We start from the raw sequence: 72,089 nt of genomic DNA on the forward strand, positions 1-72,089 counted from the left end.
CGATGGTGCGAAGGCTGCAGTGCGTGTGGATGGTGAACTAAGTGAATTTTTCTCTTTGAAAGTTGGTTTGAAACAGGGATGTGTCATGTCTCCATGGTTGTTCAATCTGTACATGGATGGGGTAATAAAAGAGGTACAAGGTAGGGTAGTGGATGTTGGAGTGGCCCTGGTGAGAGAGGATAGTGTTTGGAAACTCCCTGTATTGTTGTTTGCAGATGATACTGTGTTGTTGAGTGAAGACGAAGGGGAGCTGCAAGGCTTGGTGGATGAGTTTGAGAGAGTGTGTAGGAAACGGAACCTAAAGGTGAATGTAGGGAAGAGTAAAGTGATGGTCTTTGAGAGAGGTGAAGTTAGTGAATGTACAGCGAGGTTGGATGGTGAGCAATTGGAAAATGTGAGTACGTTTAAGTATTTGGGTAGTGTGATGAGTAAGGATGGAGGTTTGGAGGGTGAAGTGCTTGAAAGGGTACAGCAGGGAAGAAAGGTTGCTGGTTCCTTGAAAGCAGTGATAAGAAACAGGGAAGTGAGCATGGAAGTGAAAAAGTTACTACATGACAGTATTGTGATACCAACTCTAACGTACGGAAGTGAAGCTTGGACATTGTTGGAGGACACAAGTCAAGAGTGAGAGCAGTGGAAATGAGTTATTTAAGAGGAGCCTGTGGAGTCACGTGGAGAGACAGGCTGACGAATGAGGATATAAAGGAGCGTTGTGGTGTGGATGTGGATGTGATAGGAAGCGTTATGAGGAACACACTGAGGTGGTTTGGCCATGTGGAGAGGATGGAGGGTGAAAGACTGACGAAGAGAGTGTATGTGAGTGAGGTGGAGGGGGGAAGAGGGAGGGGGAGGCCGAGGATGAGATGGAGGGATGGGGTGGAGAGATATATGAGAGAGGGGGGTGTGAGTTGGGAGCAGGGCAGTGACATGGCGGGGGACAGGGCGACTTGGAGGCGATTTGTTTGTGGCCACCCCAAACGGGATTGAGGCGTCTGGCAATAGATAGATGGAGATAGAACGTGTGTAAGAGTGGGTAATACTGTGAGTGATTGGTTTCCCGTGAGAGTGGGACTGTGGCAGAGATGTGTGATGTCACCATGGTTGTTTAATATTTATATAGATGGAGTTGTAAGTGAGGTGAACACAAAAGTGTTAGGTGGAGTTCTGAGTCTGGTGTAGATGCTACTGCACTGGTGGTTTGGGGTTTCATTTACTCGAGACTTATCTTGAAAAGATCATATTACATCTCTTGTAAAATCTGCGTCCAAGAGATTGGGTGTGCTAAGCCGACTCCGTTCTTTCTTTACCCCTGCACAATTGTTGACTCTATACAGGGGTTTTATCTGCTCCTGTGTGGAGTACAACTCTCATGCGAGGGAAGGCTCCCCACATACAGCTCCTCTTAATGGGGTGGAGTCAAAGGCTTTTCATCTCATTAACTCTCCTCCTCTTACTGACTTCCTTCAACCTGTCTCTTTGCCGCACTGTTGCATCTTTATTTCTTTTCTATCGCAACTTTAATGGTCACTGCTCCTCTGAACTGTCTGCATGCATTCCTCCACCTCTACGACAGGTGCGTAGCACCCGTCTAGCAGCAAACTCTCATCCCTTTTCTGTCCGACTCTCTAATGCAAGAGTTAACCGTTACTCCCAGTCCTTCAATTATGCAACAGGTCAACTCTGGAACTGTCTCCCTCTGTCTGTATTTCCTGCTGCCTATGATCTCCAGTCTTTCAAACGCAGTGTGTCCAGGCATCTCGAAATGAATGGATCTTGAATTTGGCTCTTTCTTGTATTTTGTTTTTCCCTTGGAGGGAACTCTTATTGCGGGCTCATGGCCTTTGGTTCCTTCTTCCTCGCATAAAAAAAAAAAAAAGTTGGTAGAGGAGTTTGGAGGGTTGTGTGAAAGGAGAGAATTGAAAGTAAATGAGAATAAGAGTAAAGTGATGAAGTGTACGAGGTTGGTAGATGGAAGGAGGATGAATATAGTTTTGAATGGTGAGTTGTTTGTGGAGGTAAAGTGTTCTAAGTATTTAGGGTTATGAAGTAGGAAAGGTTCTGGGGGGAATGAAAAAAGCGTTTAGATCGTTTTCTTAGAATGGATGTAAAGAGAAGGCTGTATGAGGGTGTTGTGGTACCGACTGCATTATATGGGGCTGAAACATGGAATATGGGTGTAGCAGAGAGGAAAGTTTGAATGTAATGGAGATGAGGTGTCTGAGGAGTATGTGTGGAGTGACGCATATGGATCGAGTAAGAAATGATGAAGTGCAATTGAAAACTGTCAGTTGTTTGGGAGATGGCTGATCGAGTTGTGCAGAGTGTTGCGATGGTTTGGTCATATGGAGAGAATGGATAATGAATGATTGGTGAAAAAGATAACTAGATCTGATGTGAGAGGTGTAAGACTGAGAGGAAGACCACAAACAGAAGGGATGAACAGTGTGAAGAGAGCGTTAGATGCGAGAGGGATGTCTGTTGAGCAAGGAAATGGCTGTGCGTGATAGAAATGAATAGAGAGAAATTATGAATGAATAAATGATGACGCACCCCTGAGGGTATACTTTCATGCATTTTGTCTGATCAGCTGATCAAGTCAGGTGCGGGTAAGGGGATGGGTCCATTATGATGTGGCAGGGGTAAAACAACTCTGCTGTCGGGCCCTGCTGCGGATGATTGCACTGTGTAGTTGACCCTCCTGTGATGTGGTGCGGTGAGGCTCTGCCTATTCTCCCTTTTGTTGCTGAGATGCGAATTAATGTGTTTGAGTGGATGAGCAAATTGGGAGTGTGTCATCCTGTCTCGACTACCTTCCTTTCCATGGAGGAAGCAGCCTAGGTATATAGATAGATAGACAGGAATGCTTTTGTTAAGTACAACTACATGAAAAGAAAATGTGTGTAGATGTGGAGCCGAGAAATTGGGCCTGATTGTGCTTCGTTGCAGGAGACACTCTGTTTGAAGCGTGCCTTTATTATTATTATTATTATTATTATTATTACTATTATTATTATCATGATGATGATAATCATCATCACGATAATGATGATGGTGATGATGATGATGATGGAGATGATTATGATGGTGGTGGTGATGATGATCATCATCATCATGATCATGATCATGATGATTGTTGTTGTTTTTGTTGTTATTCTAATTCTTCTTCTTCTTCTTTTTATTATTATTATTATTATTATTATTATTATTATTATTATATATTATTATTTTTATTACCATATCATGTCCATCCCAGTGGGGCAACGAATGGCTTAGGCTGATACCTATAACACTTGGGGGATATGATTAGTACCGTCCACGATGATGATAATGGAGATATGATGACGACGATCCCCAGACAACTTTACTAGATTTTGGCGAAGATCTCTAATAGTGACCATGAAGGTAAATGACAGTGAACTACTGGAAATGATCTTTGAATTAGGTTATACCGAGGCAGGAGATGACTGATAAATGTACATACTGCAGATTGCTGTTTATAATGTAACTTGGAATGTGAAAAACACAAAGGTATTTATTTTTGCAATTATGTTAATTATGTTTCTCAGAAAAGACACAGATGCTCCTACGTAAGCATAGTAATACCGTGAATAGTATTATTATTATTTTTTTCAGAATGACTATAAAATATCATTTGCATTCAATATGAGACCGCATAATTGTAAAATCTTAAATAAGAAAAGTAAGTGTGAGCGGTAATTGAAAGGCATGAGACTGTGTGAACAGCAGATGTATGAGGGACAGAGGAGACACGTTGTGTGAAAAAAGGGCGTGAGATAAGTTCTGAGAGAAGCTGTGATGAAGAAATTAGGACAACTCTGGCATTCTCTTCCAGCTAAAACCAAGAGCATATATTCAGATCAGTTTGAGCACAGAAGCCACAAGTGTTACAGGTAACATTAATTGCTTAATAGGCGGTACAATTCACGTATTCTATTGCAGAGTACATCAGACGATTTTACTGCTCTGAGAGTGCATCAAAAGAGCCTCGGAGTTAGTATCACTTTTTCTTATGCGAGGGCGCTTTTGTTATAAGCAGTGTGTGTGTGTGTGTGTGTGTGTGTGTGTGTGTGTGTGTGTGTGTGTGTGTGTGTGTGTGTGTGTGTGTGTGTCCGCGCTTTATCGGAACAATTCAAATAGTTTTCATCCAATTAATAAGCAAACCTTGTGGAACTGTTGAGAGGCAGCCCACGAGGAAGCCTGTTGTTTTTTTAATAGTACTTGAAAGGTCAAGGTCACAGGGCTAGGTCAAAGTTTCACCTGGTATATATCACTAGTTTTATAAAATGGTCCATGAGCTGAACATGCCCAGCTTGTTTAGAGACAGGCATTCAGACTGAAGAATTATGAAAAGGATTGGAAGGTACAAAATCATGGACAAATTAACTCTGGTAGAACAGGGCAGAATTAGATCCGGCGATACTGACATTATATAATATAAGGAAAATATAGGTAACACACTAGCATCCAATGGCATTTTCAGTCAGCAATCTAAAACCTCAGGGAAAAACAGCACCCACATGCTCGTACAGATTCCGAAGCTCCCCTCAGAAATTAAATTCCACCTAATCAAAACAAAGATACTACCAATAATATAATATTCAACAGTTCCAGCCCATGTGACCTCCAAAACAGAAATGCGCAAATTACAGCGGGAGTATCGTACCCCCCACCCCTCCGTTTTGTCACAAATGTATCCCTACAGTGAAAACAGATGCTCAACATGCTTGGCTTCTCGTTCAACCCATGCTGTACATTTCCTGCTGCGAGAGGCTGCTCGTAAATTCTTGGAAAAACTCGGGACCTGTGATAACTTGAACTAATATAACAAAGTGCTCGACAGAGCTAAACCCAAAAAATACTCATGGTTTCCTCGAAGATTGATTTTTTTTTTTTTTTTTTTTGAGAATCTTCACTCCATCATTGTTTACTTAAGTCTCCCATTATTCATACTCCCTCCAGCACCACAGTACAGTGAAGGAGCGGCGAAAGACGGGAAAAATGGAGACAAAAAACGGAGAGGTTAGACGAGGGAAGGAGAATGTGAAGGAAGAATGTGGGGAGGGAGGATGAAGGGAAATAGTGAAGGGAAAAGAAACAAAGGCTATATGGAAACAAATGAGAGAGGGAGGGAAAGGTGATCGGAAACAGAGAAAACAGACGCAGGGGAAAGAAGGGATGCGAGGGAAGCAGGGACGGTGGAGACAACAATTTACATACGAGACAGAGGGGAAGCGAAATTAGGTGAAATAGGAAGGGTCTAGAAAGAGGGTGGGAATGAGAGTAAAAAGGAAGGAGGAAGAGTAGAGAAGACAACAGGGAAATATGAGAGGGGTAGGAAATGGAGAAAATGGTTAGGGGAGATGGAAGGAGGGAGAAAGAGAGGATTAGAGGAAGATATGTAAAGAGAGGGTGAGGCAAATGGGATAAAAGTTTAAAGAAGGAGTAGTGTGGCGAGAGAAAAGGGGGGCAGAAGATAGGGAGAAGGGAGATGAACTGCGGGGAAAAGTTAAGGAAAATTACAGAACAAAATGAGAGAAATAAAGAGAAAATTGAGAAGGAGGGAGGTGAGGGGTGATGAAAACAAACAAAAGTCTGAAGGATATTGGAGTGTCAGAAGGTTTTGAGTTTCTGGCTTCAAGTGTAACTCAAGGGAAGCACTCAGTAAGCACTCCCTTAGCTTAGATTACAGCACCCAAACGTCGACTTTACAATCCAGCTCCCTGTTTCATTTCTAGGTACAAAGAGTTTGAGTAAAAGAACGTCATTGCCAACAGCTAAGTCGCCATATTGGAATTTGACCCCGGTGTGGCGGACCGGAAGTTGCCTGGGCCAGAATTGTGCCAAGCGATAGCAGCGCGTGCACTGCTGATGACGTCACGGAAGCGCCGCCCATTGGGAACTTTTGGCCCTAACCAGGGTGCCTTTGTCCCACCAAACCCACCTTGACCATTATAACCTCACACTGTCCACAGTCAGTCATGGCTAGAGAAGATTGAGTATTATACTCAAGTGTCCATTCTGCAGTTTATTTATGCCACACCAACTATACTAATTTCACCTAAACTAGCCCTTTTTTTTTTTTTTTTTTTTAAGAAGTGGCACAGAGTTAGATAGGCGGACTATCCATGATGTCATCAGCAACACATGCACATGTAACTGATCTGGAAAACTTTTGGTTCGCTACATCAGGACATCTCGATGACGGGACAAGTGTGCTTTTGATTACACCTCCACTGTCCATGGAAAATTTATAATACAACTTAAAAGAGAGTGTATTTGCTCTTGTCTTCTTCCTTTCCTTTTTTTTTTTTCTTAAATCTGGTCAGAGGGTTACTTGCCACACTGCAGCATATGTCACAAATCCAGCAATAATACGCACCATCCATACTGACTACATGCTAGGTCTATCTCCAGTCAGGACTGGTGCACTGGTATTAGTAGATGTGTCTTTACTACATGCGGTGGGTCTTGTGAAAAATCAGTCAAATCTGCTTTCACGATATTCAGTTCATCAAACTGTTCCCTGCCAAAGCCTGGGGTCGAACTCACATCATTTCAAACATTTGTCAGCCTCTCCACCCACTCGGTCAACTCAGTCATATAAAACTCAGTAATGGATACTCCTGGCGTTACATCCAGAGGGAACTGCCTGCCAACACTCTAGCTACAACCATAACAGTCTATAATATTATGGTACAGTGTAGGACTAGACCTGCTCCTCAAAGTGAGAGTGATGTCTAGAATGAAACCTTCTCTATGCTGGTGAAGTACGAATGAGGAGGGGTTGTATGTATGTGATACCTACACATCTCCTTACTCTCAACTGGTCTGGACACGGTCCGAAATTACCCTGCTATGCAGCAAAGGGCCACTGTTGGCCTTGATCGTCCATCATGAAGCGGGTAGTACACTGCGGCTGCCCTAGTGCGGTATGTGCGGTAGAGTCAGCTGAACTCAGTTTTCTACAGACATAACAGTCAGTGAAGGGGTAAACAAAACAAGAACGGACTGAAGCTTGGGCAATCCAAGCTGGTGATGATGGATGCCAGACGGTGAACACGGTCTCGATTCAACGTTTTCTGGAGGAGTAGACATGCCATGTTCTGGAGGATGGCAGGATGGTGCAGAGGCGGAGAGGAAGGCAATGAGAAAGACAGAGAGGCAAGCCATATGGCAGTAAGTATGGCAGGCCACGTGGCAATAAGAATGGCAGCCCATATGGCAGTGAAGATGGCAGGCCATATGGCAATAAGGATGGCAGACCAGGTGGCAGTGATACTGGCAGGCCAGGCAGCAGGATGGATGGTGCACTAGGTGGCAAGGAGGCGGGCCAGGGACATGAGGTAACAGGGGAAAAGAATACCAGTATTTCAGTGTTATACAGGTGCATGTTGGGACTGTCATTATTTCAACATTTATTTGCCCTTCACCTTATAATTCTTTCGTCTACCCACAATCCCTGTTATCAGTGTTTTCCTTTAGCCTGATATACTGGCAATGGAATGTAATTAAATGGAAATATTTTTTTGCTTAGCAGGAAAGAGTTTGAGTGGACGAGAGAGAGAGAGAGAGAGAGAGAGAGGAGACAAAAAGCAGGGTAATGGAGAAAAGAATAGAAGGGGTGACAGATGAGATGGGGAAAAAGAGATGGGGGTGAAGAGACAATAAGAGGCATGGAGAGAGAGAGAGAGAGAGAGAGAGAGAGAGAGGATGAAACTGAAATGGAAGGAGACAGTTACTTAAAGAAGGGCCGATAAGGAGGAGGAAGCTGTAAACGAAGATGTCAAGGGAAGATGAATATGAATTAATAAGACGGAACTGGTTATGACTGAGACACGAATGGCTCGGAAAAAGAAGAAGAGGAAGAAGAAGAAGAAGAAGAAAAGAAGTAGAAGAAGAAAAAAAGAAGAAGAAAAGAAGTAAAAGAATAAGAAAAAGAAGAGAAGACAATAATAAAAGGAAGAAAAGAAGAAGAAGAGGAAGAAAAGAAAGAAGTAGAAGAAAAAAAGAAAAGAAGAAGAAGAAGGAGGAGGAGGAGGAGGGAGAGGAGAAGAAGAAGAAGAAGGAAAAAAGATTATAAGAAGAAGAAAAAGAGGAAGAAGAGGAGAAAAAGGAAAGTGAAGAAAGATGAAGAAGAAGGAAAAAAGAGGAAGAAGAGAATAAAGATGAAGAAAGATGAAGAAGAAGAAGAGGAAGACGAAAGAAGAAAAGGAAGAAGAAAAAGAAGAAGGAAAAGAAGAAAATTAAAGAAAAATAAATTTCAGTTTCCTGTTTGAAAAAAACAAAACAAATAGAGTTCTGCGGTAACAATGATCCTTTTAATGGTAAAAAGAAATAGTCAACGGCCAGAAACTTACAAAGGTGCTCTCCCTAAGACAGCAGAATAAAAGAGTCAAAATCTAGAATCGCTCCTTTCGAGATGCTTTGATACATTGCAGTTGCAAGACTATTGTTCATAGGCAGAGAGAAAGCAGAATGAGGAAGACAGTTCCAACGTTGACCAGATGCATACATAAAGGACTGAGAGGATCAGTTAACTCTTCCATAAACGCTTGGAAAAAAAAAAAAGTTAGAATGCGCTGATTGCCGAGTGTTCCACTCCCACGGTAACCGGGGAGGGATACAGGAAAACAGTTCAGAAGAGCAGCAGTAATTACTGAAATAGCAATAGTACGGGGAAAGAGATGCACACTGTGGCAGCGAGAGGATGACAGAAGAATACCAGTATGAACTTAAGGAGAGGAGACGAAAAGTTTATGCCTCCATCCTGTTTAGAATAGTTGTATGTGGTAAGCGCTCCCAGAAGTGAGAGCAGTACTCTACTTAGAAGTGAATAAGGCCTGCCTTCAAATACAGGGTCTGGTAACATTCAATCTCAAAATGGCAGATTATATAAGTGAAGAAATGTACTCTTTCTATGACTGGCAGCGATATAATGATAACCCAGGCCTATTTTGAAATGATGCAGGACCGAGCTGTATGTTGTTGAATATTACGAATATTTTTCCGCAAGGTATGTTGGCTTGAAAGACAGATGAACTGAGGTTATGATGAATATATATTGTTTGCATCAATCAGAAATAATTAAAGATCCAGGTATGCCATATTATCGTCTCGTGACTGTTAAACTATCCGTAAGTACTGTGATGACCGTTGCGTGGGCTGGTGGGTAAGTGAGAGGTGGAGTCAACATATGGACGGATAGAGCTACATGTACAACTCAACAGATCGCTGCTAAATAGGAAAAGTACGACACAGCCCTGAGGAAGTCAGCTATTCGTACTGTACCTTTATAAGAACAGTAGCCGTCTACAGCAGGCGCTATAGAGAGACCAGAAAGGAATTTACAGATAGAAACAGGATAGAAGGACTAAAATTGTAAGAAAACAGTTGGAAAATTATACATTAGTAGAAAACTCTCTTGAAAGCTCGAGAGATATCAAGATTAATGGAAAGGTTTCACCATTCTCCTGAAAGAGAAAATGACTATCATCCTTTAAGGTAAGCAGAACGCAATATTAACGTTCAGGACGTGCGTTAAGAGGGTAAAGGTACTTCAGGATGACTTTGGAAATACGAAAGTTTAAAGTAGTATATCCAGAGTCACAGGGTATAATGGTCAGCCTTCTCCTGGATAGACGGAATAAGACCAAACTTCCAGTTACACGGGAAAATGGAAGTTGAAAGAATGATACAAATGAATTTGTCTGGACAAGGTATCACCACAAAATATAACGTTCTTGAGAATAGTAGGAGGGTCCCATCAAGAATGCACTTCTTAGCCTTAAAACCAGAGATAACTGAAACTATGTGTAATGAAGAAAATTTTATTGTAGGTGTGAGGAAACCAGAGAAGAGACAGAAAACTGGGACACCAATATAACCATTCAAAGCAAATACGGACACAAATGTCTGAGCAAAATTTTCAGCAGTGTCAAATGGTCAAATGAAGAACAACAACAGAGCCGTTTGGGTGGAAAAGACGAAGGAAATGGCAAGAAGTTACAGAGGTTTTTAAGAAGAGGCAAAAAAAAAAAAAAAAAAAAAAAAAAAAAAAACGAGAAGAGTGTCACTGAGAGAGCTCATTGCATTTTGAATGAAGAAAATTAATTTTAGCAAGTCGAAGAACAGTTTAACAACTCTTGAGGCAGCATCCTATGAATCAGGTGATAAAGGAGTCACTTGGCGTCTGTAACTTTTGAGGGCCACCTCATTGTTGTGAACAACTTTAGGTCAAGAGTGATTAAATCAAGGAATTTTGCACTGATCTGAGGATAAAGAAGGTACATTTCTGTGCCTGAGAGAATAGTCTCCGTAATGCACAGTGCACATTCAGGTGGCTGTCGACGATGGAAACCATGATCAATCTAGGGAAAATCAAAGAATGCACTTTCTAAGAGCCTCCCATAATGCCACAGGCGTCTCTTCTTAGAAGATTAAACATGGAAATTTTGCACAAATATTTGCAGAAATACCAAGCATGTGGTCAGTTAGCACACGGATGTTTGCACACTCGTTTCCACAGTCAGGAAGTAAAACAGCGTCCTTTGTAAATATCAAGAAATTTGTAAATATCAAGAAATTTCTCAGACTCTTGCAGAATAATTTGTTTCGTAACAGACTTTTAATTATTATTAAAACAAAACTGCTAAATTACTGGTTTATACGATTTTTTCCTTGAAACTTATTGCCTAAGATATATCGGTTTCCAGCTAATCTCTCTCTTACAAAAGTAAATAAACATACACAGAATCTGATAGAAAAAACTACCTGTGTTTTTTTTTATTATTAATTTTGATTAACAATTGATGTGACTTGCTACTAACGGGAATCAAGGAGTAATATTAGTGAATGTTAACCCTAGCAGCTCGAGAACACTGTGTGTGTGTGTGTGTGTGTGTGTGTGTGTGTGTGTGTGTGTGTGTGTGTGTGTGTGTGTGTGTGTGTGTGTGTGTGTGTAATAAGAACACCCCATCCGAATAACACCCAGCACAAGTGAATGCTTCGCCCGGACAGCAGTCCATTTACCTAAATACTGTATCCAGAAATTAATTCCAACCATTTTTCTCTGCCTAGACTTAATGGGCAACTCCCACTGTGTGGATCAACACTGTGATCAGTCTTCTGGTCTAAAAGTACGTCAAATGCTGCAGTCCTGTGAGTCGAATGGTGCTGAATGTTCGAAAGAGCAGTGGATTTGAACAAATACATTTTTCAGGAAGGTCCAGGGACGAATTTAGCGAGTCATTTTGAACTCACTCGAATGATGTGCAATGTCTGAGCGTCAGAGTTGTTCGGGATAACTGAAACTGTTCCAGAAGTCAATGCCTATTCTGTCAGGCGAAACATCGACTGGGCTGAGCCATGAAAAAATTAGTTGAGTTATATTAACGCAAGCAAAGGAAGACAATAATCCAACTGTCTGTCTTTAGCCAGACGTCTTAATCTCCAAGTGGATGGCCATAAGCATATCGACTCCATGCACTCTGTCCTTCGCCTTCAAGTTTTTTCCCTACAACTCACACCATCCTCATTTATTCACCTCACCACTCCAGTCCCTCCTACCCTACCTGTTTTTCCCTATCTACCTCCATCCCCTTCGCCCGGGTCTACTGTTTTTCTTCACTTACTTTTTCCAGTCTCTCCACAGAGTCAGATCATTTCAGGGTTCTTCTAACACTGTCCAGGACATTAACATAAGCTACATTATGTTCCTAAACTTCCTCATTATTGTCTCTGCCTCTCCTCGTAGCTCCACATGCTCTTTTCAGATAGCCGATTGCCACTTCTCTCACTCTTGACTTGAATCCATTCAGCTAAGTCAAATCTTCACTTCTGCACTTTAAGTTGGGTTCACAGTAATGTCATGCAACAGCTTCTTTCTTCCATTCTCATTTCCCTGTTTCTGTTTCAGTAACTCAATTGAACTTTTCTCGTTGCTATCATTAACATAATAATATTTTTAATTCACTAAAAATAATGTCACATTGTAGTCTGCTAACCATCACATTCATGCTATTGTGGTTCTTATATCTAATAAAATAAACCTGCAGCTTACCCTGCTACTGATTATCAAACTTTATTTACCCTAAGCAAAGGTTGTGGTATTTATCCACAGGGAATTATTGACGGATATTGGTATCTGCAGTATTTACTTCATGATGCTCTTCAAGGGATTCACAAGCTTTTTGTTTCTCTCTGCTGCTCTACATGTAATTATATGACTGGCTTATGTATAAATGAGTGATGTCCTTTCAGTTGATGCATAAGTGATTATTCATTTTTAATTACGTTTCCAGATCAGTAATGTCCGCCAAGTGTGTGAAATTCTGTTATATGTAATATTTTTCCTTTGACTACATCTACCAACTTTGGGTTATCAGCTGTTTATTCCCCGCCACAAGAGGGTCCATCTCTTCTTATGGCTCAATACAGCTCTGTAGTACTGTGAACAAGGAGTAGTCAAGACCTGTCTAAACCAGTCCAACTCTGGAGGCAGAACCACTTTAGACTACTCTGATCAGAGCAAATCGCCTCGCTAAGACACTCGTGGGCCAGTCCTGTGTAAACTATCTAACTGCGTCTTGAAAACGAGCTATTACTCAGATGAAGTTAGATTAGAGAATATTGGTACACTGAGAAGCAAGCATTCATGATAGGAGGAGAACATTTCGCACAAAATGAATGACAGCACGGAATTAAGCTACATGGTCATACTAGCATGGAACACAACTGTAAAGAAAATCCTTGCAATTTTTGCTGATACTGATTTATGCTGACGTGGTAACATGCTACTAATTAAAGGCATTAGCCACTTGACTGAAATTCCTTATTTTTCATTTTATTTTTGGTACCACAACACAATCATTTTTACTTGAAGAGAGGCATTTCGTGCTGTATGGTTTAGAAATAGTCTTCCCTAAATCATTACTAAACAGAATATTACCAATCTTCTAGTAGCAAGAACAGAATGTCCAATTACCTTATCATTGTGAGGCGGTTGATAGTATCGGAGTCTTACCATGACATTACACTGAAAGTTTTGTGTATATGTACCGGTGTGCACTGCAGTGACTGGGTTTCAGACACGTATAGTACAGGGCTGACGTTTTTACTATGCACGTTCAAGCAGTATTTTACAGGTGGTTCGGGACACTTGATCTACAGAAACAGCAACCACCACCTTTTTTCCAGAGAGGTGAACCACCCCAAGCCGGTGCTTTACAAACAGGGTTCATGTATAGAAGGCGTCTGGAGCATAGGTAAGAAGTCATCATCACCATCGTCATCATCATCACCTATTTTTGCCACTTAAACCATTTCCTCCCAGTGTCCTCAATATACGACAGAACTGGGCCTTTCCAACGGTTAATAAATTTTGGAACCTCGGGTTAGGGATCTATGAGCTTCGCGACTATGAGCCGACAAGTGGAGAGCAGTATGCTTAGTACCCATCCAGCAAAATCCCTCGCACGGAAACTCTGGGAACCAATGGGTTAAGGATTAGGTGAGGAATAGGGTGGTAGTGAGGAACTTCTGAGGAGGAATCAGTGCTCCCCAACACCGTACGCCTCGTGTGGCTCGCTCGTGGTGGAGAAGGAAGCACTCTGTTTCTGCTTTTGCTGGCTCACAGGGAGTTCCCAGGTTCAAATCTTGACGAGTCATGTCTTTCTGGTGTAAGTGACCGAAACACTTCCAGATAATTTACAGAGCACGGCAATCGTGTCCACACTCTGGTGTTCTCTTATGTCGGAAGCATTACCAAGCATTTCATTTAATATCTTCTGATTCTCTGCTCAACTGCAGCCAAACTTAAGGTCAGAGGGCAGCCTTCCTTCTCAGCTATCTCCACTGTGGACAATATGCATAATGAACGGCCATACCACGTTGAGTACACCGCTTCCCGTCCGATCAGCGAAGTTAAGCAACGTTGGGTCTGGTTAGTACTTGGATGGGTGACCGCCTGGGAACACCAGATGCTGTTGGCTCGTTCTCCCTACGTGTCAAGTGGGGTTGGTGGAGGATTAGTGCCCCTCCCTGTAAAACAATTAACTCTAAGCCCTTGGCCACCCCGTTTGGGATACATGGCGTCTGGCAATGAATGAATGAATGAAGAGTTGAAAGTACATCTGGAAATTCGTGCTGGTGGAGCGACTGTGTCTGAGTCGAAGAGTCTGTTGAAATCTGTTGCAATCAGTATATAGGGTGCGATCATGTAAGAGAAAAAGAAAGGACATGCCACTGCATCTACATAAAGGTATGCCAGGAAAGTGACTCATGGAGGAAGCTTTGACCTCAGTCGATCCCTTCTAAGCTAAATAAAATTGTCTCTTATTAGTATAAATACAATGATAATAGGTCATATTAGGAAAGAGGCTAAAATGTCCGACAGCTGGCTGCACGAAATTGATTACCTTACATGTATTCATCATTAACCACTTACTACGATGATTATTTTTATTGTGATCACAGAATCACCATACTATTTTATTTATTAATTTATTAATGTAAAATACAGAATGAGTCAGTTACGGCTGTATCTAACGCCTCAAGCTTGAAAAGTCTCAATAAAGTAATTAGATTCTTCTGCAAGTAGCAAGAGTAAACTGGAAAAGCTATCACGTATTCGGAGGAAGAACCTATACACTAAGAACTGATGGCGCGTAAATAACCCAGTTGACCCATGGATGTCATTTATTCTTATGCCACCAAACAATGGTGTTCAGGTTATGGAAGATATTACGTAACAAAAAGGATTAATGGAGTTTGTTTCAAACATCTTCACTACCAGACAACTCTACATATCAAAGTGAGAGATGCTTTTAGTATCAAGAATAAAATCAGGAAGGTCGGCATCGTAATGAAAGCGTGTAATGACGTTTGTGAGTTTCCGTAAAGACCTTTTACCTCCTTCAGGCAGTCATATGCAGATCAGCTCAAATGAGCTTGTCACTTATTTTCCGTTTTCCTGGTATAAATAATAATGGGAGTATTTTTTCCCTTCTCGTCTTGCTACTTGTACTGCATATCTGGCAATACATTTCACTAGTTCCCTGCAGCCATCTGATACTTCTGGAGGTGTCCATAATGTAGACTACAATATCTTCTTTTGCCAATCCTCAGTGGAAGGTGATTGTCTTTCTGGTTGTGATTCCCACGCATGGTCTGCTTAGTAGCATGCCCTCTTTATATGTTCCCTAAGGGCAGCGCTTGTTGATGACAGTGATTTCGCCAGTGTCTTACCTTTTCTGCTGAAGTGATCCTTTCTACGCTCTTTGACAGAAGTTGAGTTGCTTGTCCAATCATCTGTGTATCTCTTTATCTGTTTATCTGTCTAAATATTGTCAGACGGGTTAATCCCATAATCGGTGGCCACAAACAGTCTCCTCCATATTGTCCTTTCGTGCCATTTGGCTGCCCTCCCGTCAACCTGCACCTCATATATTTCTCCTCTCCATCCCTTCATCTCATTCTTGGTCTCCTCCTCCTCCTTTCCTCCCTCCTCCTATCTTACATACATTCTTCTTTTCTCGTTCTGCATCTTCTCTACATAACCGAATCATCTCAAAGTATTTCTCTTAACGCTCTCAGTTTCATCCACATCAAAACCACAACACTTCTTCACTTCCTTATTTGCCTTTTTCTCTCTTCTTGTCACTTAACATGCTCCACTCAGATAACTCGTATCCGCAGCTCTCACTCTTGATTTGTGTCCTTCCAACACGGTCCAAGCTTCCCATGTAAGCCGAGCATCACAATACTGTGAGACTTTTTTTTTTTTTTTAATTCCATGCTCCCTATTCGTTATCACTGCCTTCAGTGAACCAGCTGTTTTTCTATAATGCAGAACTCTTTCAAGCACTTCATCCTCCACTTTCCATTCTTTCTCATCACAGTACATAAGTACTTGAATGCACTCACATTCATACATGATGATTTTTGAATTTCATCCATTTTACATATTTTGTGTGCTGGAGTTTGTATAACTTTATCACCATATTTTTTTCTGACATCATGTGCTTTACACAATATCCTGGAATCTTCATCTGTATCCATTACCTGCATATTATAAGATGATCTACATTCTGCATGATATATATTACAGGTGTAATATACAGTAACCTTATAAATTGCAGAAGAAATATATAAATATTTGTTTATAGTATATATATCTTACAGGAGTAATGTATACAAATATATATATATATATATATATATATATATATATATATATATATATATATATATATATATATATATATATTTATATATATATCAACTAGACTAAAGGCCGAATATGTTACTTTGCCCTCTAACCTTCAACTTCAACAGAATACTCTTTAACATGGAATTACTCCATTCTTGACAAACCCTTAACTCTTCCTCTAACTTTGAAAACAAATCAAAACTATTTGAGTTGAATTTTTGAGGACCTTGACATTGTACTTTTACTTGTGAACTTGAATTATACTTGTCAGCTATCAGAATGGAATCTCTTTATCTTTGTATTAGCCTGATCCCATCCACAAAATTAATTCTACATCAGATATAAACTGTTTTAGTTGACCCTTGCCATGTAACCTTAACCTCTGACCAGTTGTTAAAACAAAAAAAAGATCAACCTCTTGGGCGACCCTCAACCCATCCACCAAGTATAATTCAGCTTAGATCAAAAATGATTTGGCTGTTTTGCTCACACACAAACACATGCGTCAGACTTTGTGCACGTCCTGTAACCCTGGACTTTGAGTGGTTGTTTTCAAATTGAAATCCCTTCTTTCTTGCCTGACCCTTAAACGGTCCACCAAATTTAGTTCAAATGAAGTATAAAAATGTTTGAGCTGACCTTCTCCTTAATGTTGGTATTTGACATTTACCTGTGACAATGTGTTTTGACTGGATGTTCACAATATCGATTCATTTTAGTCTTTTCTTCTTCCATATCATCACCTCTCCACTAAGTTCGGTCTAGATCAGATGAAATATATTTAAGTTGATCTTGCCCAGTGGCCTTCACCTATGATTTTCTTTTTTTTTTTCAAAGTCTAAGCTTCCTTCTTGACTGATCCTCAGCCCTTCTAACAAGATTTGTTAAAATCAAAACATATTCAGTCATTTTGTTAACACACACATACCATCGAAATTTGACCTTCCCCTGTGTCCTTGACATTTGATTGGTCATATCAAAATCAAATCATCCCATTCCTGCCTTACCCTTAACTGTTGCCCCAAGTTTGGCCAAATTAAAGTATAAAGTACTTAAGGTGATTTTTATTTAAATAGTGTGGTTAACCCCTTAACTGTGGGGCGTCACTTTCGTGACGCTCAGGTGCAATGGATCATACTGCAGGGCATCACTTTTGCAATTCTGTGTTATTTTTAATTCTCCCGGGCTTTCAAGTGCTGGCTTGCATCATCTATCAGTACTGCCGGTGTCCAACAATAGTCAGCATTACTAATGTCATCTGTGCTCCCATCCACTGTTGACAATTTAGCTATTTATCCCCGTTCTTGACTCCTCTCCCTACCTCCCCTCCATTACCTACTCCTCTCGCCTGCCTGGCCGCGCTGCGCTAAGCAAATGTTCCCCAGAATTTTCCACTGATTTCATCCATTGAAATAAGCCCTATGCCTGATTCTTATACAAAATAATATATACCAAAAAAAAATAAGGTAACTGACAGTGCCATACACCTGGAGTTGGCTAATTATCATCTGGCAACACCCCATGTGCACTTGTTCACTAATTTTCCCTGGTAATTTCCCCTTGAAATATGCTGTATAATCTATTCTCATAATAAAAATATATATAAGAAAGGAAGGGAGATGCCTAAGTGATATTTACATTCACCTGGAACTACCTAATTTCCTGCCAATCTTTTCACAGCATATAAGTTAGCAGCTGTCACCTCGCTGATGTTGTCAGCCCTTGGCGGCCCCATATCTGCTTCGACATTTAGTTCAGTGTTGTTTCTTGAGATGAAAGCACGTAGCACTCGCGCCCCTCCATTTCTGCAGCTTCTAGAGGGCCCTGTGACCTCTACCCCTACTAAACCTCGTGTGGGAAGGGGTAAATAACTAAATGACTCTGCTGTGGAGTATGAACTGGCTAATTTATCCATGATAATGATGGACAGTGACTACAGTCTTTCTGGTAAATCGTGTGATGAGCCAGTGGAGGAAATGGAGATAAACTACGAGTGCTTCAGTGTCCCAGGTTCATCCTGGCTCCAAGGGAAAGGAGCCCTTATTTACTGGAAGTGACAGTGTATAACATAGTGTAAATAAAATGGAAATGGAAATAATGACTAATATAAGAATATGAGTACAAATACTTGGAGTAATGACAGTCAAAGTTTTGCTCTCTACGCTAGTTTACTGAACGAGAAAGTTGCCTGGAGTGAAAATAAACTACTATTACTGAAGGAAACTTATGGATAAATACTGTATATATATATATATATATATATATATATATATATATATATATAAAGTAATAGGAATATAAAGTGTGAGTGTGTTATAATAAGTGACAGAATACCAGTGGGAAACAAGCGGAACTGGGAAGCTCGTATGCTCTCGTAATTTTCATTGCTTTCACAGTGTTTTTTTTTTTTTTTTGTGTATGGCTTCCAAACTACTTGAAAATCATAGAATAGTGTTTCTAGTGATAATATCAGGCTGTGGTAATCATATTACGGGGTGTCGGGAAGTGTAAAGTGGAGAATTCGTTACCAAATTCAGAAGTCTCCACAAGTCCTACGGTACTCGACGAAGGCTCAACAAACATCCCAGGAGAAAGCTGAAGGTATGTGCCATATGCACATTTAATTATAATATTCTAGGACTAATAACTGATTTTTGGCAAATATTTTTAAAAAGTCAGTCGGAGCGCGAATATCCTCGCGGGACACGCAAGGAGAGCAAGAACATGACCACGGTGTAGGGGTAGGGTTAAAGGGAAGAGAAGAGGTTTGGTCAAGACAAGACAGAAGGTGAAACAAAAAATAGTATTGCAGTATAGCTGTATGGTGTGGGTATCTAGAGTGTTGTTTGTTGCCTTGTTTTTATACCCAAGGCATACTAAGTGTGTGTGTGTGTGTGTGTGTGTGTGTGTGTGTGTGTGTGTGTGTGTGTGTGTGTGTGTGTGTGTGTGTGTGTGTGTGAAAAACGCATAAACTCTAGAGTATGTTGTCATCCCTTGTTAATGCAGTAAACAAGAGAATCAGAGAACTGGAGGCCTAAACTGAGAAACAAGGACAAGTTATCATCGTGCAGCAGCAGCTCCTGGAGGCAGTTGACAGCAAGGAGCAAGAGGCTAGCCTGGTCATATCTGGCATGCCGGATGAGAACGAGGCACTAGAAGGTAAAACGACGGACCACGACAAGTTGAATGTAATCTACAGGCTGATTGGTATCGATGACGTTGGCGGGATGCACCACAGGACAGGATGCACTGCCAAGAACAATGAGGACAACAAACCCCGCCCCATACATCTGACACTGGCAGATGAGGATTTACGGTGTCGAATTTTGGAGAATACCAGTCGTCTGAAAACAGCAGAGTGTCAGGAGAGGGTGGCAGGGGCTGTGGGATGTGAAGAAAGCTGAGAAGGAAAGGCTTGAAAATATCGGGTTTGTCGTCCACCCCAACACACGAGAACGTAAGTTGTATCTGGATGGCAAGGTGACTGGTGGTTGGAGTCCTCTGTTTATCCCACAGTGAGTAGGGAATATGAAAGTAATATGGAACATAAACAGTATGTACCAAACAAGAGCAGATAAATGTTCAGTGACAGTTGCTTGAGTATGATGTGATCAGAATTAATGAGGTCATGACTGATTTACCAGTGACATTTCCCACATGTATAGGTTACAGAAGGAAGATAGTGGTATCTACCGACAGAGGAGGGTCGGTGGTGTTTGTAAGAAACTATATTACTCATGTGGTGCATGATGTCGACACACACCACAAAGCCAGCCAGGAGACAGAGCGTGTGTGCTGGGCAATCCCCAGGCTCTGTCTTCCACCCTTACTAGTTTTAATTAGCCCATACCCCACAAACCGGGCTAATGTATGTCCCGGCCTGCATTATAGGTGCAGGAAATCTGTAAACGAATGAACAAACGGTACGAGTGTCGGGGATCAAGTGTGGTTACAGTTTTGGCGTGTACATGGTTTTTTTGTTTGGATTTTGCTATATCCCACCAAGTTACTCCCAGTACTATGCTCACATTTCATTTGCAGCAGTCCAGGAAGAGATATAATCTAAATACATTTGTAACAGATATATGATAATAGGAGACATGAATAAAAAGTTTGGCAAGGCTGTTAGAGGTGACAAGCCCAGATTTGATTCCTATCCAGATATAAAGGATGATATTAATGAGCTAATAACAATGCTGAATTGCTGTCTACTATATGTATTGATAATATGCTACTGGTTATAAATAATCTGACAACCCCTGGCAGGCATTTTCAAGGTAACTAGATGTACCGGAGGTGCGATGCTTGGATCTCAGAAATAGATATATGTGTTGCATCACCTCAGTTGTTATGTCAGAGATTTCTCCGTGATACAACGCAGCGGCCTCCCATCCGGCCACGCTCCGATAATGGTTACAGTAACCCTGTTAGGGCAACGTTGCTGAGAGGTCACACAGCCCTGCTTGGGACCGCAGAGAGATGCAGACTATTTGAGAAACTAAAGTTTCATAATAACAATAAAGATCTATTTGCCAATCATCTTTCACAAAATAATGTCATGCTTAAAAAATGCTGATCTGAATTGCTTTGCTAGCAGCCTGTCAGACTCATTGTATGCATGCACAGTCAACATTGTCAGCTTAGATGGATATAGAGTACATAAGAACCATACAGAATTAGGGAGAAGGGAGATATTGCTGGAGGATGGGGATGATTCAAGGGTGTGGAGAGCCATAAACTGGAAGGAGGACTATAAAGTATCAGATTATAGTGATAGCACTTGTCCTGGTAACGGAGAATTTAGAGTCCATTTTGAGGATGTGTTGAATGCCCCAGGAGCGACTGATCATGACGATGGAGAGGTACAATTATCAGCATCCCTGTCCTGGATGAGCTCATTACCCCTGCAGAAGTGCAAAGTCAAGTGAGGATGATGAAACCAGACAGAGCATGTAGGCCAGATGGTTTTCCCTCAGACGGGTTCTCACTGTTGCCAGTGCAGTGGATGGTGACTCTCACAGTACTATTCAATAATGTTTTACATCTGGTGTGTTTTCTCATGTGTGGATTAGGGCATAGTTTTTTGCAATATTCAAATGACAAGATAGGACGAATCCCCATAATTATCGTAGGATTAGTGTGATAAATTCTATTGCTAAATTATATGCCTTGGTGTTGTATGAACGACTGAGTAAGTGGTTTAAGCCGTACAGGGAGCCGGCTGGGATGCAAAGGAAACGTGGATGCATGGAAAACATAATGACACTGAGACTAATCACTGACATGGCTGGACAAAATAAACCCAAGTTGTTTGTTGTTTTTGTAGATTTTTCAAAGGGTCGCCATACACTGTTGACGGCGATGAAGTGGCTGGGGTGCAGGGTGATGATGCTGGCGGCGGTGGCGGTGATGTATTGCAAAATGAAGAGTGTTACTGGCTCCGTTGTCATGACAGCTGCAAGGGGGATCAGACAAGGCTTTCCCATCTCTAACTTTTTGTTCATTATTTTGAACTGATTAGAACTAATAATGAAAGATATCAGCCTGAAAGATTTATAAAGTGGTTACACATACTGTTGTTAATGGACGATACAGTCTTATTATCAACAAGTATGCAAAACATGTAAACAAAATTGTGAATATTGAATGAATTTTGTCACGCATATGGTATGAGAATAAACAATGAGAAAATTATGTTTTTTGTGACTACTTGTGAGGGTAGGGATGCGAAAACGTTTCGCGTGGACGATTTGGATGCCAAGCATTGCACAAGCTATGTGTATTTAGGTTCACCGTTCACGTGCAATGGTTCTGTGTCCACCACGGCAAAGTACATGCCAAAAACAAACTGTGTCACATAATTAAATTTGTGTTGTTCATACAAAAAGAACAACAATGTACTATTCACTGTGAAGCAACGGGTGTTTGATGCAGTGCTCATGTTGTCCTTCATGTACGGTTGTGAGTCGTGGGTGGGTCCTGACGATAAGCTTGTAATCAAGCTTTGTAATTGGGCTTTGAAGCAATTTTTTGGGGTGAGGAAGGTGACTTCTTATCTTGCATGCTGTGCTGAATCGGGGTACCCATCTCTGTCCTACCTTGTGAAATACAGGCAACATAAATTCTTTCAGAAAATTTGGGAAGTGAGATCTACTGTCATTCTCAATAAAGTGGTTACCAACACCAACACTCCCACAGGGAGATACCTGCATGGTCTGATACAAGAAGTGCCATATATTTCTGTTTTGATGGAAAAAGTTAGAAATTCTATAGAAGAACCAAGTGCATAGTGGTGTAACATGTACCAAGATATTAACCCTACCTTAACGGCACACAAGGTTTATACACAAAACATGCAAATAATGAGTTTCACAGGCTACAGTTCATGAGGTTCAGAGAATTGGTTCACAGCCATGGGGTACAGACTGGGTGCTGAAACAGACGCAAGCATGGCCATCCTCCAGTTGAGGAACGACTGCGTAGCCGCGGTGCGGTGCAGACTGATAGGCACGTGGTAGAGTGTGTCCTTATCCAACACCTAAGGGGCATATATGATTACAACACTCTTGAAATTATCTTTCCTGACTTCACAAATGACATTATGTGTAATATTATCCATGAGGTATGAGATGCATATAAATTATTATGTCAGTGATTAATTATTTGTATAAGGTTCTTTACTGAGATATGTTCCAGTTCTAGATAAATATTTTGCAGAAAATCATAAAGTAGGGGTTATGGGTTCGAGATAAGTTCTTCACTTAAAGGTGATATATTATTATTATCTGTCTATCTACCCATCTATTGCCAGACGCCTTAACCCCCCCCCCATCCCGACCGACTTGGCACCACTGACCACCCCCTCCAATCCCGACCAATTTTGGGAAAAAAATTTTTTGGCTCAAACCTCCGCTTTTGGTGAGAAACATCGAAAATTCATAGAGAAATCGCTCACCTGAGGTTTAAAATACTGGATACAGGTAGCAGTACCCATTACATTACTGTGTTTTCTATCAGGCTGGCTCCAAAGAAAACGAGTTCTATGGGAGGGTAACTATTCTGTCATAAAAAGGACTTTGTAGTTACTTGTAGAGAAGTTATATATATTGGACTTGTGGACGAGCGGTTGTTATACTTGAGTAGCTTTGTAAGTAGATAATCTTCTTTCCCATTTGTCATTCAATGATAGGAGAGGTAAAAAATAGTATGGGACTATTTTTATTTGTCTTGGAAATATTAACAAGTCTCTCACACACGAGTGAAATTAAGTAGAGTCCCCGTCTCCCTGTCTCGCTCTCTCTCTCTCTCTCTCTCTCTCTCTCTCTCTCTCTCTCTCTCTCTCTCTCTCTCCATGTTGCTAAGCCCTTCTCCCTACTACCTGCCTGTTCTATGGCCAGTCTCCTTCTGAGCTCTCTTTAATAAATTCTGGTGAAACAGGAGCCGTGTCACGTGTGTTCCCTGTGGTTGGAAAGTTCTAGAAGCCTGTGTGTGAGTATGTGTGTATGTGTGTTCACTTGGTGTATCGCTGACAAACTAACTGCATCATCTCCTGACTGGCTACTTCGTAATCTGTCGTCAGCTTTTCCTCAGTGTAACTTGCAAGATCATTTCCCATTCCCAGGCTCGCATAGAGCTGTCTATCTGTCTATTTATCTATCTATCTATTATGATTTGTAATTATAATATGGAGTCCTAACATATGCTCGGAGGTCCTCTGACAGCAATTATCATTGACATATGCTAATCTATTAGTATATAATATTGATTATAATATTGTATACATATAATATTCATAGTATATTGCAATGATTCAATAATATTACATTTCAAACAAGTTGTATACATATTTGAATAAATGCAATAGTTGTTGTATAACACTTTGTAAGACGTGCATGTACAACAGACGTTCGCATATAATTGTGCAATAGCAATACTGCTAGGTTACACATTACATATTGAGTTATCCCTTTAGTAATGTCTAATATTTCACCTAACTTGTATGATGATACTGGTAATACAGAATTGTGGTATAGTTGTATGACTTATAACGTTGTAGCAGCATTGTGGTAATACATAATTGTAGCATTTTATGAATTGTTACAAAATATTGTGGTAATGCATAATTGTGTTGGCCTTATAATTGTAGATACATTTTGTTAATGCAATTGTTACATAAGTGTCTTGGCCTTATAATTGTAGTTAAAGTTACATAAAAGTTACATCTTGTTAATGCAACTGTTACATAATTGGCAAAGTGTAACATAATGCAATCGTTTGTTGTTACATAATTGTTACATATCGTTTGTAGTTACATAATTGTAGTTAAAGTTACATAAAAGTTACATCTTGTTAATGCAACTGTTACATAATTGGCAAAGTGTAACATAATGCAATCGTTTGTTGTTACATAATTGTTACATATCGTTTGTAGTTACATAATTGTAGTTAAAGTTACATAAAAGTTACATCTTGTTAATGCAACTGTTACATAAATGGTACATATTGTTTGTAGTTACATAATTGTAGCAAGTGTAACAAAATGCAATCGTTTGTCGTTACATAATTGTTACATATCGATTGTAGTTACGTAATTGTGGCGAGTGTAACATAATGCAATCGTTTGTAGTTACATAATTGTTACATATCGTTTGTAGTTACATAATTGTAGCGAGTGTAACATAAAGCAATCGTTTGTCGTTACATAATTGTAATAACTGCAGTCCTGACATATGAATCCGGTCATGCTGCGGTCGATGATAGTGATGATGTGCCATGCCACTTGCTTGTGGAGACAACAATTTGCATTTTTGTTTGTAGTTTATGTGGTATTTTGGCATATGTAGTAACACTTACACTTATTTTCATTTGTTTGTTATGTGATCTTACTCTATTTCTCTTTTTTCTTTCTTACTTTTTCTTTCTTTCTTTCTTTCTTTTTTTGTATGTATTGATTTTCTATAGTTTGTTTTTCTTCGTTTGTCTACGCTTTTTCTGTGTTGTTCATGGTTGCATAATTGCTGGTTAAATCCCTTGGGACCCTTTTTTAAGGTTTAGTTTATATTGCACAGATATTACTGAAAATGATATTATATAGTCCCATATTTTGTTATTTTATATATAAAAAAATATATATACACTATATACAGTATTAACTATATACACTGACTTGTTGTTCACTTGTACCTATCGTGGGTATATGTGTGTCAGCACTGTGTGGAAATCATTGTCTTCACGATTGTGTTGAAGATGTTCACTCTTGCTAACGTCGTTTGTGTTGGCCATTTTTTTTTCTGGTTTTCCTTATAATTTAATTTATATGTTTCCACTAGGTAGCTTTAATTAAAAAATGTTTAATACAGTTCTTTTAATCGCTCACTGAGTAACTGTGATGGTATATTTTCTTTATCATTTTGTAGATATAATAATGTATAGCTGTATGTATGAAACACGTATTTTATGTAGGTATAAATGGTAACACTCGTTGGTAGTAAATAAATGTTATAATAAATGAATGAATATATACAGTGTAGAATATTAATTGTTGGTGCAAGTATTTAATGATCGAATTATGATGATAACTGCAGTAGGTATATGAATTTAAGTTGTAACTATATAGCAGGTTTTATATGTTTGTGCAAAATGTGTTGTCTATCACTGTGTATCGTATAAATCAAGTAACTGTGTAACTCGCTAATTTTTTTTCCCGTGGTGGGAATGGTGTGAGTGGTGTTGCACGTGGTGATAGCGTTGTTCTTCACAGGTTGATTGACGTGTTGTGGGGTGTCAGACACACGGCTTGGCGTCGTTTCAGCACACGTATGGTGACGTCGACTTCCCACACTGGTAGCTGTGGTGAGTAAATGAGTAGCGATGAGTAACTTGAGTGAAGATGAGCGAGTAGGATGCGTTGTGAATATGGACTTGGTATTTGCTTCGTCGTCTTGACCTCTTCACTCCTGCGTCAGCAGTGGAGGTTGGGTGGATGGAGCAGAGAGAGGAGGGTGAGGTCTGGTAGCTGTGAGTTATGAGTCGTATCTCATTCTTTGTTTGTTTTGTTTTTCTTTGTCGATGTTTTCTCGGTCCTTTTCTCTTGTGATTTACTCGTTGTGGGATGAAGACTGCCGCTACTTGTAGGTGCGTGTAGAAGATTATATAGACGACTCGTAGAGTTGTTACTTGTAGTTGATTGTAGATGGTTGTAGTGTAGTTCGTTCACTGTAGAACTGAAGTTAATCTTGTAGAGTGTCGCCTTCTTTTGTAGAAATTCACTGTTGATTCGAAGACGAGGTGCGTTCTTTTCGCTGCTACCAAATGTCATAAAAAGACTTTGTAGTTACTTGTAGAGAAGTTATATGTATTAGACTTGTGGACGAGCGGTTGTTATACTTGAGTAGCTTTGTAAGTAGATCATCTTCTTTCCCATTTGTCATTCAATGATAGGAGAGGTAAAGAATCGTATGGGACTATTTTTATTTGTCTTGGAAATACTAACAAGTCTCTCACACACGAGTGAAATTAAGTAGAGTCCCTGTCTCCCTCTCTCTCTCTCTCTCCATGTTGCTAAGCCCTTCTCCCTACTACCTGCCTGTTCTATGGCCTGTCTCCTTCTGAGCTCTCTTTCCTAAATTCTGGTGAAACAGGAGCCGTGTCACGTGTGTTCCCTGTGGTTGGAAAGTTCTAGAAGCCTGTGTGTGAGTATGTGTGTATGTGTGTTCACCTGGTGTATCGTTGACAAACTAACTGCATCATCTCCTGACTGGCTACTTCGTAATCTGTCGTCAGCTTTTCCTCAGTGTAACTTGCAAGATCATTTCCCATTCCCAGGCTCGCATAGAGCTGTCTATCTGTCTATTTATCTATCTATTATGATTTGTAATTATAATATGGAGTCCTAACATAATTCCACTCCACTCATAAACAGTAATTATTTAATCATTTTGAACAAATTTATATGTAGTATGAGAGTATATTGATTTTCACTCAGTAATAAAGGCAATATAAACATTGTTTCACTCACCAAACACAACAACATAACTGACCTTTTTTGGCAACATTACCTTATCATCATTTCTGACTGTTTCTTCTTCTAATGCTACATAAGCTTTTTCCTCCACATTGTCATCGATTGGGGAATCACACTGGCCTTGAATTTTGTGCCGTGGCACCACATGTCTTTACTGGCCTGGTCACTGGTAGCAAGTGAATTGCTGAGACAATGGTGAGCCGGGGGGAGTAGGTCATACGGGGTAAGGCATTGACCCTGCCTGGCATCTTGTAGAGAAAGGTGTCCCATGTATACGTACCAAAAACCACGAACAGAATTTGAAAATTGTGCAAATTAGGGACCTTGCAATTGCTGCTCGTTTATATATACATCAATGGGAGTCACAGTGACAAAACGTGTGGACGTATATATACGTCAATGGGAGTTGGCGGGTTAATCATGTAAGGGGTGGCCACAAACAAAATTACCTCCATGTTGCCCTGTCCCCTCCATTTCACTGCCCTATTCCCAGCTCACATCCCCCTCTCTCATATACCTCTCCACTCCATCCCTCCATCTCATCCTTGGCCTCCCCCTCCCTCTCCCCACCTCCAGCTCACTCACATACACTCACCTAGTCAGTCTCTCACTCTCCATCCTCTCCACATGGCCAAACCACATAAATGTGTTTCTCCTAACGCTTCCTATTACATCCACATCCATACCACAATGCTCCTTCACTTCCTTAATTGTCAGTCTGTCTCTCCATGTGAGTCGACTTGCTCCTCTCAAATAACTCATTTCCGCTCCTCTCACTCTCGACTTATGTCCCTCCAACAAGGTCCAAGGTTCACTTCCAAACCGTTAGAGGTGCTATACTGTCATGTACTAACTTTTTCACTTCCATGCTCACTTTCCTGTTTCTTATCACTGCTTTCAAGGAACCAGCAACCTTTCTTCCTTGTTGTACCCTTTCAAGCACTTCACCCTCTAAACTTCCATCCTTACTCATCACACTACCCAAGTATCTAAACACACTCACATTTTCCATTTCCTCTTCATCCAACCTCACTGTACATTCACTGACTTCACTGCTCTCAAAGACCATAACTTTTCTCTTCCATACATTCAGCTTTAGATTCCATTTCCTACACACTCTCCCAAACCCATCCACCAGGCCTTGCAGCTTCCCTTCGCCTTCACCTAACAACATAGTATCATCTGCAAACAAAATTACAGGGAGTTTCCAAACACTGCCCTCTCTCACTAGGGCCACTCCAACATCCACCGCCCTATGTTGTATCTCTGTTATAACCCCATCCATATACAGATTGAACAAATATGGTGATATGACACATCCCTGTATGAATCCAACCTTCAAACAGAAATATCCACTCACTTTACTATCTACACACACTGCAGCCTTAGCACCCTCATACATACTCTTCACGGCATTCAACAACTTCCCATCTACTCCATATATTCTTTATACATTCCACAATCTTTGTCTATCTACCCTGTCATATGCTTTCTCCAAATCCATGGAAGCCACATTCAACTCCTTTCCCTTCACTAGCAACTTTTCCACTAAAGATCTAAGAATGAATATCTGATCTACACAACCTCTTCCCTTCGTAAAACCTCCCTGTTCTTCTCCAACTAATTCCTTAGTTATTTCCCTAACTCTGTCAATAAGTATCCTACCGTATACTTTTCCTATTACACTAAGAAGACAAATACCCCTATGATTACCACATACTTCTTTTTCTCCATTTCCTTTGTACAGGGGAATAATTATACCTGACTTCCAATCCTCTGGAACTCTACCTTCTTCCCAGGCCAATCTGCACATCTTTCACATCCATTCTACTACTATCTCTCCCCCATGCTTCAGCATTTCACCACACACTCCATCAATTCTTGGGGCTTTCTCCATTTTAACTTTCTTCATTGCCTCCACAACGTCCATCCTACTGATTTCTTCCTCTCTTGTCACATCCTTCTGTCTCCCAGCCATTCCCCAGCCACTTGCACTCACATTACTTTCATTCTCTATGTTCAACAATTCTTTAACCCCTTAATGCCTAGACGCATCAATTGATGCAATGAGAGTTTTATGCCAAATTGCCTAATCTCATATTAAGCGGGGCCTGTAAAACCTCTGCGGAGCGTTTCCTCCACCCTGATTGCAATGTACATGGCTTCAGGCCAATGAGAACTCACCCCTGATGGCAGGAGGGGGGATAGGACCAACCCGTGCAGTGGGGGGGCACCCTTCCTCTGGGCCACATCGGTGCCACCCTCTACCCCACTCCCTCACTCCCTCTTTCTCCCCCATCACCCTCCCACCCCTCCATGCACCTGCATCTGTCCTCTCATTACCACCTGTGTCCCTTCCCACCCATTCTCGCCCCTCCTTCCACCCTGCTAGCCTTGTGTCCCCCCTGAACCCCACTCCTTCCCTCCCTCCATGTCCCTCACTACCCTTCCATCCCCTACAGACCTCCGAGAGGTATCAGGCCGCCAGGATGTTACAGAACACACTGAAGTGCTTTCTTTTCATGTGAAAAGTTGGTTATTTTTCCAACCCCCGTTCCTATAGAGCTTACTCCCCACAGCCTACTCTATCTCCCCACAGCCTAGTAATCTCCACACACCTATATACACCTGTTTAAATGGTTGGTGTGATAAAACACTTTGAAATGACCTATTTCAATGAGACAAATAGGTAGTTATCAAAATCTTCACATTTTAGATTGTTTTCAAGGGGAAACTATTATAAACATTTTTAAACTGTGATGCACGATTATGCGGTAACAATTAGGCCTACAGGGGTGTAGATTCCGTTGTCAGGTCTGTAAATTCTTCCTCTTTAGCCAGAACACAAGCAATTTGCCCTTGGTGAAACTCGCCAAAACCCCCCTGAATTGCAGCTGGGAAGGTGTACCTGCCTGAAATAATTGGGGACTCAAGGAATTAAAGTGTTCTCTCCATCTGCTCACTTTTTCTCCCTTCACCACTAGTAATCTATCATTTTTATCTTTCATCTCCAACTAACTTCTTTGGCACCCTGTCTAACTCTCTTTACCTCTTTCCAGAAAATTTTCTTGCATTCCCTCCACTTTACACTCAAATTCCTTCCAAATTCCTCATCCACTCTCTTCTTGCGCTCTCTTACTAATCTTTTCACTTCTTCTTTCTCTTCACATATAACTCTTTCTTCCATCTCTCAACTTCTTCCACACCCCTTTTTCTCATCCACTCACTATATGCGTTCTTCTTTTGTGCCACAGCCTCTCTCACCTCTTCATTCCACCATGCTGTTCCCTTCACCCTCTTTCGTCTTCTCTTCACCCCAAACACCACCTCACGTGCTGCATAAATTTTTTTCTATGAATATCTTACACACACCTTCCACGTCCCCCATCTGCTGCAGTCCATATTTACCTAATCACTCCTCCACTTCCCTCTTATTTTCTTGCTTTTTTCCATCCTCTTGTAACCCTTCCACCCTCCATGTATGAACTACTTCCTCCTGTCCTTCCCTTCTTCTATTTCTCCATTTCATTTGGACTTTGATTCAGACCACCACCAAGTGGTGGTCAGAAAGTCCACTCCCCCAACCTCTATATACTTTTGCATCCATAACACACCTCATCCTGTCATCGACACACACATAAGCAATCATTGCCTTCTGGTAATCCAGTTTCCCACCCACCCTCTTCATCACTCGCCACATATACCTATGGATCATTTTGTGCCTGAAGAGGATATTTGCTATCACCAACACCCTCCCGGCACAAATGTCCCCTAAAGAACTGCCATTCTCATCCATCTCTGCAAGCACACCCCACTTACCATCTACTCCATTCACCTTCACATTCCCTACTTTTCCATTCATATCTCCAATCAAAAACACTCTCACATTCCTTTAAAACTTTTCCATGCACGCTTCCACATTTGTCCAGAACTCTTCTCTCACTCTGCACGATCTTGCGTTGGCACATACACGCATTTATTTATATAACATATGCAGAATGTATTTTATTGCTTATCAGTACTGTATTCTGTGATCATAGTTACTGTAAGCTGTGGTCAGTAAGCTATCTGTATCCGTATCTGTATGTGTGTGCTTATTCACTCTTGTGTATGATTAGGAAAAAAATTCTGAGCTGTGGTGGGGAGGCGGTGGCTCAATCGGTAGAGAGGTGGCCTGCAGTCCTAACGGACCCAGGTTCAAATCCCACTGTGGCAGGGAACAGTTTAAGAATTTGAATTTCATAGAAATAAGACTTTACTGATCTACCAGAAGACCCGCCGACATGTCGTAAAAATACCCCCGCTAATACCAATACACTAGTCCTGTATGAGACAGCCCTAGCATGTATTCAGTATGGACGGTGGGTGTTAACGCCGAAGTGGTGACATGTAGAGATGTACGGTACGTAGGAGGACTACTGGGCCTTGAAAGCAGGCTGTGAAGCCTATGCCCAAGGTCGAACACATAAAAAAAAATATAAATATATAAAATTAAAGAACCTCAATCTCACACTAAATCATCTCCTCTCTCTCTCTCTCTCTCTCTCTCTACCTTTTCAATTTTTCACATTATTTACATTCAAATTTCCCAGTAGATATTTGCTTTTGACCTGCTTTATTTCTTGCATTTAATCCATACTTCTCTCTTCGAGCATGACACCCACAGGCTTACTGTACTTAGTGATCGAAGGTACTGTATGTTACATTTATTTCTGATATAGGTGTATTCCTTTAAACGAAACTATTGGCATATGCATAAAATTGGCATTTTCTGGTTTGGATACATTTAATGGCATAACCAAAACTGTCTTTAGAAACCTTCTTGCTACTTGCCTAAAGGATACCCTAGTTGTATTTAATGGTGAACTATAGAAACAAACAGACGGTGTTGCAATGGGCTCTCCTCTAGGGCCGACATTTGCCAATATGTTTTTATGCTTTCATGAAATGAACTAGATAAATAATTGACCTACCTCCTTTAAACCCATTTTATACAGACGTTATGTGGATGACAAACTTGTGTTTTTTCGGAGCAAATGCCAAGCTGACAAATTTTTAGAAGACATAACTTCTCAACATAGGAATATCACATTCACAATGGAATCGGAAGTGGACTCGAAACTCTTCATTTTGGACCTTAATATAGAGAAATGTAATGATGGTATTGCTTTTTCTGTTTTTCGGAAACCCACATTCTCAGGACTGGGTACCAGTTTCTTCAGTTTCTACTATTATACTTTCAAGCTCAATGCAATCAAAACTCTGCTGCATCGAGCCTTCAATATTTCATCTAGCTATATGCATTTTCACAAAGAAGTCTCATTTTTAAGGAATTTCTTTTACCATAATGGTTACAGTTTGCACTTGTTTGATAAACAAGTTAATAATTTTCTTAATTGTCAACTCCAGCTGAAGCAACGAGTCCCCACTGTCAACAGAGATCGTTTACTTCCGTATTCTATATCTTGGTGACATCTCTAAGCTGATGCAACAAGCATTAGATGAGAAACTATGTAAATTTTTTCCAGATAAAGAATTCCGATTCATACCTATGACCTCCTCTAAAATTAGTAACTTCTTTCGTTTTAAAGATCGTATACCAGCTGACATGCGCTCGTCGATTGTCTATCTATTTACTTGCCCCAGTTGCCAAACGGGGTATGTGGGCAGCACGATTCGCTCACTTAAAATCAGAATCGACGAGCACCTAGGTCAGTCTGCCAGAACGGGTCACCCACTGTACAGTCCTTATTCAGCAGTGAGGGAACATTGTAAGTCCTGTGATATTGTTCCTAGCAGATTTCATTTCAGTATCCTTGACTCTTGCCCTAATGAAAACCTAAGAATTTTAGAATCTCTGTATATTAAAAAACTTAAGCTTTGCCTTAATAACACAGTATCCGCTTATCCCCTAAGCCTTGTATAAGTTATAGTCACACTTAGAAACTTTTAGGGTAGACTATGGTAGTTTTTTTGTGTCTGTGTACTGTATATGTGTGTATATGTACACTTTGTATATGTATATATAGGTGTATCTAAATAGGTTCTTATATGGTGAGCTAAGTACGTTTTTAACTCTTATATAAATATTCAGGTTTTTTACTCTTCACTTTTGTATATCATTTACATTGCTTCTAGGTCACTGAAGATGGCATGAAGAAGATGTCGAAACGTTTGACAATAAAGATGATTATGATAATGGCTCACGTCATACTCTTTACATTTATTTATTATGTATATATTTATTATTTATTTATTTTGTTTATTAACCCAATCCCTTCGTCGCATAGGAAACCAAACTTGAAGTACTTGCCTTGAGGAAATAGTTACCTCCGCCAGCGAAACTGAAGAAGGTTATGTATTCTCCTATGTTTGTCTGTTTGTTTGATTGAGCACACGATACCCCCAAAAGTTCTCAGTTAATTTCAATGAAATTTTGTGGAAAGGCAGGCCATGGTTCAAGAAAGAATTCTTTAAATTTGGGGGCAGATCCTGATCCGGATCCACGTATCGCGCACAATATCTCGAAAAGTTCTCAATGAATTTCAATATAATTTTGTGGAAGAGTGGGCCATGGGTCAAGGAATAATTGATTAAATTTGGGGGCCGATGCGGATCCTATGTATTTCACACCATATAACCACGAATCCGGATCCGGATCCTTTCTAATGGCAATGGCATTAGCGGGAGGAGGTTTGCTCTTTCTGGATGCTTTTTAGTCATAAATGACTTTAAGAACCACGTGCGAGTGTTACGATAAACAAGTGTCCACAGAGTTGGTATTTGTTTGCCATGATATTCATCCTAGTTTTGTTAATTATTGTGTGTGTGTGTGTGTGTGTGTGTGTGTGTGTGTGTGTGTGTGTGTGTGTGTGTGTGTGTGTGTGTGTGATTCAGGATAATTATATTAATAGCAGGCTTATGAACAACTGGTAATGAAGATATCATAACCTTCCTTCCTTGACAATTTGTCCAACTCGTACACACTGCACCTTAATATCGTGTTGAATGTTACTGATGCAAAGTAAACTGATAATGAAACAGTAACAGACCAGAGATTACCATTATATCATCTGCATAAATAACAAAGCGCTAAGACTAATGTGCTCGGAATCTCCTGTCTACAAGAATGCGGGCCTTCATCTTATATATATATATATATATATATATATATATATATATATATATATATGAATGTGGAAGATGGCCTTGGTGTAGTTTATATCCTCGACCAGAACTGAGATTGCTCCCTCGCTCTTCCTGTCAGCTGATGATATAAAAATCACGTAACGCTTCACGGCATCTGAGGAAGCAAACTCGGCCACAGCCAAGAGGTCCCGATTCTATTCCTGGGAACACTACAAGACCTTCCCTTGGCCTTTTCATAACTAGAACTAAAACAGTGACCTGGAGAGTATATTTGATGGCTGTGTGGTCGTTGTCTGAAGAACGTTTTGATACCTTCCTTGTCACTCACACGCAGGTTTACTTTCAGCCAGACAGTACGACGTTTTTTTTTTTTTTTTTTTCCGATGCCATTCTTGGTACCAATAGACGATTGAACTCAATTTGGGCAGAACCATCATAATTGTGTACAATATAAAACTGACCATTCTCCGCCGCTGGCGCCAGACCATTCTTATTCACCTCAAAACAGCACCTTGCTGACTGGAGGAACTGAGAACTTTCTCTGCTAATGCTAACGTTTTATGGGGTCTCTTATTATCTTAACAAATCTAATACCAAATCATAATTCTCAGCTTCAGACATCACTTCCAAAAAAGACACTGATAAAAGCTATTTCGCCTTCTCGGCATCGCATCATGTGTAACATTTTATTGGAGGGCACGCCAGATAATTATATATACTCGTCTGTCTGTATGTATATAGATAGACAGATAGATAGATAGATAGATATACAGATATATAGATAGATATACGGATATACAGATAGATATACAGATGGGTAGATGGACAGATAGATAGATAGATAGATAGAATCTATTTATATAGCTGAGTCTTTGGCAAGAAGGTTGAATATGATAATATGTGGACGTCGGTGGCACTTCTTTTCTTTATTTCTTTATTAGCTCTTACTGTACTACTGCTAGAGAGTAAGTTCTAACAATGGTTATACTTGGAGGGAAATCTTTGATTGCTCCGTCGATCATCCTGCCAGCCGCTGAAAAAAAAAAAAAAATCTGGTTCTTTGGAAGACTTTTGTGAGGGAAGCTGATAAAGTAAAAATAAGGCCGATCTGTCTGCTTTAGTTAATGGAAGTTTCTGTATTAAACCATTTTTTGTGCCTATTTTTCCATTGGTGTAGAATGGGATACCCTCGTCTCAGGCTCATGTACTTTAGAAGGGGTAATCTGAAGCTGACCGCTGCTGTTACCGTGTTACTGGAATGTGATGGCATCTGTTTTGTACATTCTTTTATTTTTTTTTTCCTCAGTGCTCAGTGACAGAATGCTCTCATGGTTCTTGAATGATCGTTTCCTACTTTTTCCATTGTTTGCCTATTTTCCCACACTAAGCTCAAATATATCAAGTCCAGCACAACAATGCTTTTGACTTCTCATGTGAGCATTAATGTTCCATTTCATATGTGAGCTCTGGCAAATTGTATGTGTTCATGTTTCCTACTTATGTTAAGGCTTTTCAATTTGCATTTTTTAATACATTTTCCTAATACAACATAGAACAGGTCGAGATGGAGAAGGGTATATATAAGAGGGTATGGTGTATTACTGGGAGCAGGAATCCTTGTTTACAGGGCTTGTCAATCCCATACACCTTACGGGAAAAAAAAAATGAAGTATGTACCTTTTCATATCCTAAACTTTACAATTCTTCATAAGGTAATGTATTGATTTTTGTATAGCTTTTCTACATATTTATTTACATCACATTATTCTTGTCAGTCATTTGTAATGGTGTCAAGAGCATAGACTTTGTTAAGCAGTACCCACCTGTTGTGAGAATTGTCAGAGTTTAATGACCAGTCATAATGTTGTGCTAATGTGCTGTAGTGACCTGTGATAGTGCTGTGCTAGTGATCTGTGACTGTGTTGTGTTCAGGTCGCTCTAGTGAGGTCAGTCATCAGCAGGGGCGCAGCCAGAAATATAATTGGGGGGGAGGTTGGGGGGCACAATTTCTGCACCCCATTATCATCCCCCATCCTCTCCGCATGCCCAAACCATCTCAATCTACCCCTCCTCATCACAACACCAATATCCTTCTACCTCACAACTCTTCCATCATAAACCTAGCACCCCCCCCACGCCTCGCACTTAAGAACGCACTGCACTATACGTATTCCGTAGTTAAGAGTTCCACTAAGTTGCCTGTAGCTATTTATGCTGATAATTTTCACTAAGAAATATGCTTTTTATAATCCGAAAGGCTTTGTCCACCTCTTGCATCGTAAAAGGTACAGCTCCTGCTAATAAGACAGGTCCGCCAATGATATACTGCCGAAAATCGTCATAAGTATACAGTAAATCATCACAGACTGGCCAGTTGCATTTCTCAGTTCCTCCCCTTTCCAAAAATTTCATTGTAGAACTCTTTCTCCGTACTTTTAAGACTATACTCAATATATGCTTTTTAGCCATTATCCACATCACAGTATTTTCTCTCTTTAGGGCATGCGTGCAACCTGAAAATGAGAAATATCTACTTGTTGACACCCAAAACCACCATAAATACATCAAACTATAAAATATAGTAGTATATAATGCATGAAAAGTAGGTTTTTCCTTGCGAAAATCACAAATGACATTGTTGTCCCAACTCGCCCTGGGTAAAAAAAAAAAAAAAAATGGTGGGCGAGTCAGGACAATTGTCTATTAATCCTTCAGCACTGCTCTGCTGTAAAAATGCATATTCTGGACAAATCACAGAAAACTATAACAATTGAAGATTTCACCCACCAAAAAGTAGACCTTTAGCTCTAAAACTGACTGTGGGAGAGGAAAATTGGCAAAATATGTGTATTTTCAAAAATGAAATTCTACAAAGGTCAAAATGCTACCCTTTCATATTTGCACATTTTTCATGCATTATTCGTGGTTCTATAGAAAACTAGTATTTACAACATTTGTAAAGCTGGGGCTGGGCTATTGAATGGCCACCATAAAATAGAAATGTCTTGGCATTTGGCATTGAAGTGCCCACTGTTCCAACTCACCCCATGTCCCCCACTGTCCCAGCTCACCACACTCAACGCTAATGTCTATGAAAATCCATCGTCTGTTAAATACTTCACTTAGTTCAATGATGATTGGTTTACTACAGTGATGGTTGCCACACAGGGCACAGGTAGCTAAAGCCTGAAGTATATAACAAGGAAAATCTTAAGCAATCATTGGCTTCCAGTTTCTACATGCACCTACACTTATGTAGAGCTCATGGCATGACATTATCATTTATTATTCTATCTCTTTATCTCTTGCCAGACGCCTTAATCCCATACGGGGTGGCCACAAACAGATCGGCTCCACGTCGCCCTGTCCCGCGCCATTTCACTGCCCGGCTCCCAGCTCACACCCCCCTCTCTCATATACCTCTCCACTCCGTCCCTCCATGTCATGTTTGGCCTCCCCCCCCCTCTCTCCCCCTCCACCTCACTCATATACACTCTCCTCGTCAGTCTCTCACTCTCCATCCTCTCCACATAGCAAAACAACCTCAGTGTGTTTCTTCTAACGCCTCCTATCACATCCACTTCCACACAACAACGCTCCTTTACATCCTCATTTGTCAGTCTGTCTCTCCATGTGACTCCACAGGCTCCTCTCAAGTAACTCATTTCCACTGCTCTCACTCTTGACTTGTGTCCCTTCAACAACGTCCAAGCTTCACTTCATACTTTAGAGTTGGTGTCACAATACTGTCATGTAGTATGTTTTTCACTTCCATGCTCACTTCCCTGTTCCTTATCACTGCTTTCAAGGGACTAGCAACCTTTCTTCCTTGATGCACCCTTTCAAGCACTTCACCCTCCAAACTTCCATCCTTACTCATCACACTACCCAAGTACTTAAACGTACTAACATTTTCCAGTTCCTCATCATCCAACCTCACTGTACATTCACTGACTTCACTTCGCTCGAAGACCATAACTTTACTCTTCCCTACATTCACCTTTAGATTCCGTTTCTTACACACTCTCCCAAACTCATCCACCAAGCCTTGCAGCTCCTCTTCGTCTGCACTTAACAACACAGTATCATCTGCAAACAACAGTACAGGGAGTTTCCAAACACTGCCCTCTCTCACTAGGGCCACTCCAACATCCACTGCTCTACCTTGTATCTCTTTTATTACCCCATCCATGTACAGATCGAACAACCATGGAGCATGACACATCCTTGTTTTTCAACCCAACCTTTAAATAGAAAAATTCATATCAGTTCACCATCCACACGCACTGCAGCCTTAGCGCCCTCATACATACTCTTCACAGCATTCAACAACTTCCCATCTACTCCATATATTCTTGATACTTTCCACAATCCTTGTATATTCGCCCTGTCATATGCTTTCTCCAAATCCATGAAGACTGCATACAACTTCTTTCTCTTCTCTAGAAACTTTTCCACTAAAGGTCTAAGAATGAATATCTAATCTACACAACCTTTTCCTTTCCTAAAATCTCCCTGTTCTCTTCCAACCAATTCCTCTGTTATTTCCCTAGCTCTGTCAATAAGTATCCTACCAAATACTTTTCCTATTACATTAAGGAGACAAATGCCCCTGTGATTACCACACACTTCTCTTTCCCCTTTCCCTTTGTACAAGGGAATAATTATATCTGACTTCCAATCCTCCGGGACTCTACCTTCCTCCCAGGCCAATCTGCACGTCTTGCACATCCATTCTTCTACTATCTCTCCCCCATGCTTCAGCATTTCACCACACACTCCATCAATTCCTGGGGCTTTCCCCATTTTGACTTTCTTCATTGCTTCCACAGCTTCCATCCTACTGATTTCTTTCTCTTTTCTCACCCCCCTCCTTCTCCCAGCCATTCCCCACCCACTTAAACTTGCATTACTTTCATTCTCTATGTTCAACAATTCCTTAAAATGTTCTCTCCATCTACTCACTTTTTTCCCCTTCTCCACTAGTAATCTACCATTTTTATTTTTCACTCCGCTACTAACTTCATTGCCACCCTGTCTAATTCTCTTCACCTCTTTCCAGAACATATTCTTACAGTCCCTCCACTTTACATAATAAGTCTTCAAATATATATGTGTATACAAGACTTTTTACTCAATTGCATATTTATTCAATTCTCCTAATATGTGACCTACTGAGTATTACACCCTGGATTAAACAAGTATTCGACATTTAAGATTCACAGTCTATTCTCGGACACACGTAGAAATTTTTTGGGGGGCCCGGGCCCCTGTGGCCCCCCCTGGCTGCGCCACTGGTTATCAGGTCACTCCCGTGAGGTCTGTCAGGTTGCTCTTGCGAGGTCAGTCTGTACGGAAGTCTCTCCTGGCGTTCTAGATCTAGCTAGCAGTGCCCACCTGTTGTGAGAATTGTCAGAGAGTTTAGTGACCTGTGATAGTGTTGTGCTAGTGTGTTGCAGTGACCTGTGATAGTGCTGTGCTAGTGATCTGTGATAGTGGTGTGCTAGTGTTTTGTAGTGATCTGTGATAGTGTTGTGCTAGTGTGTTAGTGACCCGTGATAGTGCTGTGCTACCTTTGTGTGAATTTGTGCATGATGGCTTTCCCTGCGGAGAGTTATATCCCCGATGCAAGTTTTGAGAAGAAGTACCTTGAGTTACAGAAAGAACTTAAACTTAAGCGGGAGGTACAGGTTCTCAGACAGAAGTCAGAAATGAGGGAATTGTTGGAGGAAATGTTGGAGGAGAGAGAAAAAAATGCTGAAGGTTGGACACTAGTCCACAAGGGTGCAACGAAGTTCACCCTCAAGAAACAAGAGATCAAGACCACAGATGCATTCAATGCATTACATGACCAGTGTTACGGGAAGGCAGAAAGGGAAGTAGGGGAAAAGGACGGTGAGAGAACTTCCTGTACAGGTAAGTATGAGATCAATAAAGGTAAGAAAAATGTTGCCATTGTTGGAGACTCCCAGGAAAGATATGTAAACAAAGCCATGTATACTCCAGTCACTAAACATGCGTGTCTTCCAGGGGCCAGGGTGGGTAATGTGATAGAAAAAAAATCAAATATCGTGAAGGATTGTGGAGACAAACCCACTGCATGCCTCAGCGTAGGAGGCAATTGAGTTGGTAGACGTAAGAGTGAGGTATTATGGCAGCAGTACAAGGTGATGTTGGAGAAGGTTAAGGAGAGGGGAGGGACCACTTTAGTACTCGATGTTTTGCCTAGGAGGGAGTTAGGAGGGAATGATTGAGCAGGGCGATAGGTTTTAATTGCCGCCTTGAAGGGTACTACAAAGATAATGCAATACCTTTCACTGACAGCTGGGATCGGTTTTATGGACGGAGTTCCATGTATAGTTGGGAAGGGACTCATCTCAGTAGGCAGGGAGTTACTGTTTTAGCTGGAATGATAGATAGGGATATATATTTTTTTTTTTTTTTTTTTTTTTTTTTTTTGGTTGAGAATTAGTTGTACAGGAAGTTGCAGCAACTGCATTCAGAAATCAAGCAACTACCCTTAGTAATCATTATCATCAAGTTTGGATAGATGCATCAAGGCATGCAAAAGTAAGAGCAGCTTAACCATCAATGTAGAAACATCCACTCAGGCACCCCAAACTGAGCAGGTGATGATAGAGGACAGAACAACCAATGATAGAGGGGCGACAAGTGACAGTACAAAAATTTTTTATATTAGTAGAGTTTCCCAGTTATTAACAAAATTTAAAAAAGTAAGTCCCAAGGTAGAGGTATAACTATTCATAATAATCTGAAGGCGAAATACACAAACAGCAGAAGTTTACGAAATAAAATGGATGAACTGACGGCTTTAAATAGTACAGAGAAAATAGACATTGCCATTACTGGTGAAACTTGGAAGAGTATAGACACTCGAGAATTTTTAGCAGAATATCAGATAAAGGGTTATAATATTTTTGTGTCTAACCGTCTGGGAAGAAAAGGGGGGCAGGGTAGCTATTTATTTAAAGGATTCATTAAACTGTTACAAAAAAGCAAACATTAAAGTCAAAAGGGACACCGAAAGTGTCTGGGTTGAAATCAGTAACAACAGGGAGAAATTAGTCATAGGAGTTATTTACAGATCTCCAAAATTAAGTAGAGCAGATAGTAAATACCTTTGGGAGGAAATTAGGAAAGCATCACAGTCCAGCTTAGTCACAGTTGTAGGGGATCTTAATCTGCCAAGGACTGATTGGCAAAATCAGACAGGTGATGCAGAGTCAGAGGAATTTCTAGAGGTAGTACATGATAATTTCTTTGATCAGTATATCAGGGAGCCCACCAGAGGAAATATTATACTAGACTTGATTTTAGCTAATAAAGAAAATGTCGTTAGTGATATGGAGGTTGGTGGACGACTTGGTAATAGCAATCATGAAGAAATTAAATTCAAATTTATTTGGGATGTCTGTCCAACTGAAAATACCTTCACCGTTCCTAATTTTCATCTAGGAAATTTTGATGGATTAAGAAGTTATTTTAGAACGATATTCCATAGGGAGAATAGCTGTTTTAGGGAGTGCCAGGTCAGTGGGGAACCCCAGGTCATAGGTGAGAGGCAGAAAACAGGTGGGAATGTGCGCCAGGTCTCCGGGGAAGGTCAGGTCTCAGTTGGGAGAGTAATTCACGTGAGGGGGATTAACTCAGGTCCAGTACCAAGCAGACGTTCGGCCAGTGAGAAATATAACGAGTTAGTAAATATAATACACGGAGGCCAAGATAGATATATCCCTTCAAAACTGTTTAGAACGAATAATTCAGAACCAAGATGGTTAAACAACAGATTAAAATCTCTCATTAGCCAAAGGAAAGGAATATATAGAAAAATACAACGTGGAGAGGAACACTTATGTAACCGGTACATGATTTTAAATAAAGAAGTAAAGAGGGAGATACGGAAACCAAAGAGAAGTTATGAAATTAAGGTTGTCAGTGAATCGAAAGAAAACCCCAAGGGTTTTTATGAAATGTTCCATAAAAAAGAAAAAAAAAATAGGATACGACCACTCAGAACAGAATCAGTGACATTACAAGTGAAGAAAAGAAATGTGCTCCATCCTAAATAATTATTTCATATCAATAATCACCAAGGAAAATCTAGACCTGGTCCCTCAAGCAGCAAAGATGTATGATGATAATACGGAAAATATTCTTAATAAGATAACCATTATTAAGGAGGACATATTGAAAGAAAATAAGTTAAAACCTCAAATATCGCCGAGATGATATATATGCAAAAGTTATAAAACCAAAGAAGAATTATGTCAGCCACTTTTAACGCTTTTTAATGACACGTTAATTTCAGGAGAATTTCCAGAGGCGTGGAAGACCACAAACGTAATGCCCATTTTTAAAAAGTGTGATAAAGCAGCTGCATCGTATTATCGTCCGATAAGTCTAACGTCAATAGTAGGAAAAATGTGAGAGTCAGGTTTGGCAAATAAGATTAGAAAACAGTTTGAAAGATTTAATCTTATAAATGATCATCACAGATTCAGGCAAGGACTATCCTGCCTCACAAACTTGTCATTCTTCTCAGAAGTCTATGAGCCAGTAGTTAACGATAAAGCTAATGGTATTATTTTTATCTGTACTTTAGTAAAGCTTTTGATCGGGTCCCACACGAAAGGTTAGTTAGAAAGGTTCGAGCACACGGTATAGACGGCGATATCTTAAAATTGATATAATCCTGGCAGCAAGGATGAAACCAGATAGTATTAATAAATGGAATTAAGTCGTTTGGGGATTAGTAACTAGCAGTGTTCCACAGGGTTCAGTACTCAGTCCCTTATTATTTATTACATATGTATGTGATTTAGGTTTAGGAATCACTAGCAGTATCAACAGATTTGCCGACGATACAAAAATAGGGCATATCATTAACTCAACTAACGATTGCCATAGCTTACAAAAAGACCTTGATATACTGTCCAAATGGTCTAAAACTTGGCAAATCAAATTTAACGCTGAAAAATGTAAAGCACTTAATGTAGGCAAGACCATTGGAGATACTAAATACGGCTTAGATAACAAAGAAATTAGCAAATCGGAATGCGAGGGAGATGTAGGAGTCAGGGTTAGTAACAACGTCAAACCAAGGCAACAGTGTATTAACCCGCCCCATACCGACTAATTTATTACAAAGCCCATCCCCAAAACCCGACAAATTTTTGACTTTTTTCTTTTACTCAAACCTCCGTTTTTGGTGAGAAACAATAGAAAATCACCAAGAATGTGCTCACCTGAGGCTAAAAATGGTCTAGACAGGTGACCCTGTGAACACCTGATAGTGTGTTGTCTGTAGCCATGCTGGTACTGTCGTGTTTTGTGTGGTTGGGTAACTATTGGAAACCACTCAGAATAAGTAAATATTTATTAATTTGGTAAAAATTTACATGTAGTACAAGAATATATTGGTTTTCACACAGAAATATAGGCGAATTAAGTGTTGTTTCATTCATGAATACATGAAAATTGACGAATTCTTGCACAATTGACTCACTGTGACTGTTTCAACTTACATTCAATTTTTCAACTTACATTATACTTTTCCACTAACATTATACCAGGTCGTGGTAGGTGGTGGCGACCATCATCCACTCACTTGATGTAGTGCTGCCTACTTCTTCCTTAGCCTTTATCATTCTTTTTTTCTGCCTGCCCTCCTCTCTTCCTATATCTCCCATCTTTCCTGTCACTTCTTATTGCTCTTCTTTCCTTACAAGTGGCTTTACATTGAGTGACAAGCCAAATGGTTTCCTGTAAGCCAAGAAACCATTTACAACGGTGGGTGGTAACCATATAACCAACCCATATGTACTCCCTACGTGTCAGCAAGTGGGTTGGTGGAGGGTTAGTGTGCCTCCCCGTGAAACCAATAACTCAAAGTCAAATGGCCACCCCTTACGGGATTATGGCGTGTGGCAATAGATAGATAGATTATACCAGTTTCCACCTTATAAAACTTATCACATAGTTACAGGCCTTACTATTAAAGTGAGCGTCATATTATTGCATATTTACAGGCCTTATTATTATAGTGAGCCTAGTATTATCTCAAGCACACACAGTATCAATAATGTACCAAAATGCCCTAAAGTGTATTAGAGGAAGATGTCCCGTGTATACGTACCACAAATCATGCACAAAATTTGAAAAATTTGCAAATGTCGGACCTTGCAATAGCAAAACGTACATCGTACAGCACGTCGTGGGGACTGAGTGTGAAAAAATGTTGCGACATGCATCGTACTTCGTGGGTACAGGGAGGGTTAATGCAAGAAATAAAGCAAATTGAGTCCTAGGATTTATTTCGAGAAGCGTGAGTAATACTGTAGGTAATCAAAAGTAATACTGCAACTTTATCTAGCATTAGTAAGGCCTCATTTAGACTACGCAGTACAATTTTGATGTCCTTACTATAGAATGGATATTAACTCGTTAGAAAATGTACAGAGAAGTATGACAAAAATGACACATGATGTTCGGAACCTGTCATATGAAGACAGACTGTAAAGGCTAAGTCTGCACTCATTAGAGAAGCGTAGAATAAGGGGATACTTAACTGAGGTGTTTAAGTGGATGAAGGGTATAAATAAGGGAGATATTAGCAAGGTACTTAAAGTGAGCATACAGGATAAAACTAGAAGTAATGGTTTCAAAGTAGAAAAATTTCGTGTCAGTAAGGAAATAGGTAGAAATTGGTTTGGTAATAGAGCTGTAGACGAATGGAATAAACTACCGAGTAAAGCAGTTGCTGCCTTTCCCATTGAGAGTTCCAAACATAGACTAGATAAGCATATGACAAATAAGGGGTGGGTATAAACAAAAAAAACTTATAACCAATACTAAATCATACTTTCTCCTTTTCAGGTTACACGATGATAGTCTCTGTTCTCCTTTCACAGTCTCTAGTAAAATGTCCACGCCAGTTTTTCTATCCTGCGTGGTGGTGTTTCTGACTTTTACCTGCCGGCTTCGGCTGGAGGGTTTGGAGGGCGGGGGAAAGTCTTCTTCTTTGCTGTCCTTATCTCATTTTAATAGTTCAGTTACTCTTCTAGGAGTTGCCTAGCATGGGCCAACTGGCCTACTGCAGTTATCCTCTCTTCGAATGTTCTAAAATTCTTAAGGCTAATTCAGCTACGAGGGATATTGACAGAAGCAATGTTAATGGTGCCAGCCAACCTTACATTGAAGCAAGGACATTTATTTCCTCACATTACACAAGGTCTGAGGTGGACAAGACAGTCTTCTACACAGTTCCTCTACCGTTGCTGGGGTGGTGCGATTAATTGTACGGCGGATTCATTTTTTTCAGAATTTGCAACATTTTATGGCTAGTTACCTCTGCCAAGGAGGTTATGTTTTACCCAGCATTGATTTGTTTGTATGTTTGTGTCTGTTAGAAGGATTACTCAAATGGTTATGAACAGATTTTGATTAGATTTTGTGGAAGGGTGGGCCATGGGCCAAGGAAGAAATTATTAAGTTTTGGGGCGAATCCAGAGTTAGAGTATCCCGCACAACATCTCCAAATATTGTCAATGAATTTAATGAAATTTTGTGGAAAGGAGGGCCATAGACCAAGAAAGAATTGATTAACCCCTCTGTGGCCGCCAGCGTCAAATGACGTTTAGTCGATAAATAGCCACAGGCGTCGTTTGAGTGCAGCCAATAATAAAATGGTGAAAATTTTGGGGAAGTGAACAAACATTCTGAACGTCTTCAGACTGACCTACCCAACACTCCCATACACTCCACACTTCAGTACACTGAGCACTTCCGTGATGAGTGGACGTCCAAGTACCGCCTCTCTCTCTGACCCTACCCCCACCCAGTGCTGCCCTCTCTGGCCCGATAGGCCGCTCACCAGCCCTGAGATCAGGGTGGAACTGTTTCCCCGTGTGGGGGAGAGCGACGAGGACCGAATTGGGTCTGACTTGGAGGTGGAGAGTACGGTGAGGAGTAGTGACGAGAGTGATGATGAGGAGTATCACTCTCCTACTGCCAAAGAGGACGACAGCAACATCTCCTCGGAAAGTGAGAAGCCACCACCACCTCAGTACAGCTCCACCACCACCATAGAGGAGACAAACGGTGGTGAAGCGTCTCTTCGCTGAGAGAGAGGAGGGGGAAGAAGGGAAGACTGGAATGCAGGTGTACTCACCCCGCATCGCCTTGCCATCATGGCGCCATCTCACCACTTCCTACCACTTCAAGGGCAGTGCAGTCTATATTATAGTGTATATTCCTTAGTGTAGTAGTACGAAGTAAGATGCAGAAATGTAAGATAGTGGTAGTGTGTAAAGTAGACTATGTTTTGTATGTGACTTTTGTACAAAGACGGTGTGTCCCAGACAATGACTTATTACTGTAGTGTATTCTTTAGTTATACCTGTAAAGAAGACATTTTCTTTATCCAAGGTTATACATGATTTGATAAAAGGATTCAAATGCTACAAATAAGAGATACAGTTTTATGTATAAGGCACTGAATCCTTTTATTAAATCACGTATAACCTTGGATAAAGAAAATGTCTTCTTTACAGGTATAACTAAAGAATACATTACACTCCTTCCCCCTGTGAGAAGTGCACACATATATAATGCTTGCTTAGTAAAACAATCATCCTGTGGAATGACATTCTTTGTATGAAACCTTACAAATATCCTTTGGAAGACAGCAATATACTACACCTTATTCTACAAATCCAGTCGTTCTTGGGGAATACCTCGGTTTACCCTGTGAGGTAGTACCCTGCGAGGTGCTGGTGTCCTTATATTATTTCCAACAGTACTCCTTGCTTCTTCTACGCTGTCATCTACCTGTTTCCCCACATTTGTCGTATTTGTGTCAGGGAGCTGTGTTATGTTTTGGTCTGGTTGTTGTATGGGATGGTAGCCTGTGTCTGTGTGAGGCAATATAGGTGTTGGTATGGTAGTTTGAGCATTATCAACTGTGCTTGGTAATAACTGATCTATGTGTCGCCTCAGAACCTTTCCTTCAACTCCAGCCTCATAGTTCATATTGCCTATCTTTCTAATGATCCTACCTTGAGCCCATTTGTTTAATGTGTTGTACATTCTAACCCTGACTGGAGCTGGAGGATTAAAATTTCTGACTTTACTCTGCTGTTCCATTTGTTTCCACTGATAGTTGTTGAGCTTTGTCTCAATGTTAGGCATCATTAAATCCATCCTATTCTGGACTTTCCTCCCCATTAACAAAGTAGGTGTTTGACCAGTAGTGGCATGTTCAGTAGTGCGGTAAGTTAACAAGAATTTACTAATGCACGTGATTACATTAGAAGGAGTCGCTCCTCTACATTTCATGTTGTGCTTAAAACTCTGGACAAACCTCTCTGCCTCCTCATTGGTTGCTGGGTGATAAGGAGGAGATCTAGAATGTTGTATACCATTGACCTTTAAGAAATCTGAAAATTCCACTGAACAAAACTGTGGTCCATTATCTGATACAGGACGCTCTGGTAGACCATGTGTTGCGAATACTGGCATTAAAGCCTTTATTGTTGCTTGTGCTGAAGTTGATTTGCAAAGGAATAATCTCTGGCCATTTACTGTATGCATCAACCACAATCAAGTATGTGTGTCCTAGATAAGGACCTGCAAAGTCTACATGTAAGCGCTGCCATGGGTAACTGGGGTATTCCCATGGATGCATGCGAGCTGGCTTAGGGTCGTTTTGTTGTGCTGAGCAACCTTGACATCCTCAGACATAGGTCTCAACATCTTTTTCTACTACAGGCCACCACACATAACTTCTGGCAATTGCCTTGGACCTTACAATTCCTTGATGATCTGCATGGATTTCTTTGAGAACCTGACTTTGCATAGACTTTGGAATGACTACTCGGGAACCTCTGAGGATTCAACCTTGTTCAGTAGTAAGATCAGACCATACTGACAAATATGCATTAAAATCACTTTGTTCAGATATTAAGTTATGACTTGACGTTAAGGCTTGGTATCCTTTTGCTAGTACTGGGTCTTCTTTTGTGTTCTTTGCTATGTCCTGTGCAGTGATAGGAAGATTGTAACTCTCTATTAGCATTACAGTATTTTCATGATCATCTGGAGCATTACCCACTGGTAAACGGGACAAGGCATCAGCATTACCCATCTTACCAGTTGGACGATACTCAATATCATATGAGTATGCAGCTAGGGTGATCGCCCACCACTGAAGTCGGGCAGCAACTAAGCTTGGTAATCCGGCCTTTGGCCTTAGAATAGCCAGCAAAGGTTGATGGTCTGTAACGAGTGTGAATTTTGGTTTGCCGTACAGATACATGTGGAATTTTTTTACACCATACACCAGTGCTAATGCTTCTCTCTCTATCTGGGAGTAATTTCTTTCAGCTTTGTTCAGAACACGTGAAGCAAAAGCGATTGGCCTCTCTACATCATCTGGCGTGATGTGAGATAGTACTGCGCCGATACCTATGGATGATGCATCACACACCAATTTTACTGGTAGATTTGGTTGGAAATTAGTGAGGAATCTAGGTGATGTGATCTCTGATTTAATTTCATCTACTGCTTTGGCACATTGGTCTGTCCAGTTCCACTGAGCATCTTTCTGCAGGAGTTGATACAGAGGGCTTGCTATTGTAGCCAGATTAGGGATGAATCTGCCATAAAAGTTTACCAATCCTAGAAATGACTGCAACTCACTTACACTTTCTGGCACCTTGGCATCTCTGATTGCTTTGACTTTCTCACTAGTCTCGTGCATGCCTTTGTCATCAATCCTAAAACCTAGGTATTCTGTTAAAGGATACTTGGAACTGGCATTTATCTTGACGGATTCTCAGTCCATTTTCCTTTATTCTGCTTAGAACTGACCTTAGTCTTGACTGGTGTTCTAAGCTGTCTTTGCCTGCTACCAATATGTCATCCACAAAACAAAATGTACCTGAGAGACGACTGAAAATTCGGTCCATTGTCTGCTACCACAGAGCGGGATTGCTGGCTACACCGTAAGGCAGTCGCTTTGGGCGAAACAGGCCTTTATAAGGGATCCAGCGTTTCATAAACAAACGTTTAAAAGAAGAATTTGTATCACTTATTGTTTTTAAAAGAGACCTCCTGTACTGCTCTCAGACAGTAAAGTATGGTGTGTCCTCCTAGTGTATTTTATCCCTAATTTCGCGACGAGTTGGGATAGTGCAACATTCTGTACATGATTATTCTGCAGTATAGCATCTAAGGGTCAGGTCACCAATATCTGCGGGCTAATCAACGCACACCATTATTACTGGTTGGCGTTATATGTTTGAACATAACAATTTCTGTTGACTTTTGACCTGCTGGGGGAGGACAGAGGTGAGTAAAGTTCGCCTGCACTGACTCCTGTCATCGCATCATGCAAGGTGAGTAATTAATATGTTTTTTATTTATTCATCAGATGCCTGCCCGCCTGTATATCCTTATATTTTGACCATGTGAAGTGTAGGCAAACATACAGCTTTACCCTTTTTCCTTACCCAGGCAGAAAATATCATACTTTCCCACAATCACGACATATATTGCGAAAATAACAAAGTAAAATGATAGAGAAACTTAAACGTGTTGTTACGGGAAAAATACATTTTTTCCCGTCTCTGTACATATTTATTTCTGCTTTGTCTCTCTATTCCTAATAATTTGACATATTCCTAGTTTTGAACCTACATTACGATTCTGTTTTAGCCATGCACGTGGTGTGGGCACGGCTAAAAACGCCTTCACTGACCTACCCCTAATCGTAGCTGACCAGGTGCTGATCCAACCAACCCTCCACTTTCATCCCCCGTGGGAGAGCCTACCCTCGGGGGACCAGAAATTTTCTCATTTAGGACTGAATATTCAACCCTTTCATTCCCTCTTATTCACACCACTAACGTGCAAATTAACTCAAAAGTACTATAACCATATGTACTGAAATCATTCGATATCATCACATCTAATAAATGCGCAACATTTCAGCACCATTCACATTGTTTTGGCGGGTTTAAAAAAAAAAAAAAAATGATAACAGCACGTTGTATGTTGCGCCGAGGTAATACATCACTGCTGTGGATATCCGTTGCCAATATATCTGCAACTTACACGCTCCATTGCAAGCCACAGAATGGGTTTAGGAAGCTGGGATTTTGCACTGCTAGGTGTGTCTGAACTTCCTCTTCAATATGGCATGGAAAAAATAAATAAATTATCGAAGCTTCAGAAAATGGCCACGGTGTCGGCTAGGGTTGCATATAAAATTCCGGACCTACAGCCACAGAGGGGTTAAATAATGAGGCGGATTCAGATCCGGATCCTATATCCACGGATCCGGATCCAAATCCTTTTTAATGACAATGGCATTGGCAGAAGTATGCGCTGTTTGAGAGCTTTCTAGTATTACCAAAATAATATTTCCCCAGCCATCCACACCTCTTCACCTGGGGGTCGTCCCTGAGCTGAGAAGAAAATTGTTATGGTTCTCTGTCCATATCTGACATCCTAATATGATGGAAAAACAGAAATTTTTCTTCCTAACTGTACTGGCTGCTGATGGCACAGGTTAACCCGCCCCATCCCGACGTTTTCTGGGCAGTGGTATGCCCCAGTCCCGACTTTTTTGGACCTTTTTGGGGGGGGGGGACTCAAACATCCGCTTTTGGTGAGAAACATCGAAAATTCATAGAGAAATCGCGCACCTGAGGTTTAAAATACTCAATCCAGGTAGGAGTATGTCCTTACCTTACAGGGTTTTCTATCAGGCTGGCTGCAAAGAAAACGAGTTCAATGGGAGGATAACTATTCTACACCACTCATAAACGGTATTTATTTATTTATTTGGTACGAATTTATATGTAGTACGAGAGTATATTGGTTTTCAAACGGTAATATAGGCATTATAAGCATTGTATCACACACTGAATCATCACCATTCCTGACCTTTTCTTGCCACATTACCTGATCATCATTTCTGACTGTAATGTTTGTCCTCCACATTGTCATCGATTGGGGAATCACTCTGGCCCTGAATTTCGTACCGTGGCATGACATGGCTTTACTGGCCAGGTCACTGATAACAGGTGAATTGCTGAGCAAAGGTCATGCAGGGGGGGGGAGGAGGTCATGCTGCGTAAGGCATTGTCCCTGCCTGGCATCTTGTAGAGGAAGATGTCCCGTGTATATGTGCCAAAAATCACTCGCGAAAATTAAAAATTGTGCAAATTAGGGACCTTGCAATGTCCTTGCAATGTTGCCGCATTAATTTACGTCTCCGGGATATGAGTGCACATCATGTGAGGACGTGAATTCACGTCTCCGGGACGCGGCGGGTTAATGTTTTGACGCTAATATTTTCACCCTTACTCGAGAACTGAGAGCAGGTATTACGTTTTGATTGATGTGTGTGTGTGTGTGTGTGTGTGTGTGTGTGTGTGTGTGTGTGTGTGTGTGTGTGTATGTGTGTGTGTATGTGTGTGTGTGTGTGTGTGTGTGTGTATTACCAAATAATAAGCGTTTATTCGTGTTAAGCAAACTTTGCGGAAATGTTAAGGGACAACCGATGAGAAACCATAATGTTTTTCAAAACAATTGGTCAGAGGTCAAGGTCACATGGCTAGATTAAGGACTGACCTAGCAAAATGAGCTTACACAGTTTTTATCTAATCCAAGCCAGCCTTTGAGGAAGGGTGGAAGGTAAATCAAGAAAAAAGTTAGATTTGAGAACATTCAGTCATGGGACAAAGTCACAGAGCAAGGTCAAAATTTGATTCGTATCGGTGCTTGTTAAAAAAAAATTCAAATGTTTTTGTTTTGACTTTAACAAAACTCGGTAAAATGGTTGAGAGTCTGTCATGAGGTATACATATGATTTGGGAGAACACTACGTCAAAAGTTAAGGGCACAGGCAGCGCCAAACTACAAAACTTTTTTAGAGCAGTTAGATCAAGTTTTGTTGAATTGTCGACGATACAGCAGAAATAAAAGGACTCGGTTTTGCAAGGGTACAGACATAAAAAAGTCACTGAAGGACAGTACTATGATCTTTTCTGTACCATATAAAAGTGAATCTTTGACCCTGTTGGCAAGATATAAGTCTACAGTAGAGTGAAAGCAGGAGAAATGAGTTATTAGAGGAGTGCATGTGGAGTTACAAGAAGAAAAAATGGACGGATTATAGTGTTATGTGCATGAAAATTCAAATGCTAGGGCAGGGATAGATTTAACATTTTTTTAATGCAAGGTAGAAAGAACCAGAGGCTGGAAGTCCGGTCGTTTATTCCCTCCAAGAAAAGGCAAAAGCAAGATAACTGAGAAGCAAATTCAAGATCCGTTCATTTTGAGATGCCAAGACACAATTTAAAGACTGGAGGTCACAGGCAGTAGGAAGCACAGACAGACGAAGACAGTCCCAGAGTTGACCTGTTGCATACACGAAGGACTGGGAGTAATTGTTAACTGTTGCATTAGAGGGCTGGACAAAAAAGGGAGGTGAGTTTGCTGCTAGATGGGTGCTAAGTGCTTGCAGTAATGGTGGAGGGATGCAAGCAGATAGCTCAGAGGAACAGCGACATTGAAGTAGCGACAATGAAGAGATAAAGATGCACCAATGCAGTGAAGAGACAGAGGTTGAAGGGACACAGTAAGAAGAGGAGAGTTAATGAAACGAAAGTCTTTGACTCCAGGTTATTGAGAAGAGCTACATGTGGCAAGCCTCCCCAAACACGAGGCCCTGGGCCAATCAATTTTGGAGGGCCCCTGCCATCTGATTCGTTACGTCTGTATTAGAAAACCGTCAAGTACTATATTGTGCTTTTGTATAACACTATGTAACACGATTTTTGTTCCTGGGTAGTGGGTGTAATTTTCTGATAGTTTCGGTCTCAGAACGATGAATAATGGCTATTACTCTCGTCAGACTTCACTTCTGTGACTAAGATAGTGATTTTTATGTCTTCAAACACGTGAAAAATGGCTACCTAGGCAGTGTGAAGTGAGTTCCTCGGTGAAAGAAAAGCTTCACTTCATAAATGATTTTACATGTGTCTGCATGTGCCGATGTCAGCATTGCACGCCATTTTGCTGAGCTCGGTGACTGGCTGAAGCACATTATTCGAACACGAATCGTTTCTGGACGCGCCGTACCTTTCCGGGTGTGGGTGCTGTCGGTTGAAATGAAATTTGTCTGAGTGGAGCTCAGTTGAAAGGTTTGTAAATTTATATTATATATCAGTTCTTTATCTAATTACGGATGAAATGTGGATTTTTACTGTAAGGGTGCTAATTTTTTTGAACTCTAAATTCTATACCATTGTTTTTGTTTTTTCGATCATTGCAAACATGAATGTATCTATTTTTTCAGAGATGTCATCTAGAGGTTGTAAGCATTCCACTGATGCGTTTTGCAATATTTGTGGTCACTTTACTAAAAGGAGAAAGAAGAAATATTCTGTTCAAGCATCTGTCAAGATGTGTGAAGCTTATAAGGCATATTTTGATGACGTGAAATGAGAGCCACTTGTGGACCCTAGAAAAGTACTGATGCCACCCTTACATATCAAACCGGGCCTCATGAAGCAAATTGGTACGGCTCTGGACAAGCGGTCGGTGGCATTTCAGTACCTACGATACTTCTTCCCCTTGCTATCGGAGGCGAATATCAAAGCCGGTAGAGTATTTTCGTCAGTCCACAGATTAAGAGGATCCTGGAGTGCAAGGATTGTGCCAACAAGCTTTTGGAAGTGGAAAAAGTGACTTCGGACAGCCTGAAAGGAATGGTTCGCGGTTTTCTTGGAAATCACAAGGATGAGGACCACATGGAGCTGACTGACAACCTCATAAAGAACTACGGCGCCATGGGCTGTAGAATGTCTCTCAAGATTCATATGCCTCATTCCCATCTTGATAAATCCGACACCATGGGTGCATATTCTGAAGGGCAAGGAGAATGCTTCTATCAAGATATAATGGACTCTGAGAGGCGATACCAAGAACAGTAAAATGTAAGCAAGCTGAGGGACTACATTTGAGGGGCTGGTCCGTGAAAGTGCTCTACTATGCAATCGTAAATCGCGAGAAAATGTTCTATTCTAGACTTTTATGATCATTCATTATGTATTCATTATTGTTACATGTCACTTTTCATATTTATATGTTTTCTTCTGCCTCCTCACGAAGGAAAAGACAAACCCACTCATTCTTTCTACAGGAAATTAATAAATATAAAAAAATCATTCTCCTGTCTACAAAAGCGAAGTTTTAGGATGATGATATATTTTCTCTATAGTTTTGGAGCCAAACAAATAAGGAAATCGTACTCACTACACAGGAACAGATTTCTTTCTTTTTTTTTTTTTTTTTTTTTGTGTTATATGGTGTAATCAGTATGACTCATATGATCAAAGGTAATTTCACGGATGGAAGTTTGGTATGAGTCTGAGGTATAACACAATGCTATTAGTAGACTACACTACAACAGCAACATTAGTTGACATACATATTTCGTACAAATTGTACTTTATGCAGGTGTATCCACAGGATACAAATCTGTAACAAAAGAGTTAGAACAACTATGTCTTTTTGTAATTTTTCTTGCAGTTACAGTAACCAAAATAACTGAAAAGTGCTAAAACAAGTAACTCAGAGGAGCTTGCTGTGTGGCCTTCGACTAAGAAAGGACTGATCCGGAAAAAGGTGAAGGAAGAACAGAATATAGAAACAACAAAATTAAACAGAAATACACTAGCCTATACAGACAAGCAAAGAAATGATTGCAGTGTGAGGCGAACAGGATTAAATTATAGATAACTGTTTGACAGCGGAGTCATGGCCGTTAATTTCATGACTATGTTTAAGCAAAGACACAGACTCAGTAAATACTGCATAGGCTCCCTCCATCCCCAGCAGAGATTTTAGCGTCTGAAACAATTACAGGGCAAATACAAACACTGAGTATATGACAAGTTTCCAGAATCCTTTCATAAAAATTACGTTTCTTTTATTCACTGTCTCCTTCCGTTACGTTAACACGCTGATGGGAAAGGGGCAGCAGTACAACAAAACGAATGAAAAACAAACATCAAAAATTCACCACTCGTTTACTTTTCTTTATTCGTTCACACCTACACACTACAAGTGGGTTCCTAGTAGAAATGGACCAACACATGTTCAACAACTAGGCCCCGGTCTCCCAGTTTACTCAGCACTTCACACTTCATGACGCAATCCATTAAAGCACCGTGTCCCATCCCCCATACACCTCATCGGAGTAACTCATTCTATTCCTTGGACGCCATTAACTCTCCTGGAACTCCAGGCCGCTAATTCTGATGAAACCTCTCTAACCTCATCTCTCCACCTTTTCCTCAACAACTCCTCTTTACACTCTCTACCTCTGCCTTATACCCTCTTCACCAGTCTATCAGCGTTCATTCTGTCCAAAAACCACCTACTCCCAGTTTTGCTCTTTCCCCGAAACTTTTTTTTTTTTTTTTTATCAATCATCTCAATTAAAACCATCTTACTCCATAAATCGTTCTCTAATATCTCATCCTCGACACTCCAATCTTCTTGCATTTTAGGTGCAAATCCGACATTCATATGAAATTGTAAGTGTTTCTATTCCCCCAAACATTCAAATTTTTGTTTGCCTTATCACTGACCTCTAATTCCATACACTCCTCAGTGTTTCCAATATCTTAGCCACTCCCTCACCTACTTCTTGAAACAGTTCCATACCCGGGCAACCATCCGGTGTTATGTTCACGCATAGATATAGCAGACTATCTACTTCTTCCAAAGCCTTTCTTTGTAGCCTACACCTGTCCTTATAATTATTACCTATTTCACCTTCTTTACAGTATATCGTCACCCTACACTTACCAACATTCACTCGTAGCTTCTTTCCGCGTACCTGTCAAACTTAGCCACTACATCTCTACTTTTTTTTTTTTTCCGTCTCTGCTATTAGACTTGTCATCTTCAAACAGCGGCTAGCTTATTTCCCACTCTCTTTCCCCCTCCACACACAGCATCCCATCTCGTCATATCATCCCCGTAATTACCTTTCGCCTGACCCCATTCATACTCAAGTCAAACAACTACGGTGGCGAAGCACACACTGTTACTGTCTACGAGGTAATGCCGAGCCTGGCCTGGAACCGCTCACTGTCTGTTTTGTTCACTCTCACACATGCGTGACTCCCTTTCAAAAACTCCTTACTGTCTCTAACAACCTCCTACCCCGGACATCTGTAATATGCCAGAATGCCTCTCAGTCCACGGCCTTATCTAAGTCCAAAAAGGCACATAAAGTAACTTGCCTTTCTCAAACCATTTCTTAAATATGCTCCCAATGAATAACTGATTCATACACGCCCTACCTTTGCCTAAACCTGCCTTGTTCCTCATGTTCCCTATAATGTACACGCAATTATTTTGTCTACTGTTATATTCAGCTCAGTCCTTTACACTTTCAACACTCCATGTAATCCTCATTGTCTTTCGGGTGGCACAATACATTTTGTCTGCCAGACCTCTGCTACTCTCTTGCCTCCATGCACACACCAAATGATCAACATAACCAATCCCACACACTCTCCCGTATCTTCTTCATGAACTATGCAACAGTCAACCAATATCATCCACTCCACCTGCCATTCCACAGTTCATTTTCCTCAGTGCATTCTCCCCCTCCTCCTTCGATAACATATTATAATATAAAGTGGCACTTCGAAGTACTGCAGTACATATACAAGGAGCGATATCTGCCGTAGTCGGAGGCCAGGCTAGACTGAGCCCTTGAAAACCTGCCCAGAACCATCTAGCATAATCGAGGCAGCCGTTCAGTCTGAATGGCCGAGTCGATTAAGCTGCCTTCAAATGGTCAGTAGTTATGGGCAGTTTTCAGATACTGTCCTGACAAAAATACTAATCGAGTGAGAAAGTGTTTCTTTTAACCTAAACTGGATTCACGGGTTAACATTAATAATGACATTGTCAAAATATATTGACAGTGTGAGGTTACTTTTGTCATTAGAGATACATACCTTAAACAAATGAATGTAATGCATGTCTTCTGCAATTGTTGACAGCAGCAACGGATCATTTACCCCTTACCACCCCAAAAAAGTGTTGCCCAGGATTTCATCATTGTCAACATTAACGGTCGCATAGTCCGGACAACTCTAGCCTTCTGTTCAAGCCAAAACCATACAATATATTCCGCGGATTAGCTTTAAACTTGAATACTGTGTGAACAAACCATATTATCAGTATTCATTGCACAAAGAAATTATCGTCATCGTCACCACTGTCATCATCATTAATATCTTATCATCATCATCATCATCATCATCATCATCATCACAATCAATATTTTTACCAAATGCTTAATGCTATAAATCGTGAGGGTAGGATACAAACAAGAAATACAGGTAACCCCCCAAAACGCCAAGCAGATATACTGCACTCTTTCATTCTCTTGTCATTCAAGTTCTACAAAAGTGACAGCCCCATGAGCCTTAACTCACAAACGCAAGAGGCCACTCCTAAGTGTACTAAAATATTCGGGTGGTAGCGAGTACAGAATAGTCAAGATTTTGGTCGTCATCAGTGGGCTGAAACGATTGGAAGGTCAGCAAAGGAAACAAATTAAGACAGAGAAATGGCACGTAAAGTGATGGTACTGCCAGCGACTTGTCTGAAATACTGATGATGTGAGGAAGCAGTTGTCAATAACGTTTTGACCAAATAACATTGTCAACAAATACTGATCCTGTAAGGGGCTCTGTAAGCCTATTAGAAAAATACTACACTTGAAGGATCAAAAGATGCCTTAGCTCGCCCCTTTATGGCAGTAGAGGAGCCCTGGTCCTTCACTGGATCCACCCCTGGTGTCTTTAAATATAAGACAAGGTTGGTGGAGTCCCCGTGAGTGGTGGAGACCCTGTACAGTTGCCTCTTGGGCCCCCTCACAAATCTGACCCTGCGTTCTGGTAAATACTCTAAGATATTTTGGCCATGTAGTGATGATGAAGAACCAGAGGCTGACTAGAAAAGTGCTTGTGGGTGAGGGGGAGAGGGAGGGAGGGGGAGGGGAGATCGCTGATTCGATGGAGGGATGGGGTGGAGTGATATCTGAGAAAGGGGAGTGATATTTGGAGGAAAGACAGCCGAACGGCAGAGGGCACGATAAAATTGTTTGTGCGGGAAACAGTTGTCTAGTTATAGTCTGACAGACAGATAGGTTTCTACAAGTCAGTCAGAAGTCAAAGTCAAAGGGAAAAGTCAAGTTAAAATCTCTCTCTCTCTCTCTCTCTCTCTCTCTCTCTCTCTCTCTCTAGCACACAGACACACGTCAATGAAGATTTCCAGCTGCTTGTCACTTCGAATCATCCTCGACATTTCTTCGCTCTAAATTCAGTTCCAGATTCTGTTTTAGGGTCGAATTTGCGTGGGGTTGGAGATTTCGAAACAGCTTTCCTCAGCGATTTATTTTGATATATTATCCTCTGTTATGTTACTGATGCAATCCGAGTTAATGCAGAAGTGAAAATGTAAAAGATTATAAAGTTTGTAATGTGTAGAAGAAATCACAACGACATATGTACAACGAAGCCTTATATGCCAACGTGAATGTTGTTCTTAACGTGCGGGCAAGTTTGCTCCAAACATGTTACTGTCAAGAGGATGCGAGACTCCGGGATGCGTCAAAAGTTCAGACTCTGATATTGCCGTAGCTCTAACCTGGTGCTTCGTTTAATCCTGTCGATCACGTTTCGCGCAAGTGTGGCCGCACTCTTACGTTCCACTTCACCTTGTCGCATGTCGGATATCGGCCTGCCATGCAGTTCACAACAGTGCTTATATATCTCTTCGTGTGTCTTCTGCACAAGTCTGTAATCCATCGAAATCTCAGCGAAAGGTTACGGTGGTATTCTGATCTTAAGCCCATCAGAAACCTTTGTTAATAACTATTCACGCGGGAGCAAAACGATTTAATTAGGCTTATGAGGAAACTCTAGCAGTGAAGGGGCTAGATCTCCTAATATAATTTCAGTAGTTTATTTTCAGTTTCAGTAACCATCGTAATTTGTTTAATACGTGAAATACGAGTATACTTTGTCCTGTAGTAACTATAGTACATTTTTTCTAAGCTAACGAAAAGTCTTATCACTCTTCAGCTCAGCTGAAGAGCAAGCGTATTCAGAGTGGTGGACTGAGTTTACTAAAAACCATGGAGATCCACTGTTATTTAACCAAAGCTCAACGAATATCATACAACCACGACTTATTCATGATGTGGGACTGGTTCGGTTTCGCCAGGTGAAATCAAACATTTTTTTTTGTACATTTTCTTACAATAAAAAATAATTGTGAAAGAAGCTTTTGTGCCTGAGGACGTATTATTCAATTTATTGTAGTTAGTTCATCAGTTTTATTCAGTATGTGAGTGACTTCCAGCTGCAATGAGACATAATCTTCCTTAACCCTTTCAGTACGAGCTATCCTTCATAAACGCTTAGTTGTTGGGAGAATAATATAACAACAACATTGTAGCGAAAAGATTTAAAAACTTGCAAAGAGAAGTGCGTGTAAGTGGAAAAAGTGAAAGAGCGAGAGACCACGGTGGTGCGGAAGAGAAGAGACATTGATAAATACAATGGGAAAACGTCGCTATTACAAAAAGTCTTCAAGGAAAGTGCTCTATTTCCCAGGGTTGTTTTCCGCTTCCCATTTGTCGGTGATGGGGAAAGGATATGACAACAGCACAACCGCCTTCCCCACCTCGACCCACCAAGTGCTTCAGGATATCTCCTGAGTTATTTCCAGATCCCATCTGCCGATGATGGGATCCACCAAATGCTTCATGGTATTGATCCTGACTGATAATTGGAAGGAAAGTTGAAGGATACAGAATGAAGAGGATAAAAAAAAAAATATGTTAGGGCTACACGGAAAAATAAAATGCATATGGTAGGGTTACATGGCAAGTGGGATGCTGCTGGAGTGTAAGAGTAAGGCTTTTAGAAGAAAGGGAAATTGAATGAAATAGACCATTCCCTGCAACATCCGACTTTCTCGATACTCATTTCAAAGCCGAAGGTGGCTGTTACGTATGTGTACGGAACTTGCTCTCGTGTTCTCGAACTTGAATCCTTTGAATTCTCTGCCCTCTGGATTCGGCCTTCCTGTCATTCTCTGACTAAATATATCTGTGCTGATTACTTATTCTCTGATTCTAATGGCTATGAAAAATTCTTCGACTGTCTTACTTCTACGATGGAACACACCCTGTCCATTTCCCCTTCCTCTGAAATCTCCATTCTAGGAGATTTCAAAGTTCACCAACACCTTTGGCACACCATCATTTCACTGATCCACCTGGTGAACAAGCCTTCATCTTTTCTATCCTTGATGACCTAGAGCACCTTGAACAGCACCCTACCTGCATCACTGACTGCCTTGGAGAGAGATCCAACATACTTGACCTTTTCCTTACAACTAAACCTTATGCTTAGACTGTTAATCTTTCCTCTCTGTTGGGCTCCTCTGATGACAACCGTATCACCTTAACCTGTCCTATTGCACCAGTACAGCCTGTGGACCCTCCAAAGAAATGTAGCTGTGGCACTTCAGAGCTGCTGATTGGGAGGCCCTCAGGCAGTACTACTTTGATTTTCCATGGAATGATTATTGCTTCCATGGCTGACAGCCACCTGATTGTGCCATGTGCATTATACAGGTTATTCTCTTGGGCAAGGATGCATGCATTCCCTTTTCATATCCTGTGACTAATTAAAAAAAAAAATGGTTTAATTACGTTTATTCTAATCCTGTCCAAAGCAAGGAGAAGGCATACAAGAGGTACTGGAGCCAACCCATCCCGGAATCTGATCGTTTTTATGTTTCTGCCTGGAATCGTGCTAAGTCTGTTCTTTGTTCTGCTAAAAATAATTTCATTAATACTATGTGCTCTGAACTCTCCAACTCAAATTCTTCCTGCTCCTTCTGGCACCTTACCAAAAACCTTTCTAACAACTGTACCTCATCATCCTTCCCTCCTCTTTACCGCTGTCGTGGCTCTGTAGCTATTTCTTCTACTGATAAAGCTGATCTCTTCGCTCAGACTTTCTCCTCGAAGTCCACCTTAGAAGATGCGGGTGCTGTCCCTGGATCACTTCCCCCTTTAGACTTCCTCATGGCAGACACTGAAATTTCTTCTATTGATGTATTTTCAGTCATCACTGGCCTCAGTCATAACAATGCATATGGGGCTGATGGGGTCCCTCCTGTTGTCCTCAAGAACTACGCTTCTGTGCTTACACCCAGCCTAGGTAAACTCTTTCGTCTTGATTTATCAACTTCACCTTTCCTTCTTGCTGGAAGTTTGCTCTCATTCACTCTGTCCCAAAGAACGGTGACCACTCCCAGCCCTATAACTATTGTCCAATTGCTTTAACATAGTGTATTTCAAAAGTTTTTGAGTCTATTCTTAGAAAAAAAAAAAAAAAAAAAGCATCTTTCCTATCACACCCTTCTTTCTGACCATCAGAATGGGTTCCACCAGGAATGCTCCACTGGTGATCTACTCACCTTCCTTTCGGACTCCTGGTCATCCTCCTTTCAGGACTTAGGCGAAAGCTTTGCCATTGCACTTGCCATCTCAAAGGCTTTCGATCGAGTTTGGCAGAAATCTTTAATTTCCAAACTACCCTCTTACACTTCCTATCCTTCTATCTGTGCCTTCGTCTCCAGCTTCCTCTCTGGTCGTTCCATAGCTGCTGTTGTAAACAGCCACGCTTCTTTTCCTAGGGCTATGAATAGCGGTGTTCCTCAGGGTTTTGTTCTATCGCCAACTCTCCTCCTTTTATTCATCAGTGACCTAAGCTGTACGTTTAACCCTATCCACTCATATTCTGATGACTCCACCCTTCACCTTCCATTAGCTTCCCACAGCGATCACCTCAGCAGTTACTTAAACAAAGGATGAGGCTACGGCACACCTAATGTCTGATTAGTTTCATATCCCTGACTGGGGTAAGAATAACCTTGTCTTTAAAGCATCAAAAACTCAGTTCTTTCATCAATTAACCCAATAAAAACTTTCACATGAATACCCTCTAATTTATAATAATATGCAGCTCAATCCTGTATCTTCTTAAAACATACTTGGGGTTTTCTTGAAAAGAACATATTACCTCTCTTGTAAAATCTGCTTCCAAGAGACTGGATGTGCTAACCCGACTCTATATCTTCTTAACCCCGTCACAGTTGTTAATTTTATACACTGGTTGTATTTGCCCCTGTGTAGAGTTCAACTCTCATGTGTGGGGAGGCTCCACACACACAGCTCCTCTCAACAAGGTCGAGTCAAAGGCTTTTCCTTTCATTAACTCTCCTCCTCTTACTTGCTCCCTTCAACCTCTTTCTCTTCTCTGCACTGTTGCTTTTTTATTTCTTTTCTATCGTTGCTTCATTGGGCACTGCTCCCCTGAACTGTCTGCTTGCATCCCTCCACCACTACACCTGGCACGTAGAACCCGTCTAGCAACAAACTCTCACCCCTTTTGTGCCCAACTCTCTAGTGCAAGAGTTAACTGCTACCCGTAGTCCTTCATGTATGCAACAGGTCAACTTTGGAGCTGTCTCCCTCTGTCTGTTTTTTCTACTGCCTACGATCTTCCGTCACTCAAACTCTGTGTGTCCAGGCATCTCAGAATGAATGGATCTTGAAGTTGGCTCTCTGTTATCTTCTTCGTTTTTTTTTTTATCCTGGAGGGAACAGTTCGCACGCCCCTGGCTCTTTGTTCTTTCTTCCTTGCATAAAAAATGACAAAAAAGACAGATAGACAGACTGACAGACAGACAGACAGACAGACAGACAGACACACAGGTACACAAACACAAAGGCACAAGCAGAGAAAGACACCGACACATAAACACACAGACCCACAACACAGACACAGACAGACATACAAATAAACAAACAAGCAAACAGACACACAGACAGAAAGACAGAGAAACAAGCATACAAACAGACAGTCAGACACAAACAGACAGACAGGCAGACATTCACACACACACACACACACACACACACACACACACACACACACAAAATCATCATCATTCTTATGGCTCTAATAAACTTTAACACGTTTTGTGTGGGATGGAAGACAATGCAAAGCACTCTTCAGTAAGGTTATAATCAAGTAATGAATGCATAGTATATATATGTACTTTATGATACCTACAGACAATCAGTCAATAAAATATTGTTATCGGATGAATTGCAGTACGTTGAAGTTTGGGGGGAAGTTATTCTGGGGTAATGAGCTAATTTCAGGGTTGCATTCATGAGCTCATGATTCGAATGTTAACTGTTCCAAATATCTTCATCAGTTATTCACCAAGAAATTACTACAAACCTGTTTTAAGTACTTTCGATTGCAGCAAACAAAAACTTATTATTAAATCATAAACGTCTTTTCATATTCTAAATTCGTTATTTTCCTTATACCATTAATAAAGCATTGTCCAAATCATCATCTTTCCTTAGTCTTGTCTTTGTCTTAATATCTACCGAATTTCTCTGAAAAACCTCAACTGTGTGTTACTGTACTTTAACCCGTCCAGCTCACTGTCTGTCTAATACAATGTTTCCTGTGCATGTCGAAACGAAATTATTTTGATATACAATGCTATCTTTTGTTGTATCTTTCCTTTTACGTCGAGGAAAAACAAATCTTCCATAAAAAATTTTCTGTTGTAACAGATAGCCTAGATCCAATGGAACTGTTCTTTTTTCTGGATCAGTCTTTTTATTGTACGAACACTAAAACAGGTTAAGCTATCAGTATATGATAGAATCAAAACGTGTTTCAGGAGCATGTAGTCAAGTGAAAGATGTTTAAAATGATTTTGCTAGAGAAATATTGTCATGGCATTTGAAATAATAGCCAGTTATCGTGTGACGAATTATGTATAAATTTATGAAAATCTTACAGTGCCTGTTTACTTCTAATACTGATGTTTTCTGAGTCAGTTATTTAATCAGTATGATTTATATATATATATATATATATATATATATATATATATATATTTAAGAATATGAACAGATAAAAAAAAGTATCCCTACACATCAGATTACACGTATCCATATCCTCCATTCATTAAAAAAAATAAAAAAATAACAGTTGGACTTGAATTGCAGTACGTTGAAGTTTGGGGGGAAATTATGTTGGGGTAATGAGTTCCAAAGATATGCAGTTCGAGGAATAAACAAATTTTGATAGGCAGAAGTTCCGCGGTATGCCTGTGTAACAAGCCAGTCATGAGTACTACCAGATGCCCGAATAGCGCGGGGGAAGGCGTGGAGAGGTGGCGCAATGGATGAAACTTCGTCTGAGAATTTGCCATAAAAGTATCTGTAAAATAATGCTAGGGATGCAACAATCCTTCTTACTTGTAGGAGAGGAAGATATTTGTATTTGCAGGATTATTAATTATGTTTACAGCTTTGTTCTGAATTTTATCCAGTTGTTTTAGTGCAATCTCTTCACATCCACCCCAAATGGGTGAGCAATATTCGAGCTGAGAGCGCACATGACTTTGTAAATTATAGCTAACTGCTCGTCAGTGAAGATGTTACGGATTTTATACATTAATTCAAGTTTCTTTCAAGCGATCTTAGCAAGTGATCTAATAATATAATGAGGTCCAACTGAAGGTGTTAAGTGAAACACCAGGAATTTCAACACTTTTATTGGTAAGATTATTGATTGCATTGAAGGTAATTTAGGAATCGGGCAATATATGCCTATTAGTATATTGTGTATATACTGTATATATTTGGTTTTCCTAGCCTTAAAAGAGACATTGTTATTCTGCGTCCATTCAGTGATCTTAAATTAGTCTTGATTTATGAAGACTGCTGTACTGAATAGGGAGTTAGAGATACTAAACTTTGGGAAAGGGTGTTTAAGTGTGAAGGAAATGTGAAGTGTTGAGTCACCTGCATATGAGTGAATGGGATTATGGGTGATAGACAATAGATCATTAATATGAATTAAGAATAGGGTTGACTGATCCTTACGGCACGCCGAAATTAATCGAGTGGAAATCGGAATATAAATCGTCCACTTTTACCTTTCTGTCGCATGAGTAATTATGAGGAAATCAGTGGAACAAAAGACGATATGCTATAACAAGGGAGTCTGGATAGCAGAGAACAGAGCCACACTCTGTCAAAAGCTTTAGAAATATCAAGGACTGCTGCATGGTTTTCTCCATGTTGGTTAGTTGACTGATGGATGGAATGAGTCATGAAATTGAGTATATCAAGAGTGCAGTTTTCGTGGCAAAAACCGTATTTTGCGTCACCTGTTAAGTTGTTAAATTCAAGGTGTTAAACAATGAGCATATTAATTACAGTCTTAAATACTTTACCAAAAGAAGAAGTGATAGCTATTGGTATGTAATCAGAAGGGTCAGAGGAACTTGTTTTCTTTGTGACTGTGTGGGTATTGGCTTCCTTCCAAGAATTAGGGAATGAAAAAATACGTATGCATAGTCTGAATAATTTAGCTAGAACAGAAGCAAGTTCTGGGGAACAATTTTTTCAAACGATTGGAGGAATTCAATCATGGCCTGGTGCAATGTTGGTGTGTAATTTGTCTAGGATGAGTTGTATGTATCTAGTCTGTACCTAAAATGGAGCAATTTCAGGAAAGTCAAGTTCTAGTACAGGGAAATTCTGACTGACTTCCTCTAAGGAAGAATTTCTGACAAACGTGGCAAGCATGTTCACTTTTCATCGCGGGTCATTCATAGTGATTCCATCTGAAGATTTTATTGGAGTAATGGGTGATGACTTGTTAAAGTTATCACTGAAAGAACTGAGAGTTGACGAGAATTTGGTATTGTCATTACGATTACATAACTGTCTGGATGCTGGGTTGTGAGAAAAATTTTATTTAGCGATATTGGTAACTGTTTTTGTGTGGTTTCTAGCCATTTTAAAATGACTGACGGATTTTTCTGTTTTTTTCTGTTGTAGGCAAAAGTTATATGCTAAGGACCTTTAGGTCGTTGCTCTGGCACAATTGCTGCCAAACCATTTTCAGGTATCCAGTTTTTTAGTAAATTGTTGGCTGGGTATGAACAGTCCAATAGCAACCTTTATTAAGTCATTAATGTGTGGCTGGGCGGAATTTTATGTCCATGGAGAAGAAAGGCTGTCATGGAATATCAGCAAGATAAATTCAAAATCTAGCCCAGTCTCTTATCAAAGATCCATCTGGTAACCCGTTCAGGTTCAGAACGGGGAGGTTTGTGACAACTGACAAATGAGGCATTGATGGGACTGTGCTTGGAGGATCCAAGTGGTGACAGAACCTCAATTGTGTATTGATCTGGCTTCTTTGTCAGGAATAGGTCTAAGAGATACGCATTATTGTCATGATAATCTGGTATTCTGGTTGCTTGTTTTACCAACTGCTTGAGATTCAAAGTTTCTGCAAACAGCTCACATGCTAGTCTAGTATTGTCAGTCCTAGCAGAATGCAATAACCATTCCATTTTAAGGGCGTTTTGATCACCCAAACAGTAATTTTAGTGGTAAGAGTGAGGTAAAGGTTGATCAACTCTGTGGTTATAGATCAAATACGCTGGCTTCTGAAGAAGCATTGGGCGATAAACAATACACAGATATATGGTTATACTGCATTTAGGTATTTTAGTTTGTATAATGAGTAATCAAACTCAGCTGAAGTTAAGTTCAAGATGGTTTCAACTGCATATTCAGACTGGTAAGTTGACAGTGGCCTTTTACTGCTTCCAAGATATGAACCAGTCTTGTTAAAGTATGATTAATGTCTGAGATAATCACGTAACAATCTTAACTTTTTTTTTACCCGTTTTATTTCCTGGAGTTTTAATGGTTATAATTCGTTCATTGCAGTGGGAATGATGATGACAGTTTTTCCACATTTACACTTTTTCTTCTTTCTTTCTGGATCCTTCCTAACCCACTTAGGTTCGAAAAATGGTTAAGATGCTTGTTACTTCCTTCGTTATAAGATTCCCTCCACCAGTAGTGGAGGCCGGGCCATACATTAGCCCGGTCGGTGGGAGTGAGCTTTTTCACGGTCAGGGGGAAGACAGGGCCTGGGGGGTCCTGAGGGGCCGCCCAGCACACAGGCCCTCTCTTATGCTGTTTTTTTCCGTGTGTGTGTGTGTTAAGATGCTGATGCTGATGATGATTATGATGATGATGGTGACAGTCTGGTCTGTTCCACTGGACATTATGATACTTCTCAGTATTTCACATTTTCTCTTCCCACATTCTGTACCTAGTATCACCCCATTCTTAACTGGGGAAAATGGTCAGAATATGTTGGTGAAAATGATGATATACTGTAGTTGTATTATCTCGGATCGTACTATGTAACGCTCATTCGTCACGCGTCACTCAAATAAAAGTCGAAGCTGCCAGACCAGTGCCTGTATTAAAATCAACAAAGTGGGTGGAAAACATCAGTGAGCTTCGGTGCTTTGCTGGACGTTGCCCCACCAGCTAATTTACAAAGTATTGGTTGGACTCATCCTCACGGTAGTATAGTTGGTATAGGTTAGTATAGCATAGTTCAGTTTAGGCATATAAAAAAAAAAAGGAAAGTTAGCAGAGTCAGCTCGGGAGGCAAGAGCATAACGCCTGAAGCTGAAATGGCTTAAAATACTTATACACTATGTGAAAACCGTCACCACTGCTGTCCGGGATACATCTTAAGGAAAGACATTATAAATGACAGTTTTATCGCAGAGAGAATGAAGCCTCAAAGAAACATTGTAGCTTGTTTCGAAGAGTCAGTTTAGGATAGTTCATATCCAGTTGTTTACATTTTCCATGTTGCGCTTTAGTGATTTTGTGTGTATATTTGATATCTATCTATCTATCCATCTAGAAACAGACAGACGTACAGTCGTGGCCATAAATAATCACCTATCCTTCTGTACCCGGTGCCTCAGACTGGCTTATTTATGCGAGGCAAGTCACACTGGAGTAAGAGGGGCTGAGAGGGAGGGGCCAGAGAGAGAAGGGAAAGTGGGTGGGGGGAACGAGCGATGGTGCTGGGGTGGATTGAGAGGGGAGGGAGGGTAGGTAGGGGAGGGAGAATGAAGTACGAAGTTGTGGCCACATGATTTGTCTATCTTCTTTCATTCAGGGCATCATATAAAGGAGTTACTATTCGGTAGATAATGCTGCATTACACCTTGTATAGCGGCGTTAGATAACAAGCTTTAGATAGGTGGTGACATCAAGGACTGGCTCGTGAGAGAAATATACTGACGTGACATCAAATACTAGTGCGGAGCCAGACATTTGCGTTTATCCGTGTATTTTGACTTCAGATGCACAATGGAATGGACTCTGGATGGCTACCCTTACATGTAACTACTTTTTGGAACTAAAATATCATATGCAACCTTTGACATGTCTGTGTCCACAGTAAATATGATCGTCCTCGCGGTATACACTCCCTCTATACAGTCACCATCATGTCAGTTCAATAATTATTTAATGACATCTTCTTATGAAAGGGCTATTTAACATAACTGTGCATAAAAGGTAAATAAATTTGATGTCTGTGCTCATGGGTGAATATGATAACGGTATCTCTCATAATCTGTTAGAGGGAAAATGAAACAAAATCTACCCAAACTCCAAAAATATATCTGTCAATGTTTACCGACGCTGGTCAAGCGAAAGCAACCAGGAAAGGCTTAGTAAGTAGTTCCGTGGCCTCATGCCTTAAAAACCGTCAATAGTAGGAAAAATGTGAGAGTCAGGTTTGGCAAATAAGATTAGAAAACAGTTTGAAAGATTTAATCTTATAAATGAAATCATCACAGATTCAGGCAAGGACTATCCTGCCTCACAAACTTGTCATTCTTCTCAGAAGTCTATGAGCCAGTAGTTAACGATAAAGCTAACGGTATTATTTTTATCTGTACTTTAGTAAAGCTTTTGATCGGGTCCCACACGAAAGGTTAGTTAGAAAGGTTCGAGCACACGGTATAGACGGCGATATCTTAAAATTGATATAATCCTGGCAGCAAGGATGAAACCAGATAGTATTAATAAATGGAATTAAGTCGTTTGGGGATTAGTAACTAGCAGTGTTCCACAGGGTTCAGTACTCAGTCCCTTATTATTTATTACATATGTATGTGATTTAGGTTTAGGAATCACTAGCAGTATCAACAGATTTGCCGACGATACAAAAATAGGGCATATCATTAACTCAACTAACGATTGCCATAGCTTACAAAAAGACCTTGATATACTGTCCAAATGGTCTAAAACTTGGCAAATCAAATTTAACGCTGAAAAATGTAAAGCACTTAATGTAGGCAAGACCATTGGAGATACTAAATACAGCTTAGATAACAAAGAAATTAGCAAATCGGAATGCGAGGGAAATGTAGGAGTCAGGGTTAGTAACAACGTCAAACCAAGGCAACAGTGTATTAACCCGCCCCATACCGACTAATTTATTACAAAGCCCATCCCCAAAACTCGACAAATTTTTGACTTTTTTCTTTTACTCAAACCTCCGTTTTTGGTGAGAAACAATAGAAAATCACCAAGAATGTGCTCACCTGAGGCTAAAAATGGTCTAGACAGGTGACCCTGTGAACACCTGATAGTGTGTTGTCTGTAGCCATGCTGGTACTGTCGTGTTTTGTGTGGTTGGGTAACTATTGGAAACCACTCAGAATAAGTAAATATTTATTAATTTGGTAAAAATTTACATGTAGTACAAGAATATATTGGTTTTCACACAGAAATATAGGCGAATTAAGTGTTGTTTCATTCATGAATACATGAAAATTGACGAATTCTTGCACAATTGACTCACTGTGACTGTTTCAACTTACATTCAATTTTTCAATTTACATTATACTTTTCCACTAACATTATACCAGGTCGTGGTAGGTGGTGGCGACCATCATCCACTCACTTGATGTAGTGCTGCCTACTTCTTCCTTAGCCTTTATCATTCTTTTTTTGTGCCTGCCCTCCTCTCTTCCTATATCTCCCATCTTTCCTGTCACTTCTTATTGCTCTTCTTTCCTTACAAGTGGCTTTACATTGAGTGACAAGCCAAATGGTTTCCTGTAAGCCAAGAAACCATTTACAACGGTGGGTGGTAACCATATAACCAACCCATATGTACTCCCTACGTGTCAGCAAGTGGGTTGGTGGAGGGTTAGTGTGCCTCCCCGTGAAACCAATAACTCAAAGTCAAATGGCCACCCCTTACGGGATTATGGCGTGTGGCAATAGATAGATAGATAGATTATACCACTTTCCACCTTATAAAACTTATCACATAGTTACAGGCCTTACTATTAAAGTGAGCGTCATATTATCGCATATTTACAGGCCTTATTATTATAGTGAGCCTAGTATTATCTCAAGCACACACAGTATCAATAATGTACCAAAATGCACTAAAGTGTATTAGAGGAAGATGTCCCGTGTATACGTACCACAAATCATGCACAAAATTTGAAAAATTTGCAAATGTCGGACCTTGCAATAGCAAAACGTACATCGTACAGCACGTCGTGGGGACTGAGTGTGAAAAAATGTTGCGACATGCATCGTACTTCGTGGGTACAGGGAGGGTTAATGCAAGAAATAAAGCAAATTGAGTCCTAGGATTTATTTCGAGAAGCGTGAGTAATACTGTAGGTAATCAAAAGTAATACTGCAACTTTATCTAGCATTAGTAAGGCCTCATTTAGACTACGCAGTACAATTCTGATGTCCTTACTATAGAATGGATATTAACTCGTTAGAAAATGTACAGAGAAGTATGACAAAAATGACACATGATGTTCGGAACCTGTCATATGAAGACAGACTGTAAAGGCTAAGTCTGCACTCATTAGAGAAGCGTAGAATAAGGGGATACTTAACTGAGGTGTTTAAGTGGATGAAGGGTATAAATAAGGGAGATATTAGCAAGGTACTTAAAGTGAGCATACAGGATAAAACTAGAAGTAATGGTTTCAAAGTAGAAAAATTTCGTGTCAGTAAGGAAATAGGTAGAAATTGGTTTGGTAATAGAGCTGTAGACGAATGGAATAAACTACCGAGTAAAGCAGTTGCTGCCTCTCCCATTGAGAGTTCCAAACATAGACTAGATAAGCATATGACAAATAAGGGGTGGGTATAAACAAAAATAACTTATAACCAATACTAAATCATACTTTCTCCTTTTCAGGTTACACGATGATAGTCTCTGTTCTCCTTTCACAGTCTCTAGTAAAATGTCCACGCCAGTTTTTCTATCCTGCGTGGTGGTGTTTCTGACTTTTACCTGCCGGCTTCGGCTGGAGGGTTTGGAGGGCGGGGGAAAGCCTTCTTCTTTGCTGTCCTTATCTCATTTTAATAGTTCAGTTACTCTTCTAGGAGTTGCCTAGCATGGGCCAACTGGCCTACTGCAGTTATCCTCTCTTCGAATGTTCTAAAATTCTTAAGGCTAATTCAGCTACGAGGGATATTGACAGAAGCAATGTTAATGGTGCCAGCCAACCTTACATTGAAGCAAGGACATTTATTTCCTCACATTACACAAGGTCTGA

The 72,089-nt window shown here is 40.5% G+C and overlaps 1 non-coding gene across 1 annotated transcript; it reads left to right on the top strand.

Moving 5' to 3' along the window:
* The first annotated feature begins 13,890 nt into the window (after positions 1-13,890).
* On the top strand, positions 13,891-14,009 carry LOC145415490 (5S ribosomal RNA). Its single transcript, XR_013900090.1, has one exon. It is a non-coding gene; the product is annotated as a 5S ribosomal RNA (ribosomal RNA).
* Positions 14,010-72,089: the final 58,080 nt, after the last annotated feature.

The sequence above is a fragment of the Coenobita brevimanus genome, chromosome 102, assembly GCF_032717465.1.
Source record: "Coenobita brevimanus isolate Jiangsu-jjx chromosome 102, ASM3271746v2, whole genome shotgun sequence".
NCBI lineage: Eukaryota > Metazoa > Arthropoda > Malacostraca > Decapoda > Coenobitidae > Coenobita > Coenobita brevimanus.